The 72,089-nt window shown below is 44.4% G+C and overlaps 1 protein-coding gene across 1 annotated transcript; it reads right to left on the bottom strand.

The window, feature by feature from the left end:
- Positions 1-13,247: 13,247 nt before the first annotated feature.
- On the bottom strand, positions 13,248-60,833 carry LOC142312561 (uncharacterized). Its single transcript, XM_075351553.1, has 3 exons — positions 60,660-60,833; positions 59,591-60,554; positions 13,248-13,412 (listed from the first exon to the last, which is right to left on the bottom strand). The coding sequence occupies exons 1-3, from the start codon at positions 60,746-60,748 to the stop codon at positions 13,248-13,250; spliced, it is 1,218 nt and encodes a 405-aa protein (XP_075207668.1). The 5' UTR covers positions 60,749-60,833.
- Between the last annotated feature and the right edge of the window lie 11,256 nt (positions 60,834-72,089).

The following is a 72,089-nucleotide window of genomic DNA, read 5'->3' as shown; positions in this document are numbered from 1 at the left end:
CTGCTGCGGACACTTGTGCTGAGCTCTTATCTAGGGGCATATAAAACATTAGCAAAAGGGGCAAAAGTCCCAGAAACTCAAATGTCCATCCTCATAATTCATACTGAGTATTAATTACTGCGTTTAGTTACTGTAAAACCATTCCTGTTTATGCACATTATGACTGTACTATGTTCACAGTATGGCAGTATGTTTAACCTAAAGATAGGAGAATAAAAAGGTTTTGGTTCCATGTTAGCCAACTGAAAAATGATTGATTCCTTTCAGTGGGAGAAACAAAATAATATTCTTGTATTTATGATACTTTTCAATGACTCATCCAATACGTCATTCCCATGCACCGCTGCTCGCTCCGTGGCGACGTCCCACAAGGTCCAAACGTAGTAGATTCACAGAAATTCCGAAGCATCAGAAATAATTTGTATTGGAAAAAATGTAACTTTTATTCAATGCTTAAAACCACATGGCGACAATTCCAAAACTAAGGAGACAACGTTTCAGCCATCATTGACCTCTATCAAGCCAGAAATACATCAATAAAATAATATATACACAGCTATAAAGTGTAGATGTCACGATTGAGGTCTTTTATATATCAAAGGATATGGACTATCTGAAGAAACACAAATACAAGCACAGTATATCCACAGATACATTGTTATACCTTGCCTGATGAAGAGGTCTAAGTAGTCTCGAATAGTGATGAGACACTAAGATGTTTGGGTGTTCGATACTCAAAATGAGCAGGTCGGAGACTCGGATGAGCTCAACTCTAGTACCAAATATAATGGAAGTCAGTGGGAAACTTGAGCAGACTGTCACGGATGTATCACGGCTGGCTGACAATACTGTGGCAGTGAGTGTTGGAAAATGCCAGAGATTGACAGCAAATGTGTTATCTGACAGTTCTGTTTCTACAGCAGTGGACTGCAGGACCCTGCGAAACTGTGAGTTTTTACTCTCAGTTGCCAGCCTCTGACTCCTTTTATAAACCTCACCCTGGGGATATTTGGGTGCGATTTATAGTTTGTTCTTGACTGAGCTGTGGAGAAGTCATCTTCTGTTGCTCCAGACTCCAGTGGTTGCTGCAGCTCAGATAAGTGTTTGTCTTTGATATCTACCAGGACTCTGGTGATTGTTGTTGTGTTTCCCCTGTATTGTTCCCTTGTGTCTTCTTTTAGTTTTAGGACTGTTGACGAAGAGCTCATACCCTCCATCCTTACTTTGGACACAGATCAGGGTTTACCTAGGGCTGAGGTATTCCTGCTTAGCGACAGTTGCAGAACCTGTATATGGCTAGTGAGGGCAGTGAGGCTGAGGTGCAGGTTGTTGTCAGTGGTCACCACTTCCCCCCTTTCCCTAGTGATAGGGCATTCCTTTCCCCTTTCCTTTGTGTTGTCCTATACGGCTGGTATAGATTCTATCCCCGGCTGTGACACACTTTTCCAGAAAAATGCTTGAGTTTCCCATTGACTTCCATTATATTCATTACTCGAGCACCGAGCACTGGTGCATCTTAGTCCTTGCTCATCACTAGTCTCGAAGGCTTGCTTTGTAACATCACTTATTTTATTTTTGTTAGCCATTGAAAGGTATCATAACTACAAGATTCTTATTTTGTTTCTCCCACTGAAAGCAATTAATCATAAAGACAAGAGGAAACAATAAGAGCAGGGGTAGTTCACCAGGAGCTTCCACCTTCTCGATGCTCCTTGTCGGGTTTCTCAATACTCTACTGCTATCACTTTGTTCATGCCTGCCTTCAAGCTCTCCTACCCTGGCTTTGTTCATGCCTGCCTTCATTCTCTCCTACCCTGGATTTGTTCATGCCTGCCTTCAATCTCTCCTACCCTGGCTTTGTTCATGCCTGCCTTCAAGCTCTCCTACCCTGTCTTTGTTCATACCTGCCTTCAAGCTCTCCTACCCTGGTTTTGTTCATGCCTGCCTTCAATCTCTCATACCCTGCTTTGTTCATGCCTGCCTTCAATCTCTCCTACTCTGGCTTTATTCATGCCTGCCTTCAATCTCTCCTACTCTGGCTTTATTCATGTCTGCCTTCAATCTCTCCTACTCTGGCTTTATTCATGCCTGCCTTCAATCTCTCCTACACTGGCTTTGTTCATGCCTGCCTTCAAGCTCTCCTACCCTGTCTTTGTTCATGCCTGCCTTCAAGCTCTCCTACCCTGGCTTTGTTCATGCCTGCCTTCAATCTCTCTTACCCTGGCTTTGCTCATGCCTGCCTTCAACGTCTCCTACCCTGGCTTTGTTCATGCCTGCCTTCAAGCTCTCCTACCCTGTCTTTGCTCATGTCTGCCTTCAAGCTCTCCTACCCTGGCTTTGTTCATGCCTGCCTTCAAGCTCTCCTACCCTGGCTTTGTTCATGCCTGCCTTCAAGCTCTCCTACCCTGGCTTTGTTCATGCCTGCCTTCAAGCTCTCCTACCCTGGTTTTGTTCATGTCTGCCTTCAATCTCTCCTACCCTGGCTTTGTTCATGTCTGCCTTCAGTCTCTCCTACCCTGTCTTTGTTCATGCCTGCCTTCAAGCTCTCCTACCCTGGCTTTGTTGATGTTTGCCTTCAAGCTCTCCTACCCTGGCTTTGTTCATGCCTGCCTTCAAGCTCTCCTACCCTGGTTTTATTCATGCTTATCATCAAGCTCTCCTTCCCTGGCTCTCCATATATAAGGCTGGGCAGGGGTACATCCAGCACCAGAGACAGTGGTAGGTGGGGAGTTTAACAAGGGCACTAACACCTGTGAAGCCTTAAGGTGTGTGCTAAAGTGAACTTATGGAGGTTAGAATCCTCCCATGGAGCAGAAGGGTAATGTTCGCTAGATCTTGAGTTTCAATATTAGAGTCAGGAGAGCAGGAATCCCTCATGTCTTTGTATGCTGTGTCTGGGAAACATTATAGCAGTAAACCCACCAGCTCAGAGACAACTGAAAAGTAGAGATAGAGGATGCTGAGGGGAAAACTGGTGAAAATGCAGATTACGAGTCATATAATGGCTAATGTTATACATGGGACAGATTATTGTGAAGTCACTTAAAAGCACAAATACATGTGAAGACCCAGGAGCTCCAAAATTATAGAGGACCTGTCATACTCAGGAGGGAGCAGCTTAGAGGGTTCATATTTAGTTTTCTAGGGAAAGATTAAATTATAGTGTTGAGCAAATCTAATAAAATTCAATGTATGAGGATTTTTTCAAGTCAGGGTCAAATCAAATTCATCAAGAAAAGTTTAAAGGAAACTTGTCATGTTGCCAAACACTAAATCAGCAGATATGGGGTTAATCTAAAGCTGCATGGCCTCTGCACTGAAAGACCGGATACCGTCAGGAAATTAACTTTATTTTCTCTGGCAGCCTCCAGCCTTCAGTCATAGAGGTGTGGCCACTAAAAACTGAGTGGTACCTGCGCCTCGGCATTGACTGGCAGCCTACAGCTTTCAGTCAAAGTGGAGTGGCCAGTATATAGCAAGCTGTAGCCACACCCTGACACTGACTGGCAGCCTCCAACTTTCAGTCATAAAGGTGTGGCCAGTATATTGTGAGTTGTAGCCATGCCCTGGCACTGACTGGCAGCCTCTAGCTTTCAGTCATAGAGGAGAAGCATGTAAAAAAGTGAGCTGTAGTTGCACCCTAGCACTGACTGGCAGGCTCCAGCTTTCAGTCATAGAGAGGAAGCCAGTATATAGTGGGCTGTAGCCACGCCCTGGCACTGACTGGCAGGCTCCAGCTTTCAGTCATAGAGAGGAAGCCAGTATATAGTGGGCTGTAGCCACGCCCTGGCACTGACTGGCAGGCTCCAGCTTTCAGTCATAGAGAGGAGGCCAGTATATAGTGAGCTTTAGCCACAGCCCGGCACTGACTGGCAGGCTCAAGCTTTTAGCCATAGAGGTGCGAACAGTATATAGTGAGCTGTAGCCGCACCTCGGCACTGACTGGCAGCCTCCAGCTTTCAGTCATAGAGAGGAGGCCAGTATATAGTGAGCTTTAGCCACAGCCCGGCACTGACTGGCAGGCTCAAGCTTTTAGCCATAGAGGTGCGAACAGTATATAGTGAGCTGTAGCCGCACCTCGGCACTGACTGGCAGCCTCCAGCTTTCAGTCATAGGAAGACAGTATATAGTGGGCTGTAGCCATGCCCTGGCACTGACTGGCAGCCCCCAGCTTTCAGTCATAGAAGTGCAGCCAGTATATAGTGAGGTATGGCCACACCCTGGCACTGACTGACAGTTGTCCAGCGGGTCGTGAGTGCAGCGGTTGGGTAGATTTAGAATACTGTTGACCTGCAGATTAACCCAATATTTGCAAGTTAATATTAAGGACTGGAGATGTTTCCTATAAAAAAATAATAAACTGTTCTCCTCCCGTCTCATTGGTCACTCCTGTTCCTGTCCTCCGCCACCTCTGCTCTTGCACCATTCTGTCCTCTGATAGGCTTCTTTTCCTTCTTCTTTCCGCACCGAGACTTTTATGTTATGTAGGTAGTTACATAAAAAGATAGCTGGTAATCATAGAAAAGGACCGCCCACTGGACTCCTGAGCTCATAATGAGCAGGACTCAACGTATATATCATCCTGCTCCGCTCCTCCAGCTCTGCGGTTTGTTGCCGCCGCGTTCAATGCGACAGGTTTCCTTTAACTCTCGGAGCACTAACTGTAACTAAGTTACCACTTTTATTTCTCTATCAAGCAGAATGCGAATAATGTCCTCTGCAGCCGGATCCTGCAATGATACCTCTGGGCTTTGTGAACTCTGCTTATTTTCCTTGCTCTGATTGTTAATCCACGGTGTAATAAGCATTAATAACATCTGCAGAGCGGAGCGGAGCGCGCTGCAGATGAATATCATTGTGTGTTTTACTGGGACCTGATTGATTGAGAAGTAAGTGATTTTCCTGTTGACAGCTTAAATATGAAGCTTTATTAGTCCTACCTCCAATAAATGCTAATTTGCCGACCTGCACTATGTAATTCACTTTCTCTGCAGTCTGTAAACAATACAGGGTTATGGAAAAAGCCAGAACGGCTGCATTATATGTCGTGCGAACGAGAGATATCGACATAGTGACACCAAGTGGAAAGTCAGTGAAGTGTGAACAAGGCTAGAAAGGTGAGTTCAGCTCCAGTAACCACCATCGTGTCTATTATCTATCTATCCACCTATCTATCTATCTATCTATCCCTCTATCTATCTATTATCTATCTATTCATTTTATCTATCTATCTATCTATTTATCTGTCCTGTGAATAAAAAAAAAAATACTGGCACCTCTGAACAGGATAAAGCTAGTGTGAACAGGTGCACGTTGCTATACCTGCCTAATATATATAGAAAAGAAGACAGCAGATGAATATAAAAGAATACAGCAGGTGAGTACAAAATACAGCAGGTGAATATAAAAGGATACAGCAGGTGAATATAAAAGAATACAGCAGGTGAATAGAAAAGAATACAGCAGGTGAGTACAAAAGAATACAGCAGGTGAATAGAAAAGAATACAGCAGGTGAATAGAAAAGAATACAGCAGGTGAATAGAAAAGAATACAGCAGGTGAATATAAAAAAATACAGTAGGGAATACAAAAGAATAAAGCAGGTGAATATAAAAGAATGCAAGAGGTGAATACAAAAGAATACAGCAGGTGAATACAAAAGAATACAGTAGGTGAATACAAAAGAATACAGCAGGTGAATACAAAAGAATACAGCAGGTGGATACAAAAGGATACAGCAGGTGAATACAAAAGAATACAGTAGGTGAATACAATAGAATACAGCAGGTGAATATAAAAGAATACAGTAGGTGAATACAAAAGAATAAAGCAGGTGAATATAAAAGAATACAGCAGGTGAATATAAAAGAATACAGTAGCTGAACATTAAACCATCTTTTTATAAGTATATTTCATATAGCAGCAATGCCTCCAAATGTCCTTTATTCAGTGTATTTGCAGACAAGATAAAGCTAGTGTGAACAAGTGCAAGCTGCTATGACTGCATAATATACATAGAAAAGAATACAGCAGGTGAATACAAAAGAATACAGCAGTTGAATACAAAAGAATACAGCAGATGAATATAAAACAATACAGTAGGTGAATACAAAAGAATACAGCAGGTGAAGACAAAAGAATACAGCAGGTGAATACAAAAGAATACAGCAGGTGAAGACAAAAGAATACAGTAGGTGAATACAAAAGAATATAGCAGGTGAATACAATAGAATACATCAGGTGAATATAAAAGAATACAGTAGGTGAATACAAAAGAATACAGCAGGTGAATAAAAAAGAATACAGCAGGTGTATAAAAAAGAAAACAGCAGGTGAATATAAAATAATACAGCAGGTGAGTACAAAAGAATACAGAAGGTGAATACAAAAGAATAAAGCAGGTGAATACAAAAGAATACAGTAGGTGAATACAAAAAAATACAGCAGGTTAATATAAAAGAATACAGCAGGTGAATACAAAAGAATACAGCAGGCGAATACAGCAGGTGAACATTAAACCGTCTTTTAAAAGTATATTCCATATAACAGCAATGCCTCCAAATGTCCTGTATTCAGTGTATTTGCAGACAAGATAAAGCTAGTGTGAACAGGTGCAAGCTACTATGACTGCATAATATACATAGAAAAGAATACAGCAGGTGAATAAAAAAGAATACAGCAAGTGAATATAAATGAATACAGCAGGTGAATACAAAAGAATACAGTAGGTGAATACAAAAGAGTACAGTAGGTGAATACAAAATAATACAGCAGGTGAATACAAAAGAATACAGCAGGTGAATAAAAAAGAAAACAACAGGTGAATATAAAAGAATACAGAAGATGAATACAAAAGAATACAGAAGGTGAATACAAAAGAATATAGCAGGTGAATATAAAAGAATACAGGAGGTGAATACAAAAGAATACAGCAGGTGAATATAAAAGATTACAGCAGGTGAATAAAAAAGAAAACAACAGGTGAATATAAAAGAATACAGAAGATGAATACAAAAGAATACAGAAGGTGAATACAAAAGAATATAGCAGGTGACTATAAAAGAATACAGCAGGTGAATACAAAAGAATACAGCAGGTGAATACAAAAGAATACAGCAGGTGAATAAAAAAGAATACAGCAGGTGAATACAAAAGAATACAGCAGGTGAATACAAAAAAATACAGCAGGTGAATACAAAAGAATAAAGCATTTGAATATAAAAGAATAAAGGAGATGAATACAACAAATAGAGCAGATGAACATTAAACAGTCTTTTTACAAGTATATTCCATGTAGTAGCAATGCCTCCAAATGTTCTTTATTCAGTGCATTTGCAGACACATTAGCACGCACAGAGGCTAAACATTTTGCAGTTCTCAAATTCAGTTAGGCAAAAAAGCAACATTGATGTCATGATTTAAAGACTTTTAAGGCTGGATCAGGCAGCCATGTGTGCCTGAACATTAAGAAAACATTGTTCTAGCTCATTTGTCACTTTGCTCTAGAAATGTAATTAACTCTTCTGCTACTCCTGACTGCTTTTTCCAAGTTCAGTCCAGTTTATCTGGATGATACAACATCATTCAACTGTTCTAGGCACTGTTCACTCTTCAGGCTCTGCAATCAAGGTAACACATCTCTGCAAGCAAGTTACCATTTTTCCAATACATTTCTGCTATATATATGTGTGAGCCACATCTCTTCCAACAAGTATTCCAACTCTTCACTTATATCCTGCAGTTAACTATGTACCTGCTTCAAATTCCAGTTTGCATTTATCTCTGCCTGCTATTAACCGTAACCCTGCTGCACATTCTGTATTAACTATATATGTACGGTTTCTATGTGTATCTGCACACCTGGCTGTGCTTTATGTTTTACATTATGCTCCATTTGTCTGTCTACCATCCTGCATACTCTGTTAACCTGATCCTTGATGGACCTTTTGCTGTCTGTCAAGATCTGGTACATGCTGCGCACTCTGACTAGTCACTTGAAAGAACCACCTTGTTAGCCCATGTGAGCATCTTACCCCCGTTCACATTGCTTTATTTACACAGCTCTTATCAAATATTGTTCTCAACAACAGAACAATCTCATTTTATGCTACACATACATACAAATGTTTTACAAATGTGCCTCTATCCTCCCCCTTCACTCGACCTACCCTGTGATGAATGGAATTAGATGCCTGTCTTTAAAAAAAACAACAAAACAACAAAGAACAACAATATGATTTTTGCGATACTCTGTTGGGAGATGTTTATGTTACATGTGTCTATATGTTGCCACCCAGTGGCTAAGATGTGAATTGCAGCCTATCAAAAATTGAATACCTTGTATCATTTGCAGAAATGTAATGGTGGACACATTCGTAGCTGCAGAAATCATTTATAAACATTTATTTTGAGGATTCAAGTAAAAAATTTGTGAAGGGGGTAACACTTTTTTACTCTGCCCACCAATGGTTTCAGTTGGCCGTGTACATTAGGGCACGAAAAGTTATATTTCATAGGATGATGTTGCAGTTTAAGGTAGAAACCTTCTTAAATTCAGATGCAAGTTTAGTCTGTTTATCTCCTCTCTATCGGCGCAGGAAACATTGTAAATTATGTTGGTCCAGGTCCAAAGGACTCTGGAGCCAGGAGTGTGCAATGATGGCAGCGCTGCAATTACATCTGCGAGCTCCGGATCCAGAACACAAAGTTTAGTAAAGTAGAAGATTTCTCTGCTGATGGTTTAATTATGTGGAAGAAATTCTGCTGGAAGCCAAAAAGCTGAGGTTTAAAATAAGACCCTCACCCACCGAGACCCGCGAGGAATCCCAGAGCCAATAACAAACTGTCCATGGAAAAGGGGCTCGGAATGCTTTCATTGTGGCTGTAAGAACAGAGGAGGAATTTGGTCCAGTGTTTTTTGATTGATTGTTCAGATAATAAGGGGGGCTTCATTACAGATAACAGGCTCCACGTCGCGGGTGACGGAGACGTCAATCATTTGTGCGTTACCTCACAGTCAGCATCGATAGTGACAACCTCAACTCTGCTACATTTCCATTGTTCTAACCACTCTGTCCCAGAGTAGAGGTTTTCTGTCTATCTATCTATCTATCTATCTATCTATCTATCCCTCTATCTATCTATCCCTCTATCTATCTATCTATCTATCTATCTATCTATCCCTCTATCTATCCCTCTATCTATCTATCCCTCTATCTATCTATCTATCTATCTATCCCTCTATCTATCTATCCCTCTATCTATCTATCTATCTATCCCTCTATCTATCTATCTATCTATCTATCCCTCTATCTATCTATCCCTCTATCTATCTATCCCTCTATCTATCTATCTATCTATCTATCTATCTATCCCTCTATCTATCTATCTATCTATCTATCTATCTATCCCTCTATCTATCTATCTATCTATCTATCTATCTATCCCTCTATCTATCTATCTATCCCTCTATCTATCTATCTATCTATCTATCTATCTATCTATCCCTCTATCTATCTATCTATCTATCTATCTATCTATCTATCTATCTATCTATCTATCCCTCTATCTATCTATCTATCTATCCCTCTATCCCTCTATCTATCTATCTATCCCTCTATCTATCTATCTATCTATCTATCCCTCTATCTATCTATCTATCTATCTATCCCTCTATCTATCCCTCTATCTATCTATCTATCCCTCTATCTATCTATCTATCTATCTATCTATCTATCCCTCTATCCCTCTATCTATCTATCTATCCCTCTATCTATCTATCTATCTATCTATCTATCTATCTATCTATCTATCTATCTATCTATCCCTCTATCTATCTATCTATCTATCCCTCTATCTATCCCTCTATCTATCTATCTATCCCTCTATCTATCTATCTATCCCTCTATCTATCTGTCGATACATCTACCTATCTATCCCATTTTTCCTGAGCTGAACTAAAAAAAAGCCTTTTTCTCCCAAATATTATTCACAAATTTACCAAAATCTGTGTCAGTCATCACTTATCATTTGGTGAGAAAATCCATCCACCTCACAGGTGTGACATATCAAGATGCTGAGGATTATTGCACAGGTGCGCCTTAGGCTTGCCACAATGAAAGACCACTCTAAAATGTACAGTTTTACAATTTTTGCTGGTCCAGGAGGGGGAAGGTTAGAAAACCAGTCAGTATGTGGTGTGACCACTATTTGCTATCTGCCCTGTATAATGAAAAACGGGATTCATCCATGAAGAGAAACCTCTCCAACGTGCCAGATACCATCGAATTCCAGCATTTGACCTCTGAAGTTGGTTTTGACAACAATCTGCAGTCAGGTGGAGACCCCGATGAGGATGACGAGCTGCAGAGGAGCTTCCCTGAGACGATTTCTGACACTTTGTACAGAAATTCTTTGGTTTTGCACTGATTGTTGCAGCCACTGTTCGGGGGGCCGGTCTCAGACGATCTTGGAGGTGAAGATGCTGGATGTGGAGGTCCGGGGCTGGTGTAGTTACACGTGGTCTGTGGTTGTATCTACAGCCAAATTCTTTGAAATGCCTTTTGAGATGGCTTATGGTAGAGAGATGAACATTCAAATCATGGGCAAGAGCTCTGGAGACATCTGGTGGACATATGGTGGCCAGCCTAAGGCACACCTGTGCAATAATCATTCTGTGTAATCACCATCTTGATCTGCCGCACCTGTGAGGTGGGTGGATTATCTCCGCAGAGGAGAAGTGATCACTAACACAGATTTACACTAATTTATGAACAATATATGAAAGAAAAAAGCCCTATGTGTCCAAAGAAAAAGTCTTAGATCTTAGATTTAAGCTCAATAAAAATGGGAGCAAAAGCAGAAGTGTTTCCTGTTTATCTATTTGTCATGGTAGGTATGCGGAAGTACCATGTGTAGAGTGAAAGGGAAGGGAAACACTGTCTCTAGGGAAGGAGGAAATGGTGACCACGGGAAAAAACCTTCCACTGGCCTCTGACCACCATAGGTAGGTTCCACACCTGTGCACCGAGCAAGATACCTGACACTGACTGACCCTAGAACTAGGCCCTAAGTAAGGAAAGGATGGGATGAGCACTTAGTCAACTCCTCTAAGCTCTAGAGAAGGCACAGGGAACACATGAACAACTTATCTCCAGGATAACTCAGGGAGAGGAACAGCAACAACCAACAATGTTTCTTCAGATGGATTCAAGCCGACTGCTTGCATCTAAGTCCTGTATAGGCTTCTATCTCTATAACCAGCAAAGACCAAGGGGGAATGAGGGTATTTAATGAGACCAAGGTAAGTGCTGATAATTAACAGATGAAAAGGTGAGGAAATCTGCAGGGTCCTAAAGGGAAAGGGATTAATCACAAGCGAGAAGAAGAGGATGTCATGGAGTAGCTTGTGTAGCTAATCGCTTTGACCTTCTACAGCCGAACACCACAGGACTGTCTGTCAAGCATGACACACTCATGACATTATCAATTTATCTACCTATCTATCTATCTATCCCTCTATCTATCTATCTATCTATCTATCCCTCTATCTATCTATCTATCTATCTATCTATCTATCTATCCCTCTATCTATCTATCTATATATCTATCTATCTATCTATTTATCTATCTGTCCATCCATCCACTTCTGTTACCTGCTTTGAGAGACCCTATGGGTCTTTGATGCCTGGAAAGGGAATGGAAATGATACAGTGGGGAAATAGACTGTTATGCCAGGTACAGGGAAGTACCAAGCTTGTGGCAAAAGGTAAGGGAAGGGGATCCCTGTGTTTAGGGAAGGGGGAGATATGACCCCTGACCAAACCTAGTGCTGGTGTCCATCACAATCCTAGATAGGTTCCGCACCTATGTGCCAAGCCAGATACTTGACCCTAGGTATGCCTACTGCTGGGCCCTAAATAGGGAATGGGTGGGATGAGCTCTTCATCAACCCCACTAAACACTAAAGGAGGACACACAGGGGGGAAAGAATGAACTACCTATGCACAGATGACTCAGGTAGAAGTTCAGCAAAGTATTCAGCAACGATACCACAGAGGAGTACAAGCCACCTGCTTGCAACTAGAGCTGGGAATGAACTGAATAATATCACCAGCACCAGTCTAGGCAGTATTTTAGCACCATGAGAATACTGATGATCAGCAGCTGGGTGGAAGGCGAGCTTCTGCTGGGTCCAAAAGGGAAAGATGTATCCAGCACGAAAACTACCTGTACCAATGAATACTCACAGCAGGAACAATGGAAAGTCAGGGAGCATTCTGCACAGCCAAACGCTGTGACCTTCTATTGCCAGAAACCACATGACTGTCCTGTGACAGTCCACCTGTGACACAGACTCTTCTGTTCCATGTTTCATATTGCAGGTCCGATCTGTTCTTTTATTTGGGCCTCCTTTGCATTGTGTAGACTACTTTTACCGGGATGTGCTATCACTTTATGATTAGTGCAGGTCTGACACTTGGATTCAACCTACCCACCATTCCCCCATGGGCTGGTACTCCTTATACATTGGATGAATGGGGTGACACTATAGTACCTGACATGACCTGCAGCCGCCTCCTTCTGTGAATCCTTGGGGTCCTCACCAGCTGCCCTCCCACCAATCCTTAATACGCCATCTCTTCCAATGGTAGGAAAACTTCTTAAAAGAAAGAAGAGGCAATAAGATACATCAAAGGCTTTAGATAACAGGGGCTCATTGGAGAAACCTTGTATTCTACAGAGTTGGGGGAAAAAAGCAAATTATTAAATTCCTTTTATGATTGTATTCAGACTTATGAGTGGACTTCAACCTGAAAATCTAAAGAAATATCCACACAGAATGGAAATATCACGCTGCCAATCAAAGCCTAAGTAAGACAAACCGGAGAAGACGCTCAACTATCGGGATATTGAAGAATCCATTGAAAGATATTGCTTCTTCCGCACAACCCCCCGTTATTGAAGCTTCATCGGTTGGGACTAATATGCTTTTTGACAGCAATCAATACAAATTAAGTCAAATCTCCCAGTGTTTTTGCTTTGCTTACTTTCCCCATCGATTTCATATGCGCAAGAGAGAAAATATACATCATCATAAAATGAGGTTAAATAAGACTGATCTCCCCGATCGTCCTCGGATGAGCAACGAAGAAGCCATCACGTCTTGGGAGAGTTGGTCATTTTCTAGAAATATTTGAAGGTTTCAAGGTTTACATTCATCGTTGTCATAATGGACTGGATTTGGTCTACACATATTGATGGTTTCCACCACTCTTCACAATGGTTTCCTCAGTTGAGTGCCAAGAACTTCTTTGGTGGTGGTCAAAGTCAAAGCAAGTTTCTTTGAATTTCGGATCCATGTTCGCTCCCAATAGACGAATGGTGGGAAAATGATAAACTGTTACAAGTATCTACAGGTATAAGACCATTGTAGCATATATAGTATAGGTGTCACACAAAGCTCAAAACTAGCCGAGTGTCATATCGGCATCAGAAGCTACAGAGTCTGACACTCCACCCTATGTTTTCATTCCAAATAGCGTGTGCAATGCAAGTCAATGGGGAATATTCGCAATGTAACGAGTAACCGGAATTCTGCACTATTCGCTACTTGCACGAACAGTACGGCATTCGGGTTACTCATTGTGATGGTGGAATATGGGGGGTTGCGTATAATTTTATGTAGGTTCGTATTTTAGGTGTGCTGCTCTCTCTATTCTGTATTCCTTGTGTGTACATTGTTCTGTTTGCAGGTTTAATCACCCCCTGCCAGGCTTTTGTCACTAAGTCTGGGGGAGGGGGGCCTGGGATCCACCTAAACTCTCTGTTTTACCTGGAGATTAGTTCCTGGCTGAGAACTACAAGAGAAGCAGGAAGATTCATTCTCTGGGGTTAGAAGCTGCAGCTATACGCAGCACCCCGGAGAGCTGTTGAGAAACCCTGATTTCCCTGGAAAAGGACTGCGGGAGGATTGTGACTACATAGGTAAGGATGGTTGACCTCGGGGAGATCAACATCTAACACCGCGAAGACACCATCACGTGTTTCTCAACGCAGTGGCACTAGAACAAGGCCCCCTGGGAAAATATGCAAAACAAGAATGCCGCGGAGACACCATCACGCGTTTCTCAACACTGGCAGGAAACTAGCCAGGTCTTTCACCGGGAAGGGACAACCACGGGAAGGGCAGTCTCCAGTCAAGGAAACCGCCTATACCAAAACATGGTGTCCATCCACAGACAGCTGTTTCGGGGTATTTGCCCCTCATCAGTTTGGAGTAGGAAACTGACTAGTGGGAGCAATGCTTAGTAGAAGGAGGATTGTGACTGATTTATATCCTCTGTGGGAGAAGCTGCGGCTTCCCAGAGAGACCTGAACATTTATCCCTTACTGGACTGTATCTGTGTTCCTGGACCATTTTACCCTCTGTGTGGTGGATTATTTTATGGACCATCTTATTCTGCTTGGAATAAATTTTCTTTGGATTGCTCACTGATCTCTCGCTCTGTTGATTGTGTGATATTGGAGAAAGACCCTCTATGACACTCATTACTTTGCAAGTTTTTCCCCATTGACTTGAGTTGCTCAAGCTATTCGGAATCAGAGTCTCAATCCTTACTTCAGATTACATAGGAAAAACCTGCTGACAGATCATAACCAGCGGCGGAAACAATTGTAGGGAAAGAAGGTTGTGAGGTCTTAAGTATTGCATGGTGGATAGACTCTTGGATGTGATGAAGGATTGGTAATGGGTCCCCCCCTATGGCTGGGGAGCCTGTGGCTTACACTTATTACCTCTTCATGAAATTCAGGACAATGTTCATCAATTGTCAAAAACGAAAAGTTGTAGATGCTCCTCTGCTCTAACATGAGGCTTCTTCATAGACAGATAACATGTTAGCACATCGAGATCACAATGTAACAATGTGGTAATGTATCCCTCTTGTGATAATAGTGATTTAGTAGCATATATATTAAACAAGCTTCCCGATAAAACATGGGAAATCCAATGAAGGTTACATTGTAACAATTGACATAATGTGTCACAGTAATAATAAGGAAAGTTGCAATACTGCAAGGATTATTGACCTAAGTAACATTAAGGAGCGAAAGCATTTCTTTAAAATCCAGGAATATTTGTTGCAACGAAAAAATGTACAATTGACCCCACCCCCAATTTTGATGCCCAGCAATGACAAAGCCAATAGCTGGGGGCTGGTATAGATGTGAGAAGCCTGGAACTTTAAAGGGCTCATTCTAATTGCCTTGGTGTGGTTGCAGTCGTTGTAATAAGGGGTTAAAGACAGCTCACAGCTGCCACTAAACCCTAGATTACTAATGGGAGGAATTTTTCAGATTCCCTCAATTACTAATCTGTAAGTAAAACGAAATAAACACAAACACTGAAAAACGCCTTTATTTGAAATAAAATATAAAAACACTCTCTTTCACACTCATTAACCTCAAACACCCAGTTCTGATGTATTCCACACAAGGTCCCACGACGATCCTGGCTCTGCTACATACATAATGAATTTACTGTGAACGAGAACAGAACATGACAGCACGGTATGAGCTTCAGGCGGAACTGACTGAGCTGCAGTGATGAGCGATGACTTCACTCAGTTTATCTGTGGTCATGGCTGGAGGTTCTCACGGTACCCCCACCTGTGACTGCAGGTAAACTGACCTAGATGGGTCCTTCCTCCATGCACTGACATGTTCCTAGGCCCTTGCTGGTCCTGAACGCACCCTGACTAGTGAAGGCCTGCAAAAGACCCTAGTCTTTCCACTACAATAAGACTGGAAGCCCATTGTCTTACCACTGCAATATGATGAGAGGTTGAGAAAGTTGGATTTGTTTAGCTTAGAAAAAAGACGTCTCAGAGGAGATCTCATTTATATGTATAAATACATGTGTGGTCAATATAAAGGACTGGCACATGACTTATTCCTTCCAAAAACAATACTAAGGACCAGGGGGCACTCACTGCGAATGGAAGAAAAGCGATTCCGACAGCTAAATAGGAAGGGTTCTTTACAGTTAGAGCGGTCAGACTGTGGAATGCCGACCACAAGAGGTAGTAATGGCAGATACTAGAACAGCTTTTACAGTATATCAGGGCGGATGATTTCCTCAGTACACAACATTATCGGTTATAAATGATTTAATGACAAAATATATAATTGGTAAAGGAAAGATGGACCTAGGTCTTTATTCAATCTATGTAACTATGTAACTATATAACACAACATGAGGACGGTAAGGCAAACAGGTGGGGAAAGATACAACAAATAACACTCCAGCAGGAACTTCTCAGCTGCTACAGTAGTGACACCTCAGCTTCTCCAGAGACTGGCTCCTTCAAAATGAACATCATAGATATAGGTTATAGCCAACATAGGAACTTTTCAGAATATTTTAAAAAGTGTCTGTAGGAATTTCTGGCCTTTCAGCCAAACGATTACTTATAAAGTCCAGTGTGTATGTTAAGAAACAAAGTGGGACGCAACATTATCCCATATGTCTTGGATGAAAAAAGGTTTCGTCTTTGTGCAGACACTCGATCACCAATCTCATCGCCCGATCACTTTATGGACATCGCTGTGTGCACAGGGGCTTTACACCTCTGCGGCAGCTGCTTGGCATTGAGCGTGAGTGTCTCATAAACTGGACCTCGGCTATGGTCTTGACATTTAAAGGTTATTTATACTGTGCATTTCCAAGTTGGAATGGAATATTGGTACATACTCTATGGACAGAACGCATAAACCTATCAGGTTTTATAAGTTCCCTTCCCATTAATGATTGCATTATTATCAATCAAGGGGCAGAGATCAGACCCAAGAGTCCAAGAAAGGGCATTTAGGGGGAACAAAACCCTATATTTTATATATCCCCCTTTCTTTAGACCATTCTATATGTAGTTCACAAAAATGTATCAAATCTTAAAATGTGCTAAAAACTTTGCTACATCGTGACATTGGACTGATGTTGTAAAATATGATAAATCTTCGTGTTTCTCACCCTCCCCGCAGCGCAGAACACGTTCTTCTGGTGTCTGTGCTTTATGTATCTGTGCGAGGTTCACAAAGGCCGAATGTAAAGGAAATACAGCAGGGTCGCTCGCTAGGAAGCTAAATCAATACCGCCACGCTGGATTTACAGGTTCCGTCCCACTTGTGAAAAAACCCACATATTGTTCCCATACAGGTTGTTGTATTTCAAAGTAGAGGAAGCAGCTGGGATAAAATACGGCGGTAAAGACAGATAATGATCATAAACTGTACAGTAACCGTGTATCAGGGCGTGCGATGAATTTTCAGGGGTGTAGATGGCGCTTTAGAAACGTCTGTCATAAATTGTACTTGTCATCAACCAAACACACGAGTAAGAGGAAGTAATGGCACAGAAAAGAACAGACGCTATCCCAGAGAAGGACCAACGGGGAAACGTTACTGATTATTGTTACAATGTAACAATAGGTCGCTTTGCAGTAATAGAGGACCTGACGATATTGGCACAGTTTGGTAATTAGTAGGGTATGGTCATCGGGGCATTGGAAATATCAGGAAATATGAATGACCCGTCACAGTCCTGACTGATGCTCCTCAGCAGCTTCCTCCAGATCCGGAGCATGTGACTCTCTGACCTTCTCGAGTATGTGCAGCGCAGAGAGGTGTGCTGTGCCCACTTTGGTGTTGAACTTTGGGGCCTTTAGAAGGAGATGCACAGTACAGTAATAAAAGGGGCACAGCACATATCGCCGTGCTGCTCATTCCCAGGACAATGGGTAAGATGTCAAAGAGGCAGATAGTATCATAGATGTGTCTGTAACGGAGGTGTCATGACTATTGCTTAGCTCTGACAGGGTTTAGTCAGGTTGGAGGGTGTCTGTAACAGAGATGTCATGACTATTGCTTAGCTCTGATGGGGCTTAGTCAGGTGGGAGGGGTCTGTTCGGTCCTGCCTCGATCCGGGACTCTCACCGCTTTATTATAGTGTGGACTCCTCCGGAACAGCGCCAGTAATAGTTCCTGCTCTGCAGCATGTGCACTGGTTCCTGTGATTTAGCTTTGATCTGTCCCGCTACCTATCTTACCTCTCCCTGACCTCCGTTCTCCCCTTACCGTCTTTCCGTCCTGTCTACCTGACCCTGGTCCCATCTTGTGTCTCTGCACCCACCACCACCTTTGTACTTACGTGCTCTCCCGGCCTCTGACCTCGGTAATGCCCTCTGACTATGACTCTGCTCCTCATCGGCTCCTTACGTGACTTCTTGGCTTCTGACCCCTTTGCTTCCATTTGACTTTGGCTTGCTCACTTCCCTGTATTGACGTGACATCCCAGTTTGACTTTGCCTTGTTTGACTACTCTTACTCTTGTGCTAGCGACCTCTGGTGGTCTTTTGTATTACTGCACTCTCGAGTTCAATCTCTATTGAGTACCTGCGCCACCTTGTGGAAGATTGACAGGAGCTTTGGAGAAAGTCCAAAACAATATTCACTTTAAATTAGTAAAAATTAGTGAATCTGCAAAAATTCACCCGGGAATTTCAATTTGCATACAATTTTTTTTTTTTTTTGTGTGATTCATCATTTTTCTATAGTAAAGCAAGATATTGATTTGTGGAAAGTATAAACGAACTTTAAAAAAAATAATCACCATGATTCCTCCTGCGTGCGGCTTCTACTCCTGGAAATAAAATGCAGACATTCATTCCGGAGGATATTTTTGCTTTTTCCAGTTCATTTTTCCTTTAGTGTTGTATTTTTTTTTTTTTCCACTTGAGGATTTTTTCATTTAGCAAAACCTTTCCTTGTGAAAACCGAATCTGCAGGTGAAAGCGACAGCCGGATTGAGCGAATCTACGGTACCTGGCCTTGGGGTCTATCATGTTATTAGGTTGCTAATGATCTGTCGGACGCAGCGAGAATTTCTCCAGGTTGAAAACTGCAATTAACAAAATAAAAGAAAAACAAAATTAAAGAATATTTATTTTTCTTTATTTATATAAACCATCAGTACAACAAAATGTAAGAATATACAACAAAAAGATCAGATTCTGATGTTTCATAAAAGTAATACTGCTATCAAAGTGAGCAGTATTATAGAAGTTATATTCTTGTACATAGGGGCAGTATTATAGAAGTTATATTCTTGTACATAGGAGCAGTATTATAGTAGTTATATTCTTGTACATGGAGCAGTATTATAGTAGTTATATTCTTGTACATAGGGGACAGTATTATAGTAGTTATATTCTTGTACATAGGAGCAGTATTATAGAAGTTATATTCTTACACATAGCAGCAGTATTATAGTAGTTATATTCTTGTACATAGGAGCAGTATTATAGTAGTTATATTCTTGTACATGGAGCAGTATTATAGTAGTTATATTCTTGTACATAGGGGACAGTATTATAGTAGTTATATTCTTGTACATAGGAGCAGTATTATAGTAGTTATATTCTTGTACATAGAGGCAGTATTATAGTAGTTATATTCCTGTACATAGGAGCAGTATTATAGTAGTTATATTCTTGTACATAAGGGGCAGTATTACAGTAGTTATATTCTTGTACATAGGGGACAGTATTATAGTAGTTATATTCTTGTACATAAGAGGCAGTATTATAGTAGTTATATTCTTGTACATAGGGGCAGTATTATAGTAGTTATATTCTTGTACATAGGGGCAGTATTACAGTAGTTATATTCTTGTACATAAGGGGCAGTATTACAGTAGTTATATTCTTGTACATAGGGGACAGTATTATAGTAGTTATATTCTTGTACATAGGGGCAGTATTACAGTAGTTATATTCTTGTACATAAGGGGCAGTATTATAGTAGTTATATTCTTGTACATAGGGGCAGTATTATAGTAGTTATATTCTTGTACATAAGGGGCAGTATTATAGTAGTTATATTCTTGTACATAGGGGCAGTATTATAGTAGTTATATTCTTGTACATAGGGGCAGTATTATAGTAGTTATATTCTTGTACATAGGGGCAGTATTATAGTAGTTATATTCTTGTACATAGGGGCAGTATTATAGTAGTTATATTCTTGTACATAGGGGCAGTATTATAGTAGTTATTTTCTTGTACATAGGGGCAATATTATAGTAGTTATATTCTTGTATATAGGGGGCAGTATTATAGTAGTTATATTCTTGTACATAGGGGACAGTATTATAGTAGTTATATTCTTGTACATAAGGTGCAGTATTATAGTAGTTATATTCTTGTACATAGGGGCAGTATTATAGTAGTTATATTCTTGTACATAGGGGCAGTATTATAGTAGTTATATTCTTGTACATAGGGGGCAGTATTATAGTAGATATATTCTTGTACATAGGGGCAGTATTATAGTAGTTATATTCTTGTACATAGGGGCAGTATTACAGTAGTTATATTCTTGTACATAGGGGCAGTATTATAGTAGTTATATTCTTGTACATGGAGCAGTATTATAGTAGTTATATTCTTGTACATAGGGGGCAGTATTATAGTAGTTATATTCTTGTACATAAGGGGCAGTATTATAGTAGTTATATTCTTGTACATAGGGGCAGTATTATAGAAGTTATATTCTTACACATAGCAGCAGTATTATAGTAGTTATATTCTTGTACATGGGAGCAGTATTATAGTAGTTATATTCTTGTACATGGAGCAGTATTATAGTAGTTATATTCTTGTACATAGGGGACAGTATTATAGTAGTTATATTCTTGTACATAGGAGCAGTATTATAGTAGTTATATTCTTGTACATAGAGGCAGTATTATAGTAGTTATATTCCTGTACATAGGAGCATTATTATAGTAGTTATATTCTTGTACATAAGGGGCAGTATTACAGTAGTTATATTCTTGTACATAGGGGACAGTATTATAGTAGTTATATTCTTCTACATAAGGGGCAGTATTATAGTAGTTATATTCTTGTACATAGGGGCAGTATTACAGTAGTTATATTCTTGTACATAAGGGGCAGTATTACAGTAGTTATATTCTTGTACATAGGGGACAGTATTATAGTAGTTATATTCTTGTACATAGGGGCAGTATTACAGTAGTTATATTCTTGTACATAAGGGGCAGTATTATAGTAGTTATATTCTTGTACATAGGGGCAGTATTATAGTAGTTATATTCTTGTACATAAGGGGCAGTATTATAGTAGTTATATTCTTGTACATAGGGGCAGTATTATAGTAGTTATATTCTTGTACATAGGGGCAGTATTATAGTAGTTATATTCTTGTACATAGGGGCAGTATTATAGTAGTTATATTCTTGTACATAGGGGCAGTATTATAGTAGTTATATTCTTGTACATAGGGGCAGTATTATAGTAGTTATTTTCTTGTACATAGGGGCAATATTATAGTAGTTATATTCTTGTATATAGGGGGCAGTATTATAGTAGTTATATTCTTGTACATAGGGGACAGTATTATAGTAGTTATATTCTTGTACATAAGGTGCAGTATTATAGTAGTTATATTCTTGTACATAGGGGCAGTATTATAGTAGTTATATTCTTGTACATAGGGGCAGTATTATAGTAGTTATATTCTTGTACATAGGGGGCAGTATTATAGTAGATATATTCTTGTACATAGGGGCAGTATTATAGTAGTTATATTCTTGTACATAGGGGCAGTATTACAGTAGTTATATTCTTGTACATAGGGGCAGTATTATAGTAGTTATATTCTTGTACATGGAGCAGTATTATAGTAGTTATATTCTTGTACATAGGGGACAGTATTATAGTAGTTATATTCTTGTACATAAGGGGCAGTATTATAGTAGTTATATTCTTGTATATAGGGGGCAGTATTATAGTAGTTATATTCTTGTACATAGGAGCAATATTATAGTAGTTATATTCTTGTACATAGGGGCAGTATTATAGTAGTTATATTCTTGTACATAGGGGGCAGTATTATAGTAGTTATATTCTTGTACATAGGGGCAGTATTATAGTAGTTATATTCTTCTACATAAGGGGCAGTATTATAGTAGTTATATTCTTGTACATAGGGGCAGTATTATAGAAGTTATATTCTTGTACATAGGAGCAGTATTATAGTAGTTATATTCTTGTACATAGGGGACAGTATTATAGTAGTTATATTCTTGTACATAAGGGGCAGTATTATAGTAGTTATATTCTTGTACATAGGGGCAGTATTATAGAAGTTATATTCTTGTACATAGGGGCAGTATTATAGTAGTTATATTCTTGTATATAGGGGGCAGTATTATAGTAGTTATATTCTTGTACATAGGAGCAATATTATAGTAGTTATATTCTTGTACATAGGAGCAGTATTATAGTAGTTATATTCTTGCACATAGGAGCAGTATTATAGTAGTAATATTATAGTACACAGGGGGCGGTATTATAGTAGTTACAGTATATTCTTGTGTGTTAATATCATTATGTGACACTTTGTGTTTTCTCTGGATTCCTGAATAAACTCCATTTACAGTCAGTAAGATATCGCTCATAATCGGATTCTCCTAATGTGTATTTTTATTTCTAATCTTAAACAAGAAGCGAATTCTGAAATAATTATATCTGTATTTAGCAGGATCTATAACTTTTTCGCGTTACGCTGTATACGGTGTTATTGATGTTTATATACTGTGTTTCTTGTGACTGATGGAGCTTTTTAAATTTCCTTCTACTAAACTGTGATAGAAAAATCAGTGACTTGTGTAACCGGAACACGTAGCAAATAACAACCCATCACTGCAGAGGGGAGTAAAAATGAGCTACAATCTTCTACTCGACAATCCATATAGTCTCCATTTCACATTGTGTTTTATAAGAGGCCTGGAAGAATGATGGATGCTCCAAAAGAAATGAGCACAAATATAGATACAGCAATGGAGGAAATATATTTCCAGATTCAACTGCCTCAAATATCCCACATATTTTGTTGGAATTGGGGTTTTATATTTGTGTTTGGAAATTGGTTTTGTTCAGTTACTTTAAGTAAAATTCTGCAGTTTTCGGACACAACTTTAGAATTGGTCATAGACGGAAAAGGAGAATATTGAGACTGTATAATGAGCAATTTACAGCAAATGCAGGTGGTAGCGGGTTTATTCATTTTTTGTTGCCCGGAATAATATTTGTCCTGTTTGTGTCCAAACATATGATTGTGTGAGCTAAAAGTTTCAATTATTTTAATATTTTAATTTGTGAATTTTTTAACAAAAAAATTCTCCTTGCATGTCTATCTCATTAGTTTCATCAAGGGATGGAGTGAAATAGGAAAAAACTTTGGAAGTGTTTCCAACTTTTTACCCCTTGCAGGGAAAAGTAAGACGCAATAATCAGGTAGTAAGAAAAAAAGAAAAAAAACAATAATAAAAATAAGTAAATAAATAAATAAACAAAAACTGGAGTAAATGTCATGATCATTTTATTTTTGGGGTTTTTTTTTTGTCATTTTACACTTTACTATATTAACTCCATAGGGAAACAGGGATTTTTCTTTTTTTTTTGCCTTCAAAGAGAGTTACCGTATTTTCCAGTGTATAAGGCAACCCCCAAATTTAGAGGTAACAAAATGGTAAAAAAAAAAGGGTCCGTTTTATACTCAGGTGTTGTCTTACCGTGGGAGGGGGCAGCGGTGGTAGAGCGGGGTCACAGGAGTGGCGGTAGTGATGGGGTCTGTGCCTGGCAGCGGAAGCTATCCTGGCTGTGTGGAGCAGGCTGGTGTCCTAGATGCTCTGTCGGTGGTCTGGGCTTCAAAGAAATGGCGCCCAGAGCGGCGCGTGAGCCAATGGAGCTCTCAGCTGAGAGCTTCATCTGGACACGTGCTAATACCGGATGCCATGATTTGAAGCCAGAGCATCTGGGACATCCGCTGCACAGCCATTGCAGCTTCTGCTGCCAGCACAGCCAGCTGCGTGCACGGGGAGGCAGCCAGCCAGCCACTCGCATGGAGATACAGCCAGCCAGCCGCCCACATGGAGAGTCAGCCAACCAGTCACCCGCACGGACAGACAGCCAGCCGCACAGAGAGCCGCCCGTACAGAGAGGCAGCCGCCAGCCCACATGCACAGGCAGCCACCAGCCCACATGCACAGGCAGCCACCAGCCCGCATGCACAGACAGCCACCAGCCAATAATGTAGCACCCCTGAAGCCATCAGGGTGCTACAAGGTTCTGCATCCCCACAAGGATGCAGGGCCTACCCCTTTAGGGACCTGGAGATCCAGTGCCTGTGACACCAAAATCCCAGGTAATCCCAGTTTTCCCCAACAATCCCCCATACAATGGTACAGGGCTAGGGTCGGACCAATGGATGGCCGCCTAGAGGTGAAGCCAGTCCAGTCCACTAGTTGACCAGGTGGGAGGGACGGACTGAGGACAGAGTAGTCAGAAGACAGAAAGACAGGAGTCTGAGAGGAGACTGGGAAGTAGCCGATATTGCTGTGACTGAGTGAGAGGAGACGGTCTGACGCGGATTAACAGTGACCTGGTACCCAGGAGAGTGGTTGCCGGTGGAGTACTCCCGGAACTACGCACCGATGAAGTACAGGACCCTAGGACAGGAAAGAGCTTCAAGCCAACCTGTTAACACCTGCACATCAAGGGGACCATCAAGGACCTTGCTGACCCTAAAAATCTGAAGACTCGGTAGCAAAGGGAGAACCGAAGACAGGACCAGAGTCTCCAACCCCACAGGGTTCATGCTATCGGCAGGCGGACAGAAGTGGACAAACCACCGGACGGGGACCCCCAGTTGCTCTACGCCACGGGGACCGATTTACCAGAGACATGTGCAGGGGAAGAAGATACCAGAGAACCAAACTAGCACTGGGACGAAGGGGACCTGGAGGTGAAACCAGCCGGCCTTGGGCAACCGGTTATCACAAACCAACAGTGAGTAAAACCAGTTGTACTGAACTTTGGTGTGGACCTTCTTCTAACACCTGTCACATCACCCATCCACTGGGTGATGTGACATCCCATCCTACCATCCAGGCTGCAAATAACATCAGCCACAGTAGTGATATTCTGCAGCAGCGGCTCCATACCTATAGCCGCAACACCGCAAGTGGCGCCACATATGAACATTAGCCTAATCCCTTGTAAACACTTCCCCATTACAAAATGGGCCCAGGGCACGGAATCGGGCAACGTCCACCACCATGACATTCCCAAGACATTCACTGCCCAGAACTGAGTATCCCATATCCCTGGGTGCGACACTTATAATCTAAAAAATACGGAATAGGTACCTAATTATACACCCTATAAGACGATACCCGGCTTATAAGACGACCCCCGACTTTTGAGAAGATTTTCAGGGGTTAATAAGTCATCTTATTCGCCGGAAAATACAGTACTCTTTTTTTAATTTTCTATCATCCTATCCATTTGTCTAATAAGCTGTAATTTTGAATAAAAGCAATAATATTACCATATAATGTTCTGAGAAATGGAAAATGAATTGTTTTGACAAGAAGGGACAGAATACCCTTTGTGCAAAAATTTCAAAGAAATATCATTAAAAGGGTTGTCTGGGACTTTAATTTTTTTTACTTATCCTTAGACAAGTTCGTCAGTGTCCGATCAGTCGGGGTGGAACACCCAGTTCCTCCACCAATCAGATGTTCCGGTTGTCAGAACTGCTCAGTACTGGAGCTGCACAACACAACTCTGTCAACTGTAGAGTGGTCACGGATCAGTACTGGATATCCGCCCCCTATTCAAATCAATAGGAGGCAGATGTACAGCACCCAGCAGTGGCCCCTATTCTGTAGACGGAGCTGAACAGTGCAGCTCCAGAACTGAGCAGTTCCAGCAGCAGGAACAGCAGCAGAGGTGACTGACCAGACACTGATGACCTATCCTTAAGTCATCAAATGGGGCATAATGATCAACGTCGCCAAAATCGGGACTGCAACCAGTCCCATGCTGAAGAGGGGCTGCCCGCTAACCTCAGAGTCTGCTTCAGTTGGATGTGTGTCTGAGGACACACATTCAGCTGAAGTGTATTGCAGTGCAGAGACCAGTTTTGTCTCAGCATCACAATACACGCTGCCAGCCAATCAGAGCCGGCAGCTGACGTCAACATTCCTATGCAACATTGGCATTGCATGGCATTGATGCATCACCATAGCAGTTTGTGCGGGGTTTTAATGCGTTAAAAAATAAGGGGGACTCATATATACCAGGAAGGAACCCTCTATGGGTGGCATATATACTAGGAAGGAACCCCGGATGGGGGGCATATATACCAGGGTGGGGGACATATATACAAGGAAGGAACCTAGGATGGGGGACCTGTACCAGAATGAGGGACACATATACCAGGATTGGCCCAGCATAGAGGAAATATATACTAGGATGGGGAACACATATACACAGATGGGGGACATATACACCAGGATGGAGAACACATGTACTAGAATGGGGGACATATATATCAAGGTGGGGGAAATAGATAAGGAAGGAATCTAGGATGGGGACATATACCAGCATGGGGGACACATATACTAAGATGAGCCCAGGATGGAGGACATATATACCAAGTTGGGCCCAGGATGGGGGACATATATACCAACATAGAGAATGCGTATAACAGGATGGGGGACATATATACTAATATGGAGAACACATATACCTTGATAGGGACATATTTAACAGAATGGAGGACACATATACCAGGATGGGGGGCATATATACTAGGATGGGGGACATATATATCTGGATGGGGCTTAAGATTTGAGACATATATACTAAGATTGGGACATAGATACCTGGATGAGGCCCAGGATGGAGGAAATATATACCAAGGTGGGCCCAGGATGGGGGACATATATACCAAGGTAGAGAATGCATATAATAGGAAAGGGGACATAAATACTAATATGAAGAATACATTTACCTGGATAAGGACATATATATCAGAATGGGGACACATATACCAGGATGGGTGCATATATACCAGGATGGGGGACATGTATATCCGGATGGGGTCCAGGATTTGAGACATATATTCGAGGATGGGGGACATATATACCTGGATGAGGCCCAGGATAGAGGACATGTATCTGAAAGGGACCAGGATGGGGAATATTAGTACACAATGGGGGGAGGGCAACACATATGCCTTTACAGGATTTAGAACACTACAAGGGTACAAACATCTGATCAAGATACTTGCGAGGGGGCCCAGGTCCAAATCATGTATTGATACCCATCAGACTTTAGTTCCTCCTCTGGTCATCAATGTAAACCCCTTTAAGAGAAACCCGATTGCTACTCCTAGAAAGAGCGTCACAGCAATGGTGCCACCTATCAAGAGAAAGAACCCCACCAACATCTATTTCCCTTTCTTCCAAATATTTTACCATCACTTTCAAACACAAGGAATTGACTAGTGAGTAAGTAATAATAACTCTGTGTCTGTTTTCACGTTTCGTGGAGCTGACGACAGTAGACTTGTTTGTTGGCAAAGAGTTAAGTCAGTGGAAGACTAGATGTAAATGAAACAGTTCACTTATTGGTGGATTATATTTTCTTGTGTTTTATTTCAGGTACAGTATGTAGGGTATTCCTTCCTTTAAGGTTTTATAGTTCTACTATACCTCTTTGTGGTCACCAGGAGAAACATTAGGAAGATTTCCTGGAAAAATGGTTGAGTTCCCTATTGGCTTCTATTATACTTGGGTACTTGAATCGCGCTCATTCGAGCATCCAACTGTTGGTTATAGATACCAAGCATCTGAGCATGGTTTTTAATCACTAGTCTTCATGTACATCACCCCATATGGTCATGTTTCCATAAGTAACCATGGAGTTTAATGCCCATTAGGACAGCATGGTGGTATTACATCCGTTAAGCCTTAATTGCCATCGGCAGCATTGGCAAAGAGTGAAGGGTGTAGGTTGAAGGTGAAGCCAGAGATGGGGCAATGGAAGACCTATGGGAAATGATGGCGACATGGTCAAGTGAGAGGCAAGGGAGCATTTTTATTTTTTTTTTTTTATCCACTTCCTGGCCCATGTGAGTTTTGCTAAAATCTATTACCGTATTTTTCGCTTTATAAGATGCACTTTTGTTCCCTCAAATTTTGGGGGAAATTAGGGGGTGCTTCTTATAATCCGAATATACGGATTATGTATAAGGATTGTATACTACAGGGCCCAGGGGAGGTGGGGGCAGCTCTGGAGCGGTGCTGGAGGCTGGCGGAGGCTGGTGAAGGCCCGCTCATATAATATGCACTGCCGCTGTCCATCACCGTGCTGCTGAAACCGCACCGCAGTGATGGCACATGCCCCCCCTCATGTTAGATATTGCCTCTATTACAGCGCCTGAGAAGATAAGTAAAGAGTTTTTTATTTTACTATGGGCAGCAGCATGGGGGCCATATCAAACACAGGGGGAGGTGTGCCAACCATAGGGGGCCATATCAAACACAGGGGGACATATGCCATCCATAGGGGGCCAAATCAAACACAGGGGGAGGTGTGCCATCCATAGGGGGCCATGGGCAGCACAGGGGGACGTTTGCCATCCATAGGGAGCCATGGGTAGCACAGGGGGATGTGTGCCATCCATAGGGGGCCATAGGCAGCACAGGGGGAGATGTGCCATCTATAGGAGACCTGTGCCAGCTGTAGGAGATTTGTGCCATCTATAGGAGACCTGTGCCAGCTGTAGAGGATGTGTTCCAGCAATAGGGGAAGTGTGCCATCAATAGGAGACATGTGCCAGCAATAGGGGACGTGTGCCATCAATTCGGGACATGTGGCATCACCGGGGGACGTGTGCCAGCACAAGGGGGCTATATTCAATATAAGGGGTCCATATCAAGATTAAGTGGGCTAATTTTAGGATGGGGGGGCTATGAGGGACATATACTCTATATGATTTGTTAGACGGACACTAGCATTATAAGACGGACCCCATTTAACATTAAAAAAAATTCTCTTTTCCTTCACCAAATTTGGGGGTGCGTCTTATAATCAGGTGCGTCTTATAAACCAAAAAATACGTTAATTTTGGAAAATTTGCTAATTTGTTTTGCTTGGAATCGATGTGCTCATTCGCAGTGGCAGGAAAGTGGCAACGTTGACCACCATTGTACTTTTTTAAGCTGTGTCTCTGTTGTGCTTAGGTTTGCTGGTTGACTACATTGGGAGGAAACATTGGTAGGATCACAACTAATTTTTATTATCTGTTCAGATAATGTTAAAAAAAAATGTCTGAAGGTTAAATCTTTTTAATTAGTCAAGTGAATTGATAAAAAAAACAGTTAAATACTTCATTAGCGACTTGAATGACGCATTTGTTTTAATTTCCTAATTAACCCAAGATACAATTATCTGCCTGGAATTTTAATAATTTAATTTTTACATTTATTTTCTTTGGGTTTTTTCTTTATTTTACTCTAGAAATCTCAGTTGAGAAGTTGTCCGAATATTCTTTGGAAAAAAAGTAAATGAAATAGAAAAAAAAACAAAAAACCTTGGGAGTTAATTACATTTCCTCCTATAATCTCTTTGATTCTGATTCTGTTTATAAATATTAATTTACTTTAAATTTGGAATCTCATTACGGAGTGAGCTACCTCAGATCATTAAGTGATAGCGAGCAGTCAACAGGAGTATTGAGAAATGTTAATTAACATAATATGCGGGTCACTTAGCTTGATTCCATCAGCTATGTAATCAGATGGAAAGCGCCGTGGCTTCTGTCAGACCGAAAGGGTTTCTATATTTGTAGTCAATTTCTAACTTGTGATTAAAGTGCTTAATGGGATAAAAAGTTCAAACTTTATCTACTGCAATCGGAAAATAAAGTCCCTCCAAGTCACAGGCCAATAGGGTCCAAAGGGAAATTCGTCTGGTTTGCCAAAATCTAACTAAACCACTTTCGAAAAGAGTCAAAAAATATATATTCAAAACTTGGGCAAATAGACATCCATTGGCATCCATCCATTCCTAGGATCACAATGTTATCAACGAAGTTCAGGCAGATTTCTGGATTTCTTATAACGCCAGAAGATAAATGTCATGCTAGGTACGGGGAAGTACCAAACAAACGGTGAAAGGGAAGGGAAACCCTGTGTCTAGGGAAAGGGATGATGGTCACCCCTGATCAAACTTACTGCTGGTCCCTGTGGTCCATCACCACCCTAGATAGGTTCCCCACCTATGCGCCAAGCCGGATAACTGACCCTAGGTATCCCTAGTGCTGGGTCCTAAATAGGAAATGGGTGAAATGAGCTCTTCATCAACTCCACTAAACACTATAGAAGGCACAAGGAGGACATACAGGGGGAAAAGCATGAACTACTTATCTACAGACGACACTTGTAGAAGTTCAGTAAAGTTTTCTGCAACAATATCACAGAGGAGTACAAGCCACCTGCTTGCAACCAAGGCTTGAAAGAACTGAAATATATCACCAGCACCAGTCCAAAGGAAGTAAGGGGTATTTAAGCACCAAGAGAATACTGATAATCAGCAGCTGGGTGGAAGGCAAACTCCTGCTGGGTCCAAAAGTGAGAGAGATGAATCCCACAGGAAAGCTACCTATACCAATGAATACTGAAAGCAGGAACAATGGAAAGTCAAGGACCATTCTGCACAGCCAGCGCTATGACCTTCTATGGCCAGAAACCACATGACTGTCTGTCACCTGTGACACACCTGTGACAATGAAGGAGGAGACAAGAGAGATGAGCGAATTGATTCGATGCCATCCAGATTAATGTGGATTTTTTAAGAATTTGCTCAAAATGATTTGCAATTTGCTCTATTTTACATATTGTTGAAGATTACATCAGCCAGAGAAGTCTCATAAGACCTCAGCATCTTAAGCCCACTTTACACGTTGCAATTAGTTGTACAATCGCATTTGCGATGTGACACGCCCAGGTTGCATACGGGATCTTATGAGATTGCACGTAGGTCGTTCATTTGCTGTCACACGAGCGTTAGTAGTCTATGTTAAATTGATCAATTTTATGTGCGCTCCTTTAGATCATGTGTTCTGTGACGTATGCATTGGGCACCTTTTTTTTTTTTTTATTTATTGACTTGACAAGCGTGTGTAATGGGAAGGGATGCGTTTTTACTATGTCATCTGCCATTCAGCTCTGCTACATGGCCGCTAACAGCAGACACAGACAGCCATGTAGCAGAGCTGAATGGCAGATGACAGCAGACACAGACAGCCATGTAGCAGAGCTGAATGGCAGATGACAGCAGACACAGACAGCCATGTAGCAGAGCTGAATGGCAGATGACAGCAGACACAGACAGCCATGTAGCAGAGCTGAATGGCCGATGACAGCAGACACAGACAGCCATGTAGCAGAGCTGAATGGCAGATGACCGCAGACACAGACAGAGCCGCACTGTCAGAATGAACTCGGGTGAACTTCACCCGACTTCATGGTCATGCTGCGGCTCTGTCTGTGTCGCGCCCTGATTAGCGGTCACCTGTGAAGGACTCACCGGTGACCGCTAAACGCCTGAGTAACTGAATTGAGCAGCCCTCTCTCATATACTCACTGATCCCCAATCCCCGGCACTGCACGGCATTCACACTGCTCCGGCGGCTTTTACTGTTTTGAAAAAGCCGGCCGCCCATTAAACAATCTCGTATTCCCTGCTTTCCCCGCCCACAGGCGCCTATGATTGGTTACAGTGAGACACGCCCCCACGCTGAGTGACAGGTGTCACACTGCACCCAATCACAGCAGCTGGTGGGCGGGTCTATACTGTGCAGTGAAATAAATAATTAAATAATTTAAAAAAACGGCGTGCGGTTCCCCCCAATTTTAATACCAGCCAGATAAAGCCATACGGCTGAAGGCTGGTATTCTCAGGATGGGGAGCTCCACGTTATGGGGAGCCCCCCAGCCTAACAATATCAGCCAACAGCCGCCCAGAATTGCCGCATACATTATATGCGACAGTTCTGGGACTGTACCCGGCTCTTCTCGATTTGCCCTGGTGCGTTGGCAAATCGGGGTAATAAGGAGTTATTGGCAGCCCATAGCTGCCACTAAATCCTAGATTAATCATGTCAGGCGTCTCCCCGATATACCTTCCACGATTAATCTGTAAGTTACAGTAAATAAACACATACACCTGAAAAAATCCTTTATTAGAAATAAAAAACACACACATATACCCTGGTTCACCACTTTAATCAGCCCAAAAAAGCCCTCCATGTCCGGCGTAATCCAGGATGCTCCAGCGTCGCATCCAGCTCTGCTGCATGGAGGTGACCGGAGCTGCAGAAGACACCGCCGCTCCTGTCAGCTCCACGCAGCTAATGAGGTGAGTAGCGCTATCAGCTGAGCTGTCACTGAGGTTACCCGCGGCCACCGCTGGATCCAGTGACAGCGGGTAACCTCAGTGACAGCTCAGCTGATCGCGCGGCTATCTTCATTTGCTGCGTGGAGGTGACAGGAGCGGCTGTGTCTGCTGCAGCTCCGGTCACCTCCATGCAGCAGAGCTGGAAGCGACGCTGGACCATCCTGGAGTACGCCGGGCATGGAGGGCTTTTTTGGGCTGATTAAAGTGGTTAACCATGGTATATGTTTGTGTTTTTTATTTCTAATAAAGGATTTTTTCAGGTGTATGTGTGTTTATTTACTGTAATTTACAGATTAATCATGGAAGGTATCTCGGGGAGACGCCTGACATGATTAATCTAGGACTTATTGGCAGCTATGGGCTGCCAATAACTCCTTATTACCCTGATTTGCCAACGCATCACGTAACGTGGAGCTCCCCATCCTGAGAATACCAGCCTTCAGCCGTATGGCTTTATCTGGCTGGTTTTAAAATTGGGGGGGACCGCACGCCGTTTTTTTTAACTATTTAATTATTTATTTCACTACACAGTATAGACACGCCCACCGGCTGCTGTGATTGGGTGCAGTGTGACACCTGTCACTCAGCGTGGGGGCGTGTCTCACTGTAACCAATCATAGGCGCCGGTGGGCGGGGAAAGCAGGGAATACGAGATTGTTTAATGGGCGGCCGGCTTTTTCAAAACAGTAAAAGCCTCCGGAGCAGTGTGAACGCCGTGCAGCGCCGGTGATCGGGGATCGGTGAGTATATGAGAGAGGGGGATAGACTGACATGGACAGAGAGTGAGGGACAGAGATAGTGACCGACTGACAGAGATTAGTGAATGACAGACATTGTGAGGCGCTTCAGAACGCAGCTTTTCAGCTGCGCTCTGAAGCGGACCTTTTTTAAGCTGCGGTGCAGAGCGCACACCTGCGCACATAGCATCAGACATCACAATCGTATGAGGGATGTCACAGGTTACAATTGACTAGGTTCGTGCAACAAAACGCTCAATTCTAGACAAAGATACGATGTGTTTGCGATCAACGGTTTTGCGTTCAATCCTCATCGCACGTAGATGTCACACGCAGATACCTCACAAATGATGCCGGATGTGCGTCACTTACAACTTGACCCCAACGACGGATTGTGAGATATATTGAAGCGTGTGTAGCGGGCTTTAGGCATAATGCTTTGCAGCTAACACATCACATGGTATACCACAGCCAATCACAAGGGACCATCATAGCCTGTATAAAAGCAGAGGAAGGGAAGGCAGTAGCCGTTTTGCACAGTTAGTATGTGACAGGATAGCAGTGAAGAAGATTGGTGTGTGAATACCATAACTTGGTTTTTACCACTTGCCATCCTATAGCCATATCATTATGTTTAGTATTGGCTTCATATCAAATGGATTTGTTTTCTCTAGTGGACAAAAAAAGATGGAAGATGGAACTTAGCTGGAATAAGTGGATTGAGAGCCATTTTAACATTTTGTATATTTTTAAACAATAAAAAAAGTTAAATACCTTTTACATTGTATCCCTGTTTATCTCTAGATGTATCAATAATAAGAACAATAGGGTCAAGACATAGGGGTATTACTATTACCATTTTATCACTGACAAATCCAAACCCTTCCGCACCAATCAATTTGTTTATTCTGAAAGTTCCAGAGCACGAAGTGTTAACCATCTATATAATAGAAGTCTTTTCTCCAAAATTCTGGGACCAGAGTCTCCCTGAAGCTGGAGTCCATGTATGTCCCTCATGAATGCAACATTCAAGGAAAACCTCCAAATCTTCATAGGGAATTGATCCACTTCACTTTAACTACCCCGATAAGGGCTCAGGTCCTTCCCTTCTTGTCACAATGAACTTTAGAAGTCACAGTGAAGACTGAGGGCCATGGATATCCAAGGCAAAAACCTCTTCAGAACTTTTTGGGCTCAAAGAATAGTGAAGGCAACCTTCCAGATGGACTGTGGCACTATGAGAGATGAGTGAACCCATGGATGTTCGGGTTTGCCAGGTTCACCCAGACTTTAAAAAAGGTTTGGTGCGAGAACTGGACCTGACCAGAACTTGACCCAGGATGCCGACCCTCATAAAAGTCAATGGAGACCCAAACGTCTGGACAGTTATACATACCGTGCTTCCTGGAAGATAACCCTATAGTCAGACTTTTCTCTGGCCCTCTCATTAAACAACATGAATATTCACTGCTTCCCCTGCCCACCCTCTGAGCCAGCATCTTGGATTGGTCGCTGTTAGACTGTTATACATGCCCCTCGCCTTCTATGCCGGCACATGTGATTGGTTGCACTCAATTTGCTGTATTTTAGTGTAAAAAGAAATAAATTATTGACAAAAATGACGTGGGATCCCCCCGATTTTACAAACCAACCAAGATAAAGCAGCAGCTGGGTATTAATATCAGGCTGGCAAGGGACCAATATCCATCGGTCTTCTAAGCCTGATAACAACAGCCCCCAGCTGTCAGCTTTACCTTGGCTGGTGATCAGAAATAAGGGGGACCCCACTTCTTAAATAAATAATTAATTGAAAAAAAAATGATGTGCAGTTACTCCTCTATTTTTGATAACCATCCAAGCTACAGCAGACAGCTGGGGGTTGCAGCCTGTAGTTGTCTGTTTTACCCGCGCATCTTTTAAAAAATAGGGCGGCAGCCCTTGTCATTTGTGATGCGCCAGACAGTCAGAGCCATGCCAATACTTGACACTGTGATGGGTCCGAAAGTGCCCACACTGGTAAAGCTTGCTGATTGGCCTTTCAACAAGCTTTATTAGGATGACAAACTTGAACAGGATCTGAACGTACAGATAAAAGTCCATGTTTGCGTCTGATACACGGACATCCGATGTTCGGTATGAACCCTGACCTTTGCAGTTCGGATTCGCTTATCCCTATTCACTATGACAGCATTACCCTGACATCTGCCCTGGTCCTTATCTTCTGGGACTATACCTGTTATAGGTTTTGGCAGGAATTGCTGACATTACTAGACCGGCCAGCACAAGTAACTGTGCCCTCATACATTAAAAATATTACCGACCCCCAGAGATGAGAGAATCATTTAAATTTAAATTTCACAGCTTTGCCAAATTTTTACCAAAATATTTGTTTTCTGGGGAATTGATTCTCAAAAATCTACAAGTTGCTCTTTGAAGTTGTTGATAAGCCATTGAGGACGAAACCAGCCCCTTTCAAGCAATAATGTCCTTGGTAGTGTCAAATATAATGTTCGCTAATGGATCTGGCATCAACTGTAAGAGCCAATCACATTCCAGTTTTCCCTTTTTATTCCTCCACCATTCCGCCATTCCGCCAGAGCATAGACATACCATAGTTTCTTAAAAAAACACTCCAGACAAATTTGATACAATATGTAATCCAAAACCCCCCTCAAAGGTGCTTATAAATACAGTGTTCATCTCAAAAAGACCCCCATGGACAGATAAATAGTATCCACCTGCCCCTAAGAGTCAAAACACCATGAAATAAAATATATATTTTTTTATTTGTATGAATATTAAAAATAGACTAACACAATTAAAAACAGTAGAGGAGAAAAAATATTCCATTATAGAAAGGGAAATTCAAGAGGCAGTATACGCAAATATAAATACCAGCGGGACTACAATAAATAGGTAAAAAAAGATAAAAAAAATAAAGTAATTTCAAATATCAATAAATGTATAGCCTAATAAGCTTTAATTTAATACAAAATGTTCCTCATAAATATTCCTTATACACAGCCATCAAAAAAATATAAAGTGCATAGTGCTCTAAAGTGTGAGTGCTGCAATTGATATAGTATAAAGAATGGATTTAGATGTGCATTACCTATGTGCAGAGTCCGTGGAATTCGCCTGCCTGCTGCCCGACGCGCGTTTCGTACTGTGTTGGACTTTCTCAAGGGAAGTATAGAAATTTGATACAATGTATCATTCGTAGTGCAGATGTCAATGGAGTGGTGCACGAGCACTAATGATAGAATCTCTGTGTCATATCCACCCCGGGGCCGTGCACAAGTCCTGACACCATGTGTCACTTTTGCCTGGAGCGTCCCTTTAAGCTTCTTATGGAGCAAATATAATTTTTTATCTCGGGCTCTTTAATTTCACCTGAGTTCTTGTTCACATTAAATAAAGATTTCTTAGCCTTCCCTGATGAAATAGTGTTGAGGTTTCCAGCATTTCTTACAATGTAATTTTTTTTCCCCCCGGTTCTCGCTGAAAACCAGGTTGTATTTACACAATTAATTTCCTCTCCACTCCTTCTCCTGCTCAATCTATTTAACTCTACTGCAACAACACATTAATAATGGGAAAACTGGATGAAGAGTTCCAGGCAGGGAAACATATTAGGAAAAAAAAACCAAAAAACAGTTACATTCATCAAAACATTGGCACCCTGATCCAGTAACGAGAGCGCGGCTCCGACTTGCATCTCAATGAGGTCAGAGTTCCCTCCAAACCCAAACTTCAAGACACATTTATATCCAGAGTGGAGAATAATTATTTTTGTGCTGACTCCATTATACCCAGGGGAAAATATGTCTCCAAAGTGTAAAGAATCAGATTTGTCATTGTTAAGTATTGTGAAAACAAAAAATTTGGTTTTAAATGACGAAACCCAGGGATATGGCTGTGGTAGGGGGCGACCAGGATACGGGCCGAGATGATGGGACCATATGTTGCCGTTTACCTTGACAGGTTAGTCAAACTGATTTCCTTGCACACTTTGGTCAGAATGCAGCGTCCTTCGGGGCCCTAATGTTCTTCCATGTTTTACATTCTTATAAAATCCACCAGTGATAATAATAATCCCCCATTGTACAGCATTCTTCATATTACACTTCAGAATAAAAACACTACTGTACATGGTGGTATCCAGCCTTCAAAGTTATATAGAACCGTATGCCTGTCTATAAAGGCCGCTTTACATGCTACGACATCGCTAAAGCGATCTCGTTGGGGTCACGGAATTTGAGACGCACATCCGGCCGAGTTAGTGATGTCGTTGTGTGTGACACCTATGACCGATTTTGAATCGTTGCAAAAAACATTCAAAATCGCTAATCGGTGACATGCCCCCCCTAATCTCGATTATCGTTGCTGCTGCGTGTCCCATGCAGTTCGTCGTTCCTGTGACAGCACACATCGCTATGTGTGACACTGCAGGACCGAGGAACCTCACCTTACCTGCGGCCGCCGGTAATGAGGAAGGAAGGAGGTGGGTGGGATGTTACGTCCAACTCATCTCCGCCCCTCCGCTTCTATTGGGCGGCCGCCTAGTGACGTTGCTATGACGCCGAACGAACCGCCCCCTTTGAAAGGAGGCGGTTCGCCGGTCACAGCGATGTCGCTAAGCGGGTAAGTACGTGTGACGGGTCCGCGCGATTTTGTGCGCCATGGGCAGCGATTTGCACGTGATGCACAAACGATGGGGGAGAGTGCGCACACTAGCGATATCGGTCACGATATCACAGCGTGTAAAGCGGCTTTAAGTCTCTGTGCACACCATTGATGCCAACTACAGGAGTTAGAGGATCTTTTTTAGCTTTGTCTTTACATACATCAAAACAAGAATGCCGCGGAGACACCATCACATGTTTCTCAATGCTGGCAAGAAACTAGCCAGGTCTTTCAGCGGGAAGGAGCAACCACGGGAAGGGCAGTCTCTAGTCAAGGAAACCATGTATACCAAAACATGGTATCCATCCACAGAAAGCTGTTTCGGGGTATTTGCCCCTCATCACTGTGAAGTAGGAAACTGGCTAGTGGGAGCAATGCCTAGTAGAAGACTACATAGGTAAGGATGGTTTCCCAGGGGGCCTTGTTCTAGTGTCACTGCGTTGAGAAACACATGATGGTGTCTCCGTGGTGTTGGATGTTGAACTCCTCAATCATCTGTACCTATGTAGTCTTCTACTAGGCAATGCTCCCACTACCCAGTTTCCTACTTCACACTGATGAGGGGCAAATACCCCGAAACAGCTGTCTGTGGATGGATACCATGTTTTGGCATAGGTGGTCTCCTTGACTGGAGACTGCCCTTCCCATGGTTGTTCCTTCCCGGTGAAAGACCTGGATAGTTTCTTGCCAGCGTTGAGAAACATGTGATGGTGTCTCTGCGGCAGTCTTGTTTTGCATATTTTCCAAGGGAGCCTTGTTCTAGTGTCACTGCGTTGAGAAAAACGTGATGGTGTCTCCGCAGTGTTGGATGTTGATCTCCAAGAGGTCAACCATCTGTACCTATGTAGTTTACATATATCAAGACCTGCTGCTTTTTCCTCCAAAGTGACAGTTCCAAAGAATGTAAATTAGTACTCATAGTGCTGAAAACCCTCCACCATACCTTGCTGAAATAATGCCCCTATACAGTGCTGAAATAGTTCAATTTTTTTTTCTTTTTTTTTGTAATGACCATCGATTTGATCTCAAGCCATGGTGACTTGATGGATAAACGCTCTGTAGGAAAAAGGATCTTCTGAAGCCTAGACAGGTCTACCAGGGTCTTTTTACATCTAGTTTGGCTCACCAGGGTCTTTTCTGCCTAGATAGGTCCTCCACGGTCTTCTCCGCCTAGATAGGTCCAGAAGAGTCTTCTCCGTCATCATCTTGATTGTATCAAGCCATTGAGTTGCTGGTATTTCTCTTCACCTTGTTCCTTCTATACTTCCGATCATGATGTTCTTGTCAAGGGATTCCTCTCATTGTATGATATGCCCACAACAGGCAAGTCATAGTTTGGTGATCTTTGCTTCCAGTGACATGTCTGGCTTAATTTGTTCCGGAATTGATTTGTTTGCTCTTCTTGCCATCCATGGTATTGATAATATCCATCTCCAGCACTGTGTTTCAAAGGTGTTGATTCTTCTACTGTCTTGTTTCTTAATTGTCCATATTTCGTTTCCATATGTGATTACAGAAAAGACCAGACTATGTATGAGCCGAGACCAGACTATGTACGGGCCATGTCTTTTTCACAAGTGAAATGCTCTTTCATTTGATGTCAACAATGGAGTATTAAAAATAATAGCATCATACAGTGCTGATATAATACTACTATATAGTGCTGAATTACAACCATGTTATAGTGCTGAAGAAAACCACCAAACAGTAATTAGATATTACCACCAGATACCATATTACCACTTCAAGTAAAATTTCTTCAAATTCAAAGGTTCCTCTGAATTTGAGCACTTTGCAATCCAATTCATAGTGATAGCAATAAAATTGCTTTCATCATTTCACCCACTGACGAGAACTCTGAGAGTGGGCTAAAGATGTCAGGGATGGCCATGCAAACCTCCCAATAATGCCTCGCAGATACCACATCACATAGTGCACCACAGCCAATCAGAAGAGACTATTACAAGCAGTATGGTAGGTGGGTGACCACTAAGTCATGCTATTTTACACTCGAACGGTATACTGATAGAGGTCAGAATTCACAGCTCATTCCACATTCATTGGGTCAGAAAATGTCTAATTTGATTGTGAAGTACTACTGAAGTGCTGAAGCTCAATGAAAATGGAAGTAGTTATCTCAATCTGTAATAATATAAAAATTCTAATTATATATAGGGAAGTGCTGTACCTTTTAAGTCACTCAGTCTGATATATACATAAATGCTCTCACTGTACACTTACTTAGTCTGAAATATAAACAGGTGCTGTAGGTGTATACTCATTCCATCTGATATATAGGTAGGTGCTGTAGCTGTATAGTTATTCAGTCTAATATCTAGAGAAATGCTGTAGCTGTATGCTCACTCAATCTGATATATAGGGAGGTGCTGTAGCTTTATAGTCAATCAGTCTGATATATATGGCGATACTCTAGTTTTATAGTTACTCAGTCTGATATATAGGGAGGTGCTTTAGCTTTATAGTCACTCAGTCTGATATATACGGAGGTGATGTAGCTCTATAGACACTCAGTCTGATAGGTAGGGAGGTGCTGTAGCTGTATACTCACTGAGTCTGATATATACAGAGGTGCTGTAGCTCTATAGACACTCAGTCTGATAGGTAGGGAGGTGCTGTAGCTGTATACTCACTGAGTCTGATATATACAGAGGTGCTGTAGCTCTATAGACACTCAGTCTGATAGGTAGGGAGGTGCTGTAGCTGTATACTCACTGAGTCTGATATATACAGAGGTGCTGTAGCTCTATAGACACTCAGTCTGATAGGTAGGGAGGTGCTGTAGCTGTATACTCACTGAGTCTGATATATACAGAGGTGCTGTAGCTCTATAGACACTCAGTCTGATAGGTAGGGAGGTGCTGTAGCTGTATACTCACTGAGACTGATATATACAGAGGTGCTGTAGCTCTATAGACACTCAGTCTGATAGGTAGGGAGGTGCTGTAGCTGTATACTCACTGAGTCTGATATATAGGGAGGTGCTGTAGCTGTGTAGTCACTCAGTCTGATATATAGAGAGGTGCTGGTCCTGCATGGTCAGTGTGACTGTGAATTGACATAACTGTAGTTTATTGCAGTAATAGTACATTTATAACAGCATTTTTTGTTATTTTTCAGACACTGCAAACAAGGACTGCTGTTTACTACACCCAGGTACTAATGTTGGTACTTTAGAAAAATCCTGAAACCAAGGCTTGTGTGTCAGAGAAAGTGTGCTTCCATTATTTATTTTTTTAAGCAAAAAGAAAAATATCCATAATGCAGCAGTCTACCTCACAAAGTGTGTGGATTGTAAAAGAGAAAACCCAAATACTACCTGTTCTTTAACACCAATTACCATTTGCTTTCTCACTTGGGCATTAATAAGGCTGTTTTTGCATTAAAGAACTCGAAGGATTATTAAAGGGAACCTGTCACCTGAATTTTTGCTATAAAACTAAAAGAATGCCCTTCTGCAGCTCCTGGGCTGCATTCTAGAAAGGTTCATCTTGCTACTGGCCGCTCTTTCAGACCTAAGTAAACACTTCATAAAATATTACCTTTTGCTATGCAAATGAGCTTTGCTGTCCCCGGGCTGTATTGCATCCGTTATTCCCCCTCCTGCCGCTGTTCGCCGTCCCCCAGTGTTGATTGACATAGATGAGGCCGCCGCCCTCATCTTCCGCAGTGCTCCTGAAGTCTCGCACATGCCCAGTGGCACTCTTGCGGGACTGAGCACTGTTGAAATCGCGAATGCCGGTGATCTTATTGCTCAGGCGCGAGATTACGGACGGGTACTTGGATGACACTGGTGATTACAATGACATCACCAGTGTCATCCAAGTACCTATGCCATCCTCTGCAGGATTAATGGCTGATGTACAGGTTTCCCTCACTTTAATTAAAACCAATTATCCACTTGTTTGTCATGACTGATATATACTACGCAGATACATTCATGAGGAAAAACTGAGTACACCCTCTTTGAAATATATGGTTTTACATATCGGGAAATAACTTTAAATTAGGCAAATACTCAAGCTCAGATGAATAATAGCACATGATCCCTTACACCGTGTCATTATTTAAAAAAAGTAGGTCAATATTCAGAAGTGATGTGTGAAAAATCAAGTACACCAATAATGGTTCTATAGGAATTAGGAGGATAAGTAGCAGCCCAGTGCCTAATTACCGTATACACTCGAGTATAAGCCGAGTTTTTCAGCCCATTTTTTTATGCTAAAAACGACCCCTTCAGCTTATACTCGAATGAGAATCCCATATAAAAATTATTCTCACCTGTCCTCCTTTCTCGCAGTGTCCATACGATCATCGAGGGCTGTTTCTTGCAGTCTGTGTGATGCCCTGGACCCCAGGGGTCACAGGTCACAACATCACCACATACCCCCCACACTAGAAAGGTACCATCAGTCAACCACAAAGACCTGATTGCCTCCCTCAGTGTTTGACAGGCACACCAGGTGGGTGGAGTCAGGCAGAAAGACACGCCCCCCGAGGAGTCTGCTGGCCTGAGGCAGGAAAACAGTAAGCAGAACAGTTCAGAGAAGTTCAGTGCAGAGTTGAGTGCAGAACAGTGAAGTGGAGAGTTGGTCCAAAACAGTCAGGCAGGCAGACGGTAGTGGCCGCCTGCAGGAGACTGGGAACACGACCAGCAGAACCGTAAGGGACCGGGACAGGGTAGTGACCCGCCGGAACCAAACCGGGGAGCTAACAGGATACCGGAGCACCAGGCAGGGTACTCGGACCCCGAACTAGGCTATATGCCACCACCATAGTCGAATAAACTGATTGCGGTCTGGACCTCAGGGGTTCATTCACACAATAAGTCCCGTTTGACGGCAACAGCCCAACCCGTCCGGATAGTAGCCACCGTCAAAGGCCAGAGATCCTAAAGCCAGCGCCTGCGGGCAAAGGAGCTCCTCCGACATCTACACGACGGGGAGCGGACTACCAGTGATCAGGCACAGTGGTCAAACTACAACATAGGTGCAGGAGAAAGGTGGACATTGCCAACCTGACTAGGAAGCTGCAGCCGGCTGTGGGCCTCGTTCATACCTTCATTTGGTTTACCAGTGACTCTGTGTGGTTTAATCGTGAGTACACCAGTGCCATCAGGCACCGCACCGCGCTGCACCGCAACCCTGCGCCCTGTACCCTGGCCCTCACACCACCGGGCCCTGGGACCAACACCCCCTACCCACGGAGGGGTCAACACCTAGCTGCGCCACTACACTGCTCCCTGGAGTCCCCGTACCTTCACCGCAGCGGTGGTGTCCACCATCACCACAACTCGTGGGTGGCGTCACGAACAATCACCCCAAAACCAAATACCCGCATTCCCCGTGTGTAACGCCAACCCCCTTGCAGAGCGACGTGACCCCCGGGTCCGTGAGAGGCTCGAGCCACCACCCATAGAATGCGAGCACGGATCCGAGCGGCTCGGCGGCCGCAGCCGAGGCCACGGGCGGTACATCTGCAGGCACACAGACTCCTCGGTGATCTCATCCGGTGCACGGAGCCGCCGCTGCCATCATGGCTTTACTGCAGTTGAATGCTTTGCGCCGTAAAGCATTCAACTGCAGTAAAGCGCTGACAGCAGCGGCAGCTTTGTACATCGGACATGATCACCGAGAGGTCTGAGTGCCTACAGAGTGCAAGAAACAGCCCTTGATGATCGTGTCCAGTGCATGGAGCTGCTACCGTCATGGTTTTACTGCAGTTTAATGCTTTACTGTGCCGCAAAGCATTCAACTGTAGTAAAGCCATGAAGACAGCTTGCAGCGGCAGCCTCATGCACCGGATGAGATAATCGAGGAGTCTATGCGCCTGCAGACTGCAAGAAACACCCCTTGATGATCGTGTCCGGTGCATGGAGCCACTGCCATCATGGTTTTACTACAGTTGAATGCTTTACGGTACCGCAAAGCATTCAACTACAGTAAAGCCCTGAAGGCAGCCTGCAGCAGCAGCCCCATGCACTGGACTGTGTGGCAAGACATATTGGTTGTGAAGAGGTTAAGGACCTTTGGTGACTTCACAGTCATATGACCATGATGTTGTAACGGGGTGCCAGGGGTGCCTCGGGGGTTGTAGTCGTGGCCCCTTTTCTGGACAGGCTAACCCCCGGGCCCGCCGTCACTATTGGGACAGGGGATTGTTCTGTGGGGCAGAGTGTGGTGGAGGAGAGCACGCTATCAGACGCAGGAAGACTTTGCAGGCGGAGATCAGTTGAACCAAACGACATGTTTATTGCACAGTGTTTCACAACAGGCTCAATGCACGGATCTTGTAGCGCGCAGTCACAATTCCTGCCGGGGAAAGCTTTTTTTGTCGTCTCCTCTCAGAGGGGGGATGTGCCCGGCTACTCCACTTCACCTAGGCTCCCACTCTGGCTACCACAGACTTGACCCACACAACTCTGTTTCACCATCGAGGACACTTTCTCTCTTCTTTCCTTCGTTATCTTTCAACATAGCTCCCACACTCTGCCCCTGTGGCTCCTTCTCCCCCGTCTCGGAATCAACTGCCTCAAACTCAAACTTTCTTCCCTACAACACACTCTCACCCTCCCCTAAGCTGCCAGCTCCACCTTTCTCCGGCACTGTTTCTATGGGGACAGCCGTCCCACCCGGCCTCTAGGGGAAACCCATCTATACAGTAAAAATACAATTGATCATAAACAGTAATATTAACAGCTTTATCTACCCCAGCATGGGGTATCTTCAGGGGGGAAAACTGCACCTCCTTGTAAGGGGTCCGTCCACCCCTTACATTCCTCCCCTCTTTTTGCCTTAGCCTCCCGGCAAGGCTCGCACCTGTAAAACACAATCTTAGCAGCAAGGCAAACTTTGAATAAAACTTTAAAACCTTCATGAGAAAGAAACAACCACTGAACGCACAAGTTCTGCGCCCGGAGTCCCTCCAAGGGAGCTCCCGGTCTTAGTAGGCAATTTGCCCGGAGGCCTTCAACAGGCTATCCCGGTCTTTGCTGGTCTTCTGCCCGGAGGCTGTCACAGCACTCCCGGTCTTTGCAGGCAGGGAGCACAGATAATAAAAGTCTCCGTCAACATCACGGAGGGAGTCCTTGCACAGTCCGGCATCAGGCTCCTTCCGGGCTCGGTAACTTAAACATGGTTACAAACTATAAATCTTCACCGGTTCTTTCAACAATGCCGGTACTTAACACGATCATGTCCATCACCTCCGGTCGCTACAATTCACACGGGGTGGTAAGCGCGCTGCCCTTCAGCCCGCTGGGCCCTCTAGTAGTCGGAGAGGGATTGGCCTGGCAAGCGGCGCAGTCTCCGGAACGGTTCGTAGTTGACTGGTGGTTCTGACGCCTCTGTCTCCGGTTTTGCCTCCTCAACCCCGACGGGGGTGACGGGGTCGCTGAACGGGACGGCTGGGGACTACCAACGACGACCACCGGGTGCGTAATCATACTCTGGTGGATTGCTAACACCGCCGGTGTCCCCTTTTCTGTGTCAGCTGTCAGTCCTGTGATGACTTCTGGCGACACCGCCAGCGTGTTTCTCGGCCGGCAAGTCTCAGCCAGCACCGGTCTCTGTTGGGTACGTCTCCGGTATTGACACTCTTCCCACTCAATCTCTTGTTGCCACTGTGCGGCCTCTTGCGCAGTGGGCATCCGGGTCACTCCTACGGCAAATAGGCCCCGGCATCCCACTTCTCTCCGGAATTTCACTTTTTCTCCCGGGTACAGGGTATGCAAACGTTGGGGCAAGCCTTCAGTGTCCAGGTTAACCCGGTTGTAGAAAAAATGGTCCCCGGTCTCTTCGTCCTCTATGAACCCATAGCCCTCTGCCTGATTGAATTTGACCCCGGTGCCAACGGTGCACTGCCGATCAAACTCGTCGCTAAGGGGACCGGCCATCATCTCACGGGCCACGGTCTCGGCCAGTAATCTTTCTTGCACTGGATCGGTTTCAGGCGGTGGGGACTGTCGCCGGGTCAGGGGCGTCGGCTTTACCGGCTCCCAGAAGAATCCCCACTCATCTTCCTCTAACTCCGGGGTATGTTGCCCTCCCGGGGCCGGAACTTCTGTGGGGGCTGGAGGACCCACCTTGTCTGGTGTAACCACCTCCGGACTCTGGAGAGGTGCTCCCAGGGCTTCGCTTCCCGGCTGTAGCTGCGTCTTGTAGGTGGCCCGGACTTCAGTAGAGGTTTCACCGGTCGCGGCATCCCAGGAAGTGACCCACGTTACTTTTGCGGGCTGCTCCGGACCTCCTGGCACAGCCGGTAGTTTAATGGTAAGCACTTCCTCGGTCGCGGTCTGCTTCGGGCGTCCTCTCCCCAGGCTGGTTGCTACCAGCGCGCCCGCTGCAGCTCGCTGTTTTGTCTGGGTCTCCATCTCGCTCGGAGTCAGTCTCTGAGTTGACGTTTCTTGCAGCCCTTCCTGTAATGGCGCCGGGGACAGTGGAGATGCTGGAGAAGGTGGAGGCGGGCCTTCTTTTCCCGCTCTTGTATACACTCCACCCCCAGTCTCGCACATCAAATCGACCCAGCATAGGCGACTCCTCTTTTTTCCTGTAATGCCGCCCTCTTCACATGTCTTCAACAGCATCTTGGGGCCAGTACCTCCCCTCTTTGGGCGGCGTACTCTGTACTTCTTTTTCTTCGCCAGCCAGCTCAAGGTTCTTCGCTTGGCGCCAATTCTTCGCGCGCTCACTGTATTTGTGAAGACGGCGGTCATCTGAGCGCCATCTTGTGCCTGGTCCAACGCCTTAGGCACCACTTGGTCTTCACATTCAGGGATCGGGACCCCCCACAGATAGTCCGCATCCTGCCGACTACGCCACATGTAATGGGGTGCCAGGGGTGCCTCAGGGGTTGTAGTCGTGGCCCCTTTTCTGGACAGGCTAACCCCCGGACCCGCCGTCATTATTGGGACAGGGGATTGTTCTGTGGGGAAGAGTGTGGTGGAGGAGAGCACGCTATCAGACGCAGGAAGACTTTGCAGGTGGAGATCAGTTGAACCAAATGACATGTTTATTGCACAGAGTTTCACAACAGGCTCAATGCACGGATCTTGTAGCGCGCAGTCACAATTCCTGCCGGGGAAAGCTTTTCTTGTCGTCTCCTCTCAGAGGGGGGATGTGCCCGGCTACTCTACTTCACCTAGGCTCCCACTCCGGCTACCACAGACTTCACCCACACAACTCTGTTTCACCATCGAGGACACTTTCTCTCTTCTTTCCTTCGTTATCTTTCAACATAGCTCCCACACTCTGCCCCTGTGGCTCCTTCTCCCCCGTCCCGGAATCAACTGCCTCAAACTCAAACTTTCTTCCCTACAACACACTCTTACCCTCCCCTAAGCTGCCAGCTCCACCTTTCTCCGGCACTGTTTCTATGGGGACAGCCGTCCCACCCGGCCTCTAGGGGAAACCCATCTATACAGTAAAAATACAATTGATCATAAACAGTAATATTAACAGCTTTATCTACCCCAGCATGGGGTATCTTCAGGGGGGAAAACTGCACCTCCTTGTAAGGGGTCCGTCCACCCTTTACAATGTCAGCAAAGCTCTCTTAATTGCAGAAGCCTAAAAAAACTGAACAGGATCCAGGTTGATAAATATGCAGCACTGGTATTAAGGAGAATGGAGAGAGAACTGAGCAATTTCACACTGTCCCCATTCTCCTAGAAGCCCCAGTGTTTGTATTCCAAGGTTAAGATTGTTTAAGGACCTTTGGTGACATCACGATCATGTGACTAAGTTGTCATCATTGGTCTCTTAATTGCAGGAGTCTAAAGCTCAAGAGGAGACAGGCTGGTATGTATGTGTAGTGTGTGTGGATAGATAGATAGATAGATAATAGATAGATAGATAGATAGATAGATAGATAGATAGATAGATAGATAGATAATAGATAGAGGGATAGATAGATAGAGGGATAGATAGATAGATAGATAGATACAGGGATAGATAGAGGGATAGATAGATAATAGATAGAGGGATAGATAGATAGAGGGATAGATAGATAGATAATAGATAGAGGGATAGATAGATAGAGGGATAGATAGATAGATAGATAGATAGATAGATAGAGGGATAGATAGAGGGATAGATAGATAGAGGGATAGAGGGATGGATAGAGGGATAGATAGAGGGATAGATAGATAGAGGGATAGATAGAGGGATGGATAGATAATAGATAGATAGATAATAGATAGATAATAGATAGATAGATAGACAGATATATAGATAGATAGATAATATACATAGATAGATAGAGGGATAGATAGATAGAGGGATAGATAGAGAGATAGATAGAGGGATAGATAGATAGATAGAGGGATAGATAGATAGAGGGATAGATAGATAGATAGATAGATAGATAGATAGATAGATAGATAGATAGATAGATAGAGGGATAGATAGATAGAGGGATAGATAGATAGAGGGATAGATAGAGAGATAGATAGATAGATAGATAGATAGATAGATAGATAGATAGATAGATAGATAGATAGATAGATAGAGGGATAGATAGATAGATAGATAGAGGGATAGATAGATAGAGGGATAGATAGATAGATAGATAGAGGGATAGATAGATAGATAGATAGAGGGATAGATAGATAGATAATATAGATAGATAGATGGATATATAGATAGATAGAGGGATATGTCACGGGCGGAGGGGACGCGCTCGCTACACTCGGGTCCGCGGCTGCTGCTGCTGCTCGGTGGCTCGAGCGGTGGGCCGGACCCGGGGACTCGAACAGCGCTCCTCGCCCACCAGTGAAAAGGGGGCGGTTTGTTTTGGGAGATAGTTTGTGACGCCACCCACGGGTCGTGGTGATAATGGGCACCACCGCTGCTGGTGACGAGGATCCCGGGAGCGATGGCAGGGAGCAGCTAGGATGTTGTCCCCTCCGTGGGTAGGGGTTGGTGATCCCGGGGCCCGGTGGTGGAACGGGGAGGCTGGATGGCTGGGGTGCAGGGTTGCAGGGGCAGCGCAGCACGGTGACGGATGGCACTGTGGTACTCCCTCAGACACAGATGCACAGAGTCTCTGGTAAACCAAACGGCTGGATGGACGGGTCCCGCAGACGGCTGCAGTGTTTGTGCTCTCCCTGGACAGGTTGATGGTGGCTGTCTTTCCCTGCACCTGTGTAGTATGTGTTGACTTCGATGGTTTCCCAATGGTAGTCCGCTCCCCGGCGTATAGGTACCGAAGGAGCCAGTTGTGCCCGCAGGCGCTAGCCCTTGGATCTCTAGCTTATGGCGGTGGCTGTGTATCCTCACGGTGTGGACTGTTGCCTTCTGTCGGGTCTTGGTTGTTAGAAAACCCCTGGGGTTCCGGTCACACTCGAATTTGACCGTTGTCGGCTAGTCGGGGTCCGATGGCCCTGCCTTTGTTGTGCTTAGCTTCACTCCGCTCCCCGGTTCGGTATCGGCGGGCCACCGGCCGACCCCGGTCCTACGGTTCCACAAAGATCCACTAACTCCTGCAGACGGCCACCACCATCTGCCAACCTTGCTGTTTGTGTCTGGGCCCCTACCTAGACACCAACAGTTTCTGACCTCTCACTTTCACTGTCTACTCAATTGTGTCTCTTTTCCCGCCTCCAGACCTGTAAACTCCTCGGTGGGTGGGGCCAACCGCCTGGCTCCGCCCCACCTGGTGTGGACATCAGACCCTGGAGGGAGGCAACAAGGGTTTTTGTTTGACTGGTGTGAACTATCCAGGGGAGGGGGTGTGTATGGTGTTATGTCTGTGACTACCTGGCTAGTCCAGGGCGTCACAGATAGATAGAGGGATAGATAGATAGATAGATAGATAGATAGATAGATAGATAGAGGGATAGAGGGATAGATAGATAGATAATGGATGGATAGAGGGCTAGATAGATAGATAGATAGATAGATAGATCGATAGATAGATAGATAGAGGGATAGATAGATAGAGGGCTAGATAGATAGATAGATAGATAGATCGACAGATAGATAGATAGAGGGATAGATAGATAGATAGAGGGATAGATAGATAGATAGATAGATAGATAGATAGATAGATCGATAGATAGAGGGATAGATAGATAGATAGATAGATAGATAGATAGATAGATAGAGGGCTAGATAGATAGATAGATAGATAGATAGATAGAGGGCTAGATAGATAGATAGATAGATAGATAGATAGATAGATAGATAGATAGATAGATAGATATATCGATAGATAGATAGATAGAGGGATAGATAGATAGATAGATAGATAGAGGGCTAGATAGAGGGATAGATAGAGGGATAGATAGATAGAGGGCTAGATAGATAGATAGATAGATAGATAGATCGATAGATAGATAGATAGAGAGATAGATAGATAGATAGATAGAGGGATAGATAGAGGGATAGATAGAGGGATAGATAGATAGAGGGCTAGATAGATAGATAGATAGATAGATCGATAGATAGATAGATAGAGGGATAGATAGATAGATAGATAGATAGATAGAGGGATAGATAGATAGAGGGCTAGATAGATAGATAGATAGATCGATAGATAGATCGATAGAGGGATAGATAGATAGATAGATAGATAGAGGGATAGATAGATAGAGGGATAGATAGAGGGATAGATACATGGATAGACATGTTGATATTCCAGAATGTATCATAGTATCATAGTTTTTAAGGTTGAAGGGAGACTCTAAGGGCGGCTTTGCACACTACGACATCGCAGGTGCGATGTCGGTGGGGTCAAATCGAAAGTGACGCACATCCGGCATCACTTGCGATGTCGTAGTGTGTAAATCCTAGATGATACGATGAACGAGCGCAAAAGTGTCGTTATCGTATCATCGTTGCAGCCTCCGACATTTCCATAATGCCGGTGCAGCGACAGGTGCGATGTTGTTCCTCGCTCCTGCGGCACCACACATCGCTGTGTATGAAGCCGCAGGAGCGAGGAACATCTCCTTACCTGCCTCCGGCCACAATGCGGAAGGAAGGGGGTGGGTGGGATGTTTACATCCTGCTCATCTCCGCCCCTCCGCTGCTATTGGCCGCCTGCCGTGTGACATCGCTATGACGCCACACGACCCGCCCCCTTAGGAAGGAGGCGGGTCGCCGGCCAGAGCGACAGTCGCAGGGCAGGTGAGTGCATGTGAAGCTGGCGTAGCGATAATTTTCGCTACGCCAGCAATCACACGATATCGTACCTGCGACGGGGGCGGGGACTATCGCGTGCGACATCGCAGCATCGGCTTGCGATGTCGCAACGTGCAAAGCCCGCCTAAGTCCATCTAGTTCAACCCATAGCCTAACATGTTGATCCAGAAGAAGGCAAAAAAAACCCCAATGTGGCAAACAAGTTCCAATGGGGAAAAAATTTCCTTCCTTCGTCCACATCCGGCAATCAGACTAGTTCCCTGGATCAATACCCTGTCATAAAATCTAATATACATAACTGGTAATATTAAATTTTTCAAGAAAGGCGTCCAGGCTCTGCTTAAATGTTAGTAGTGAATCACTCATTACAACATCATGCGGCAGAGAGTTCCATAGTCTCACTGCTCGTACAGTAAAGAATCCTCGTCTGTGATTATGATTAAACCTTCTTTCCTCAAGACGTAGCGGATGCCCCCGTGTTCCAGTCGCAGGCCTAGGTGTAAAAAGATCTTTGGAAAGGTCTCTGTACTGTCCCCTCATATGTTTATACATTGTGATTAGATGCCCCCTAAGCCTTCGTTTTTCCTGTCTTGGTATTGCAGCCCACCCATTCCTCTAATAATCTTGGTGGTCTTCTCTGCACCCTCTCCAGTTCAGCTATGTCCTTCTTATTAGTGATGAGCGAGTACTAAAAAGCTCGGGTGCTCGAAGCTCGGGCCGAGCCTCCCAAGATACTCGTGTACTCGGCCCGAGCACCGAGCCCAATGTTATCCTATGGGAGACCCGAGTATTTTTGTGAAATGACCCCCCGGCAGCATGGAGAAACCCTAAAAATGTCACAAAAGTCTCAGAAGAGTGCTCAAATGACATGGCATCAGCATGGGGAAGATCCCTTGAAGCATTTATCACTCAAAAGTCACAGATGTGAACAATTTTGTCCGAGTTTTACGCCATTTTTACGGACTCACCAGAAAACCTTCCAAAATGACACCAAAATGAATTTTCATGGCGGAAATGTTAAGGGCACATACCCAATAGTGAGATAGAGCTGGTGTATGTTACTTTTTGAGATTAATACATGAAAGATTTTACGTAAAACATTGTGTGGCACTCCGATGTCCAAAACGCACGTTTTGTGCTTTTTACTAGCGATGTCGGTCATTTTTTTTTTTTCATTCTATCTCCCGTCGGTCGGTCTCACTCTGTCTGTCTCTCTCTGTCTTGTCTGTCCCCCTCTCACAGTCTGTCGGTCAGTTCCCCCCCCTCTCTCTTACTTACCGTTCCCCGATCACTGCCGCGGCGCTGCACGGCTGTTCAAACTCCGGTGGCTTTTCCTCTTTTGAAAAAGCCGGCCGCTCATTAATCAATCTCCTATTCCCTGCTGTCCTGCTTTTCGGCGCCTATGATTGGTTGCAGTGAGACACGCTCCCACACTGAGTGACAGCTGTCTCACTGCAACCAATCACAGCAGCCGGTGTGTGTATACTGTGCAGTGAAATAAATAATTAAATAATTAAAAAAAACGGCGTGCGGTCCCCCCCAATTTTAATACCAGCCAGATAAAGCCATACGGCTGAAGGCTGGTATTCTCAGGATGGGGAGCTCCACGTTATGGGGAGCCCCCCACCCTAACAATATCAGTCAGCAGCCGCCCAGAATTGCCGCATACATTAGATGCGACAGTTCTGGGGCTGTACCCGGCTCTTCCCGATTTACCCTGGTGCGTTGGCAAATCGGGGTAATAAGGAGTTAATGGCAGCCCATAGCTGCCACTAAATCCTAGATTAATCATGTCAGGCGTCTCCCCGAGATTCCTTCCATGATTAATCTGTAAATTACAGTTAAAAAACACACACACCCGAAAAATCCTTTATTAGAAATAAAAAACACTAACAAAGTCCCTCATTACCAATTTATTAACCCCGACAAACCCTCCATGTCCGGCGTACTCCACAGTCCTCCAGCGTCGCGTCCAGCTCTGCTGCATGGAAGTGACAGGAGCTGCAGAAGACACCGCCGCTCCGGTCACCTCCACGCAGCTAATGAGATGAGTATAGCGATCAGCTGAGCTGTCACTGAGGTTACCCGCCGTCACTGGATCCAGTGACAGCGGGTAACCTCAGTGACAGCTCAGCTGATCGCACGGCTGTCTTCATTAGCTGCGTGGAGGTGACCGGAGCGGCGGTGTCTTCTGCAGCTCCTGTCACTTCCATGCAGCAGAGCTGGACGCGACGCCGGAGTCCGTGGAGTACGCCGGACATGGAGGGTTTGTCGGGGTTAATAAATTGGTAATGAGGGACTTTGTTAGTGTTTTTTATTTCTAATAAAGGATTTTTCGGATGTGTGTGTTTTTTAACTGTAATTTACAGATTAATCATGGAAGGAATCTCGGGGAGACGCCTGACATGATTAATCTAGGATTTAGTGGCAGCTATGGGCTGCCATTAACTCCTTATTACCCCGATTTGCCAACGCACCAGGGTAAATCGGGAAGAGCCGGGTACAGTCCCAGAACTGTCGCATATAATGTATGCGGCAATTCTGGGCAGCTGTTGGCTGATATTGTTAGGGTGGGGGGCTCCCCATAACGTGGAGCTCCCCATCCTGAGAATACCAGCCTTCAGCCGTATGGCTTTATCTGGCTGGTTTTAAAAATGGGGGGAACCGCACGCCGTTTTTTTTAATTATTTAATAAATAATTAAAATTAATAATTAAAATTAATAAATAATTAAAAAAAACGGCGTGCGGTTCCCCCCATTTTTAAAACCAGCCAGATAAAGCCATACGGCTGAAGGCTGGTATTCTCAGGATGGGGAGCTCCACGTTATGGGGAGCCCCCCACCCTAACAATATCAGCCAACAGCCGCCCAGAATTGCCGCATACATTATATGCGACAGTTCTGGGACTGTACCCGGCTCTTCCCGATTTGCCCTGGTGCGTTGGCAAATCGGGGTAATAAGGAGTTATTGGCAGCCCATAGCTGCCAATAAGTCCTAGATTAATCATGTCAGGCGTCTATGAGACACCCTCCATGATTAATCTGTAAGTTACAGTAAATAAACACACACACACCAGAAAAAATCCTTTATTAGAAATAAAAACACACACATATACCCTGGTTCACCACTTTAATCAGCCCGAAAAAGCCCTCCATGTCCGGCGTAATCCAGGATGATCCAGCGTCGCATCCAGCGCTGCTGCATGGAGGTGACCGGAGCTGCAGCAGACACCGCCGCTCCGGTCACCTCCACACAGCAAATGAACACAGCCGCGCGATCAGCTGCTGTCACTGAGGTTACCCGCGGCCACCGGTGGATGCAGCGGTGACAGCGGGTAACCTCACTGACAGCTCAGCTGATCGCGCGGCTGTGTTCATTTGCTGTGTGGAGGTGACCGGAGCGGCGGTGTCTGCTGCAGCTCCGGTCACCTCCATGCAGCAGCGCTGATGCGACGCTGGATCATCCTGGATTACGCCGGACAAGGAGGGCTTTTTCGGGCTGATTAAAGTGGTGAACCAGGGTATATGTGTGTGTTTTTTATTTCTAATAAAGGATTTTTCGGGTGTGTGTGTTTATTTACTGTAACTTACAGATTAATCATGGAGGGTGTCTCATAGACGCATGACATGATTAATCTAGGATTTAGTGGCAGCTATGGGCTTCCAATAACTCCTTATTACCCCGATTTGCCAAAGCACCAGGGCAAATCGGGAAGAGCCGGGTACAGCCCCAGAACTGTCGCATATAATGTATGCGGCAATTCTGGCCAGCTGCTGACTGATATTGTTAGGGTGGGGGGCTCCCCATAACGTGGGGCTCCCCATCCTGAGAATACCAGCCTTCAGCTGTATGGCTTTATCTGGCTGGTATTAAAATTGGGGGGAACCGCACGCCGGTTTTTTAATTATTTATTTATTTATTTTACTGCACAGTATAGACACGCCCACCGGCTGCTGTGATTGGGTGCAGTGTGACACCTGTCACTCAGCGTGGGGGCGTGTCTCACTGCAACCAATCATAGGCGCCTGTGGGCGTGGAAAGCAGGGAATATGAGATGGCTGTGTACAGAGCACAGCGCGCCGGCCGGTATAAAGGCTCGGTCACGCTGTGCAGGCCGGCCAATCACTGCAATTCCACAACTAACAGGGCTGTGGCATTGCAGTGGTCTGCCAGCCAATCCCTGCATGAGGGCTGGCTCTCAAAAGAGCGCCAACATGCAGGGATGAAGACCACGAGTAAAGCACGAGTATTGCAAAATTACTCGGTACCCGCCGAGCAGCCCGAGTACAGCGATACTCGTGCGAGTACCGAGTAGTTACAAGCATGCTCGCTCATCACTACTTCTTATATATCGGTGACCAGAATTGTACACAGTATATAAGTGCGGTCGCACTAGTGACTTGTACAGAGGTAGAACTATATTTTTTTCATGAACACTTATACCTCTTTTAACCCCTTCACGACCATGGACGGATATATCCGTCATGGAGCGTGTCCCGTTAAGCCCCGCCCCCTGCCGCGGGCAGGCGGCGGTCAACACACATATCAGCTGTTTTCAACAGCTGACATGTGTGCCTGCTAGCCGTGGATGCAATCGCTTCCACCCGCGGCCATTAACCCCTTAAATCTCGCTGCCAAAGTCTGGCAGCAAGATCTATATGCGTGCGGCCATGTTTTTTACTTACCGCCGCCCCCACCAGAAGTCATGTGCATGATCACGTGACTATCGGTGGTTGCCATCGTAGCACAGGGTCATGTGATGACACCTGCAGCTATGAAGTTTCACTTTCGTTTTTCCTCGGCCGTGAGCAGAGAGAAACATAAAGTGACTGAATCTGCTGTTTACAGCTGTATAGCTGTGATCAGCAGATAGATAAGAGTGATCGGATTGCTGATCACTATAGCCCCCTAGGGGGACTAGTAAAATAAAAAAAAAAAGTAAAAAAAAAGTTTTAAAAAATAAAAAAAAAACTAAAAGTTCAAATCACCCCGCTTTCCCCCATTTAAAATTAAAGGGTTAAAAAATAAATAAATATACACATATTTGGTATTGCCGCGTTCAGAAATGCCCAATCTATCAAAATATAAAATCAATTAATCTGATTGGTAACCGGCGTAGTGGCAAAAAAATTTCAAACGCCAAAATTACGTTTTTTGGTCGCCGCAAGTTTTACGCAAAATGCAATAACAGGCGATCAAAACGTAGCATCTGCGCAAAACTGGTACCATTAGAAACGACAGCTCGAGACACAAAAACTAAGCCATCACTGAGCCATAGATCCCCAAAAAAAAGAACGCTACGTGTTTTGGAAAATGGCGCAAAACGTGCGCCACTTTTATTGGACAAACTTGTGATTTTTTTTAACCCCTTAGATACAAGTAAACCTATAAATGTTTGGTGTCAACAAACTCGCACCGACCTCAGGCATCATACCCACACATCAGTTTTACCATATAGTGAACACCGTGAATAAAACATCCCAAAAACTATTGTGCCATCACACTTTTTTTGCAATTTTTTTGCATTTGGAATTTTTTTGCTGTTTCCCAGTACACCATATGGTAAAACTTATGGTTTCATTTAAAAGTACAACTTGTCCTGCAAAAAACGAGCCCTCATATGGCAAGATTGACGGAAAAATAAAAAAGTTCCGGCTCTCGGAAGAAGGGGAGCAAAAAACAAAAACGCAAAAACGGAAAGTGCCCCGGGGCTGAAGGGGTTAATACATCCCATTATTTTATTAGCCCTGGCAGCAGCTGCCTGACACTGGCCACTAAAGTGAAGTTTACCATCCACCCATACACCCAAGTCTTTTTCTGTGTCTGTTTTAGGCCTCTGCCACACTCACGTGTAAAAAACGTACGTTTGGTGTAGTCCGTTTTTTGTGTCCGTGTTCCGTATTTGCAGTCCGTTTTTCCCCTCCGTGTGGTGTCCGTATGCATATCGTGTGTCATACGTGTGTACGTGTGTGCGTTTTCCTGTGCGTGAAATACGTCAGTGTGTGTTCCGTGTGCAGTGCGTTTTTTGTGCGTGTTTCACATGTTTCACACATTGAGATAATGGTGATTACTTGGAATTAAATGACACATAGGTGTATGTGATTAGGACATAAATATAAGTTAACTATAAGCTCTTTCCTGCTTGTATTATGTCTTGGAGCACCTATGTGTTGAGACAAAATTGTGGCAATGCCATTATCCACGGAGGCCTTAGTGTTTTTATGTTGGATTATATCTCGTCGTTTTGGCGTTAGACGGCACATGTTGCATTATGATAATGTAAGAAGAACCAGATTGTGGGTGCATCCACTAATGATGATGCGGCCTATGCATGGTCATTTCCATACTTTATTTTTTGAGTTACGGAATTTCCCAGATAAGTTTTTTTCATACTGCCGGTTGTCAGTTGAGAGTTTTGATTACTTACTAAATATTTTACGACCTCATTTGCAACATCAGGACACTTGGATGCGGCTTTCCATTTCCCCAGAGGAGAGATTTATGGTGACTCTGAGGTAATATATTTGTTTTTTTTGTCATTTGTGTAAATGTGTTATTTTTCACAGTGAAATGTGTAATTGATCCTTATTGATGTAATCTCATTTTTGATTCAATGTTTGTGTTTTCTTATGATTGTTTTAATTTAAAAAAAAATAGTGTTAATTGTAAATCATTCTTTGTCTTGTTTTCATAGATTCTTGGCGACTGGTCAATCTTTTAGTGCTTTACATTTTGATTTTTTGTTGGGGAGATCAACCATTGCCGTTATAGTACGTCACACATGCGACATGATATGGCAACATTTAAAAGAACAAATGATGCCTCAGCCAAACAGAGAAGATAGGTTGAAAATCTCTAAGGGCTTCAAGGACTCTGTTGACTTTCCTAACTGCATAGGAGCTTTGGATGGCAAGCATTTCAGAGTTAAAAAGCCACCAAACTCTGGGTCACGTTATTTCAATTTTCATAAGTTTTTTTCCGTTGTTATTTTGGCATTGGTTGACACAGAATACCGATTTATTTATGCAGACATTGGGGCCTATGGTAGTGCCTCAGATGCCCGTATTTTCCGTTCATCCAGATTAGCCCAACGACTGCAAGAAAATGCATTATTGATCCCCCCTCCAGTTGCCCTACCTGGTACATCTGGACCGTTGGCACCATATGTGATGGTAGCAGATGCAGGATTTGCATTATCCAAACATGTTATGCGACCATATCCAAGGAGATCCATTGATGACAGGAAACAGTACTTTAATAATCGGCTAACTAAAGCAAGACGTTATGTGGAGTGTGCATTTGGTATTTTAGCTAACAAATGGCGCATTTATCAGACAACGATTCAGTTGCAGCCAACCTTTGTCACATCTGTACTCAAGGCTACCATAGTGCTTCACAATTACTGTCGGATACATGAAGGAGGAACTTATGTGGATGATGAATTTCAGATAAACCATGTTGTTAATCCCACAGGTGAACCTATGTCTCATAATTCCGTGACATCTGGTTTACAAATTAGAAATTTATTTACTGATTACTTTAATTGTTTTGATGATAATAATAATAGTGATGATTGTTAAGATTGTGATGGTTTTTTGTTGATAAAAATATAAAATTATTTTATTATAGGTACTTGGTTAATTTTTCTCAACATCTCTGAGCTTAAATCAAACAAGTATTAAAGGGGAAATGCGTTATTCAGAAACTGACATTTCTGTTAGCAACATGGTTTCCTGAATGTTGTATGTATGTGTATGTACATTTCTGTGTTACTATCATGTTTTAGTAAACTTATTTCTAACTTACAACATTAATAATGTTAATCGTCTATTGAAAAAATCCTATATTATTATTAAATATCCAAAAAAAACATGCTTTTTTTCTTCAAAAACATAATCTTTTATTACGAATAAGCATATTAATCCATAAATTAAGGATGTTATTTTTTCACATCCACATTAAAAATGTACATATTGTTCATTTTGTGTTAAATTTTTCAAAACGAAAATTTTAATGCTAATCTTCATAACATACAAAATATACTTTACATACAAGAGTCATTGTAAAGAAAATGTGTGCATTGCTTACAATGTTCAAAAATGTCGGCCAATTAAGTTGCTATCATGTTGGACATTGACATAGACCAAAAAATTCTAAGCTGTGTTTTCAGAATATTAGAACTAATCTAACCATCAAATTGGTTGGGTAAAACTGTGTTAATACATTTTCAAACATAAAGGCCATAAAACATATATGTGATCCGTCACTAAGTATAATCACACATTTTTTTAAAATCTTTTCAACTCTGAGTTTGCACATTTTTGGAAATCCCTCTTTTTTAACATTTTGACACATTCATCAGATTTGTTGTTTGATTGTTAAGATTAGCAAAAATGTGCATCACAAGTCAACAAGATCTTCTAGTGAAGTTACCTGAGTGTTGCTGAGTATGTTGTTTTGTGTGGCCTCAGAAATGGTATTTTCAGGAATGGAAACAGTTGTTTGCTGAACAACATTCCTATTACTAGCTACAGTAGTGTGTGGAACAGTCTGTTGCATGCTGGTTTGTCCCAACACATTGCCTGTGGTTGAGTAGACCTGTGGATCTACATGGGTAACTGGGTATTGTGTGTGTGTATGTTGTTGACCTTGAGGATAGTTGACTGAGGTTTGTAAGTGTGGTGTAGGTAACATAGTTGAGATTGGATAATGAGGCATCATGAATGATTGTGGGTATGTTGAACCTGGAAACAAATTAGGTAAACCACCAATATTTGTGGGTTGAGTAAAGTAACTAGTAGTTTGAGTTGGTTGTAAATTCATATAGTTCAAGGGTTGCTGAGAGGTAGCACTTTGTACTGTGCTTAAGGCACCAGTATTGGTTGCAACATACCCTTGTCTAATTGGTGTTGGGAATAACGTACTTGAAGCCATTGAAGGTTGTCCAGATTGTTGTAATAGTGGATTATTGACTATTACAGTTGCCATTGTTGTTTGTGTTGAAATTGTGTTTTGATTGTCTGTTGTGTTTGGGACTGTATGTTGTTGCATAATGGTACGCCAATTTTCTATGGCCTCATACACTCTCACTGGTTCCTGTTCTGCCTGACTAGCTGACAGTAGGGTCAGCATAGCAGCTCTTACACGTTCCTGTCTATCTGAAGGAATTTTGGTTAAGCTAGTTGATAAAGAGCGACAAAAACGCTCGGCATCTGTTTCTGGAATTAAAGTGTTCATTATGTGAATAATGCGTGTGTCAATTATTTCCGGTAAGGATCTCATTTCCTCAGGTCTGCGGATTCTTCTTGCACGTAGAGGTTGTGGTGCAAAACGTGGAAGTACATTTGTTTGTGTTGATTGTGTAGCTGGTGTGGTTGTTTGTTGCGTTGATGAGCCTTGGGTGTTGGTTAGTGCACTCTCTGTCCCACCCTCATGTGATTCAGTTGCTGCATCTTGTTGAGTCTCAGGAATTTCAATGTCTTCTCTGGCAGGTTCTTGTTCTGATGCTGAGGTGGCTGTAGCAGAGGGACCTGCTGTTGGTTCATCATCAGATTCGTCAAGATTATCCTCCGTTCTATAAGAAATGTAAAAACATATTACAATCTTAACATTTATGTTTGTCCAATTTTCTTCAGGGGTTTTTTTTTTTTTATTTTTTTCAAAAAAAAAAAAAACTTACTGTGTAACTTCTAAGATGGGTGCTAGGAAGCTTATTTGTTCATAGTAGACATATCTGCGTTTGCGGCCTTGGCTGGATGAGGATGGCATAGGGTTGTACTCCCTTCGGTACTGATCACGGGCTGAACGCCAACGCCTTTTTACCAAGTCAACTGGGGAAAATTAACAAATATGTCACTTGCAACATTCTCCATAAATCTGCACACATTAATTTAAATAATGTTTGCGAAATTTAATATACAATTTAACACAATTATGTTGGTCAAATACTTAGGATGAAATATAATTTATTTAGATATTCTTCATTCAAAAACATGTTTAGACATTCACACAAAACCAAATAATATTTCTGAATAATTATATTTTAAGTCATTGTCATCTATATTTAAATTATAATTCTGTGTTTTTGCAATGACATTTGGCTAAAAATTACTCGAAATATTATTTGATACATGTAGGTAATGATATTGACATGTCATTTTAATCAATTATTTTTAAAAAAAAAAAAAAAAAAAAATTTCAAGTGTGCTACTAAATTTTTACTAATCCAACAGGGAATTTTAAAACACATGACAGTTTAATCAGTTAATTAAGTAAATTCATGAGGAATTCCAAGTCAGATTACAAATTTTAGTATACTTCGATTTTTTACACTGATGAAAGTTTGGTGATACTATGAAAAAAGTGTACAGGAACTCAATATATTGAGTAGTACATGCACCAAATCTTCTCATAGGATTTTACACTAAAAGACAACATAACTATGCCAAAACAATCACAGTTTGAAAGTATGAATAAATCCAAATATAGATATTAAATTAAAAAATATAAAAAAATACAAAAACTTACCATATTTAGCACGCTTTGCAGGAGAACATCTAGACCATGCATTATTGGGGTACACTTCCTCAGCTACTTGATTCCAATGGCGATCAACTGTCAGTCGGTCATGGTAACCATCTACACGTGTATCCCATAAAGGTGGGTGAGTCTCGACAGCTGTTATAAGTTTCTCCGTGTCCACCCGTGGTGCCATTATTATATTTCGAAGACGAAAGTTTGCTCAAAATAGATCTTGCAATACACAGAACTCCAACTTCTTGCTTGCTCACTCCTTCTGCAAATGCACAGTTAGTTTTGTGCAAGAAAATATGTTAGCTACGCCACCTGAAAGTATTTCAGAGTGTAACAAACTTTCTAATTAAAACACGGACACGGACCACACGGATAGCATACGGAGGCCATCCGTATCACGTACGTGTAAACACGGACCCATAGGATTTAATGGATCCGTGAGGACGTGATGCCGGTGGAAAACGGACATGTCAGCGCTTTTTCGACACGCACAAACGTACGCACGGAACGGACACACGCTCCGTGCGCAAACACTGACGTGAGGCTTTTTAGATTACAAATAGTATGTCAACATCAGCACGTGTCTCCGGTACGTGCAAAAAATGCCAAAAACGTACCGGAGGCACGGATGTGTGGCACAGGCCTTACCCAGTGTTCTACAATTAAGCACATAATTATAAATGTTATTTCCTCTACCCAAGTGCATGACCTTACATTTATCTACATTAAACTTCAATTCTCAGCCCAATCCTCCAATTTACATAAATCTCCCTGTAATATAAAATTATCCTCCCCTGTATTGATGATTACACTGCAGAGTGTGATATATGTGATACATATGAAAATATTTGAATTTTGTAGATTTTTTTCTGTTCAAGAATAAATGTGGATAGTTGCTCATGGAAAAAATAAGCATCCCCTAAAGATAAGCTCTAGAGCATCTTTCGGAGCAAAATATAATATAAGACCCTGCCTTATTTTTGGGGAAACACGGTATGCAGTATTACACACAGGATTTCACTAGAGAATACATTTAGTGTCACCAATTCACCTCCCTCCATAATTCCGAAATACTGTAAAGTTTTATGTTTTAAAAGTATTGTAAAACGGTTATTGTGTAATGTTGTAAACGGGATAATAACGGAAATCTAGCGCACATGATGTCATCATGAATATTAATGATTTTATTGTTAATATGATGTAATATTTGACACATTCAAATTCTAAATAAACACAGAGTAACTTGTGATGTGTTCTTCATCTGAGGCTGAATTTACCGGATCTAACACTTTCCAAGCACAAATAACTTTTGTAATGTTCTCACAGGCAAAATCCTAGAACTCAATAAGGGTGTACTTAGTTTTTCTCATGCCTGGTCCGGGATATGATCTCCGGACTTTCCATATAGACGCAGCATTAGAGCTGGTGCACTATGTGGAGTACCCGCAGGTGGTCCTTCGCTCTGGGCTCCTCCGCTCCGGGCTCCTCCGGGGTTCTCCGCTCCGGGGTTCTCCGCTCCGGGGTCCTCCGCTCCAGGCTCCTCCGCCGCCTCCATTTCTCCTCCGCTCCGGGCTCCGGGCTCCTCCGCCGCCTCCATTTCTAACCACATCCAGCCCTGAGACAGCAGCAGCGAGAATGGATCATTGTACACAGTTCCCAGCTCTCACTGTGATTTATCGCTCGGCCGTTTGGATTCCTCCCGGTGCCAAATCATTTTTTATAGAAGTGATCTTCTCTCTGGCAGGTGGATCGATAGTTTATTTTAAAAACTAAAACATCGGCTCGGGGTGAATACTTTGTAAACAGCAGCGGTGACAAAGCGGGAAACAAAATCCCCGGCTGACAGTGGTGGATGTGATGAGGATGGGATGCCGGTGAAGGTCGCGCTGATGCTGATGTATGGCGGCTTTATCCGCACATTAGTAACACGCTGGCACTGATACTGAACTAAATGGGGACTGGATTAAGATATATTTACATTTTTTTCTTATAGGAAAAGCTTTGCGGAGAAACCACAAGAAAAAAAACATTAGAGTGACGAGATAATAAATGTCACTGTGGAGTGTGACGAGACAGCGGTCACTGACAAGTGCTCTGCATAGGCATTCATATTCATTCTGTGGAAGGCTTCCCCTGTTATTGTGACGCCCTGGCAAAACCAGGTAGTCATAAATAGGGCCCCACATAACACCATTCCCTCACTAGGAAACACTCAGCCAACCAGTAAACCCTAGTCACCCCCCTTAGGGACTGATAGACACACCAGGGGGCGGAACCAGGCGGTTGGAAGACGCCCACCAAGGAGTCTAGACAGCCCAGGGGCGGGAGAACAGATAGTTTGAGCTGTAGTTCAGTTTGGAGTTCAGTTTGGAAAGGAGTGTGGGCTGGAGCTAGGGGTAGCTCCAGCAGTGAAGTCCAAGTTGAATGGTGCCAGGGTAGGAGCCCTGGTGCCACTGGCCTGGTGGTCTCCGTCAGCAGGAGACGGGAAGACAGTTCGGCGAACCGAGGTGGACCGGGACAGGGTTGTAGCCCGCTGGTACCTACACCGGGGACCCGACCGGAAACCGTGCACAAAGGGGGGTTCTCGGACCCTGAAGCCAGGACCAGAACCTACTGGAACTGGTTAATTAACCGATTGAGGCCAGGACTAGAGATCCTGTCCCACCCAAAGTCCCTCATAGAAGACAACAGCCCACCAATTAGGGATACGAGGTCACCGCCAAGGCCCAGAGATCCCACGGGCTAGCGTCTGCGGGCACGGCTCCTTAGGCCACTTCCAGCCGGGAGTGGACTCCCGAGTTTCACACTGAGAAGATCCATTTGACACAAAAAGGTGCAGGAAGAGATAGAGACCACCAGCCGGGTGGGGGATCCCGAACGCAACCGGCCGCGGCACTGGCCACCACCATCTTGGTTTACCAGAGACTTGCGTGTTTCCTTCAGAGTGAATACAGCAACACCCCCTGCGGTCGCCAGCCCCTGCACCATCACACCGGGTTCCGGGGCCACCAGCCCTGCCCACGGAGGGGTTAACAACTTGCTGCACAACATCTCCCCCGGGTGCCCGCAACAGCAGCGGTGGTGTCACACTTCACCACACACCGTGGATGGCGTCACGAACTTGTTACGGCCTAGTTCATACCCCTACGTTCCCCCTATTTATTCAGCATGTCCGCAAGACCCCCGGATCTGGAGACCCTCGAGCCACCACCCCTGAAGGCCCGGATCCGAGCAGCGGTGGCTGCTGGCACGGGGGCGGAACACCCCAAAACTTGGCATCACGAACAGGATACTTACCCATCCACTTACCTTGTGGAAGTGCACCTTGTATTGGACAGTCAGCGGTGATCCGTTGCAAAATTTTCCAAAGTCGCCATTTTGGTCGCCATTTTGGCGTGAAAAACAACAGCTCAGCGTCTTCTTCCCCGTGAAAAGGGTGCAAAAGCCGAAGCCCCGCCTCCTGGGAACGCGTCCGGAAAGCGAGGCCGGAAGTCGCATAAAACAAAACTTACCGGCCTAAAAGAAGAGTGCCAGCAAAGAACCAAGGGGGGGCGGGTGAAGACTCTGCAGCATGTGACCGAGCAGATAAAGAGTGGGGACTCCAGGACCCTGCCATCTTTCCCGTTCCTGGAAATCAGCCGAGCAGTATGGCCGCACCATCTGGCAAGCCCGCGGTGGAGAAGCCCGCGCTCGGAACAACGGCCTGGGTGGAAGCCAGAGCAGATGTGCTGCCGCGTCCAGGCCCAGGCGACCTGTCTGCTAAGTTGGTGGGCAGCTGAGATGGCATAGATAGCCGCGGCTGTGAGGATTCGTGAAGTGGAGACAGCGTCGGAGGAGCGGGTAAGTGACCCACGCCCTTACGTCCCTCAGGGACCGGCTGTTCAGGCTGAAGGGCCCGGTCTGCTCCTGGCCGCCGTATACTGCCTCCCTCACCGCCCACACCCGTAACTGCCTCCCCACTAGGTCTGCTGCTACCAACACCGGCAGCAGTGCCCGTGCTGTCAGCCTGCGAGGACAGGCCCGAAGAAGCCTCTAGCAGCCAGCCCGCTACCGCCCCGACGCCGGCTCCACACACGACCAGCGTTCAGAAGGTGCCCCGTCCTGCCCTGGACCCTCCGCCGATCCCGGAGGAGGCTACGCCCCAGATGACAACGGCCCCGGCCATCCGCCCGGTCAAAGCGGAGGTAGTGCCTGTCCGCAAGCCAATCCAATGGGCAAAGCTGGCCGCTCCCAGGTTTCAAGCCTCGGCTGAGGCGCCGCGGGGTTGCAGCTGCCAAGCAGCCGAGCAGGCCACGACACAGCGGGGTCCCCGGTTGCCAAAGGCGCCGGTCGTAGCCGACATGGAGGGACTCCGGCTGGGCCCGACCCCCGCGCAGAGCAAACCGGAGCAGGCCGCAGACGCTCCATATTGGGAGCGGTAGCAGCGCCAGCTGAGCTGGGAAATTGCAGCTCTCGAGAAAAGAAAAGTGGAAGTCCTATCCCGAACCATCCAGGAGAAGGATATCTCAGGAATGCCACCTTCCGGGTGAGGGGCCTGACACACGAAGGCCAGGTCCGGCACTTTGACCCCCGAAGAGGATGGGGTTTCATCTTTGAGCCGAGCATGGAGGCCGAGATCTTCATGTCCCGGAGGGACGTGTACCCGCATCTACCCATTGGCCATCCCGACCGGGACCTGGAGCCCGGGGAGTTGGTGACCTACACCCGGCACTGCGGCGAGAGAGGGTGGTTTGCCCTGGATGTCCGGAGAAGGGTAGCCAGAAGTGCCCAGCCATACAGCCACCCCTCTCCGCCGCACTCCAACCCCAACTACGAAGATGAAGAGCTGTATTAGGCAGCGGAACCCGGCTGCCAACAGTTAAAGTCCCCGTTGGGACCGTCCATGTCCCGTTTTTCAGTTTGATAAGTTCAAAATAAAGGACAACGGCTTAGAACTTGCGAGACAGTCTATAAACTTTTATAAACTTTTGGCCCTTGTAAATAGCCGCAGACCGACCTTCTCACTAAGCCGCAGTCTCTGGAGAGGCTGATTGGAGGATGGGCCTGCGGTGGAGTCGGCCGAGGCCCGGTCACCAGCAAAACCGGTGACCAACCTCTGGGTCAAGGGTCCCCTGGACGTGGGGCCCTTGAAAGGACTGCTGGGTAAGTAACTTTTTACCCGGCCCATTTGGGCAACACCCGGACCTACCCTGGACTTGGGAAAAGGGGTGCGCACCATTGCTTAGCGGTGGCACCAGGGGGCAGGTTGTTTTGGGCGGGTGAAGTGAGGAGGCCCGGTCCGTCCCGTCACAGTTGTATGTGTAACGTTAAAGTAATGTGCCTCCCGTAAGGGTAGAAAAACAAAATATTTGTGAACTGTATATATGTTATTATACTGGTAAATGTTTTAAAATCTTTTTATCTTTTTCCAGTTAACAAAAAAAAAATAAACCGGTGGTGGTCGGACAGCCCGCGGACGGTCTGTGTTGAACCAAGGGGGAGTGTGATAGTGATGCCCTGGCAAAACCAGGTAGTCACAAATAGGGCCCCGCATAACACCTTCCCTCACTAGGAAACACACAACCGACCAGTAAACCCTAGTCACCCCCCTGAGGGACTGATAGACACAGCAGGGGGCAGAACCAGGCGGTTGGAAGACACCCACCGAGGAGTCTAGACAGCCCGGGGGAGGGAGAACAGACAGTTTGAGCTGTAGTTCAGTTTGGAGTTCAAGTGTGAAGAGGAGTGTGGGCTGGAGCTAGGTGTAGCTCCAGTAGTGAAGTCCAAGTTGAACGGTGCCAGGGTAGGAGGCTAGGAGGCAGATGGTGGTCTCCGTCAGCAGGAGACGGGAAGACAGTTCAGCAGAACCGAGGTGGACTGGGACAGGGTTGTAGCCCGCCGGTACCTACACCGGGGACCCGACCAGAAACCGTGCACAAAGGGGGGTACTCGGACCCTGAAGCCAGGACCAGAACCTACTTGAACTGGTTAATTAACCAATTGAGGCCAGAACTAGAGGTCCTGTCCCACCTAAAGTCCCTCATAGAAGACAACAGCCCACCGATTAGGGATAAGAGGTCACCGCCAAGGCCCTGAGATCCCACGGGCCAACGTCTATGGGCACAGCTCCTTAAGCCACATCCATTTGACACAAAAAGGTGCAGGAAGAGATAGAGACCACCAGCCGGGTGGAGAACCCCATCGCAACCGGCCGCGGCAGCGGCCACCACCATCTTGGTTTACCAGAGACTTGCGTGTTTCCTTCAGAGTGAGTACACCAACACCCCCTGCGGTCGCCAGCCCCTACACCATCACATCGGGTCCCGGGGCAACCAGCCCTGCCCACGGAGGGGTTAACAACTTAGTGCACGATATCTTCTCCGGGTGCCCGCAACAGCAGCGGTGGTGTCCCACTTCACCACACACCGTGGGTATCGTCACAAACTCGTTACGGCCTAGCCCGTACCCCTACGTCCCCCCCATTTCTTCGGCGTGTCCACAAGACCCCCAGGTCCGGAGACCCTCGAGCCACCACCCCTGAAGGTCCAGATCCGAGCAGCAGTGGCTGCTGGCACGGGGGCGGCACATTATCACAAAGTCTAAATAAGGGAAAATACTCTTAAGGAAAACACCAGAAAATAAGCTATTGTTAAAATCAGGATTCTGTTTCATATATTTTTTTTCTTAATTTGGCAAAGTTTTTATATTTTCCATATTAGGATCTTTATTAATAAAATAATATTAGTATTCCACCATTCACAATAAGTGATGTCACAGCTCACCTCTTCCTCCTACTGTACAATGGCTGTTGATAACACCTCTATAAATAGAAGATAACACAGGATCCACCATTGTTCGCTGCAGGTGGCGCCATGTTCATTGCTCTTTGCAGACAGTCAGGGTTCTTATTGGTCACTTATACTGTTAAGGACAAGATTATGAACTATTAAGAGTATATATAAGGGGTGCTTCACACACAGCGAGATCGCTACTGAGATCGCTGCTGAGTCACGTTTTTTGTGACCTCATTAGCGACCTCGCTGTGTGTGACACTGAGCAGCGATCTGGCCCCTGCTGTGAGATCGCTGCTCGTTACACACAGCCCTGGTTTGTTTTTTTATTGTTGCTCTCCCGCTGATAAGCGCACATCGCTGTGTGTGACAGCGAGAGAGCAACAATCCTGAATGTGCAGGGAGCCAGAGCCGGCGTCTGACAGCCTGCGGTAAGCTGTAACCAAGGTAAACATCGGGTAACCAAGGTGGTTACCCGATATTTACCTTCGTTACCAGCCTCCGCAGCTCTCACGCTGCCAGTGCCGGCACCTGCTCCCTGCACACGCTAAGCTAAGCGGTGTGCGCTGGTAACTAATGTAAACATCGGGTAACCATACCCGATGTTTGCCTTAGTTACCAGTGTCCGCAGCTTCCAGGCGCCGGCTCCTTGCAAGCGCAGCGTCGCTTGCACGTCGCTGCTGGCTGGGGGCTGGTCACTGGTGGCTGGTGAGATCTGCCTGTTTGACAGCTCACCAGCGACCATGTAGCGACACAGCAGCGATCCTGACCAGGTCAGATCGCTGGTGGGATCGCTGCTGAGTCGCTAAAGTGTGACGGTACCCTAAGGGCGGCTTTGCACGTTGCGACATCGCACGTGCGATGTCGATGGGGTCAAATCGAAAGTGACGCACATCCGGCGTCGCAGTCGATATCGCAACGTGTGAAACCTTTTTGATACGATGAACGAGCGCAAAAGCGTCGTTATCGTATCATCGCTGCAGCCTCCTACATTTCCATAATGCCGGTGCAGCGACAGGTGCGATGTTGTTCCTCGCTCCTGCGGCAGCACACATCGCTGTGTGTGAAGCCGCAGGAGCGAGGATCATCACCTACCTGCCTCCCGGCTGCAATGAGAAGGACGGAGGTGGGCGGGATGTTTACATCTTGCTCATCTCCTCCCCTCCGCTTCAATTGGCCGCCTGCCGTGTGACATCGCTGTGACGCCGCACGACCCGCCCCCTTAGGAAGGAGGCGGGTCGCAGGCCAGAGGGACGTCGCACGGCAGGTATGTGCGTGTGAAGCTGCCGTAGCGATAATAATCGCTACGGCAGCTTTCACTAGATATCGCACATGCGACGGGGGCGGAACTATCGCTGAAGCATCGGTAACACATTGTTACTGATGTCGTAGCGTGCAAAGCCCGCCTAAGAGTTATATGAAGATATCCAAAAACCAGGATTTAAGATGCTGTTTGAGACTGTGTACCACACCTAGTTCTGCATTTTGACATAAGACTCAGACAGTCTAGGCTTTCATGTGATAAGTGAATCATGCTGACATTGCTTAATATAAATGAGGAAGCAAGCACATTACAGTATATTGTATATCACAGAATAAGCTGTTCTACTTTATCCAATAGGAGACGTGTTACGTATTATTGGCTCCTAGCCAATAACTCCTCTTAAATGTTTGTCCAACTTCCGTATTAAATCAGTCTTACTTTCTATTCATATCCGAGTACGTCTCTGGTGTGTATGAAAGAGAGTGGTATGCATGCTACCACAATTGACTCATAATTTGGAATGCAGACATGTTTTAAGGGGGATGCACAATTAGATTGCATCACAGTAAATTTATGGACCGCCTCATCAATACAATGTGTTCGTATAAATTGCCACATTTTTGCAACAAAGTTTTGGAAAATCAGTGCAATCACATAATGTAAAAAAAAATCACTTCTGATATGTTGTCGTAACCCCTTCACTTCCAGAGTGCACAGCTTCCAGGCAACAGACAATCAATGAGCAGCCACCTGCGCAAATAATGTAGATGCCCTACGGTAATGGCTCTACATAGATGGGCCATCACTTTCTGAAAAGAGAATGCCCCTTTAAGATAGACCAGTCAGTTCCCTCATCATGCCTAAATGTGCATATTTCCTAGGCCTGATCATTAAGGGGTTCCAAAATGGGAGAAAAAAATAAAGCAAAACCTATAAAAGACAGAAAATCAAATTTGTCTCAAATTCTTCCAAAATTTGCATTCACCGGAAAATAATTTTTTTTTGCTACTTTATTTCAATCAATACGATGCGAGAAGTGCGGAGCAGCGCCTCTGCTGTGCACAGGTCGTGTGTGGCATTGCAGCTTATCCTGATGGACTTGATCAATGCTGGACAGTAATCCCGGACACAGCTCATGGACAGGGGCGCTGCTGTTTTTGGAAGTGATCTGCCATGTTTGCCTCAGTTGTTCTTTTTTACATTCTTATGCTCCGTCTTCTGCTTATATTTGTATCTTTTCTTTGATCCTCCTGAAGCTGATTATTTATTTCTTCCTCGGTCTAGAAAGGTTGATTTAATTTTCGATCAAAGCGCCATTCCAGTCGTCTTCGGGGGTCTGGATGCTGAGCAATGACTCCGCGGCCGCTTGTTTCTCCGGATTTGTGCTGGACCCGAACGACTTTTATTACAACACTTGATGAGAATCTTTGAGCTAAAGGAGCCTTGTAAGTCCGGACGGCGAGAACGAGGCATCTGGGCTTCATTTTCTTGCAGCTTTCTTCCTTCACAACAAAAAGGAAGAGATTTTATAGGGAAACCTCGGAGACGCCGGGGTCGTTATCTGTTTATCGCCCACAGCGGACAGCACTGAACACAACCCGCGTCTCCCGGTGTGAATAAAGCGGATCACACTTTTTTTTGTACATACTCATGTAATGCTCACAATCCTGATGGGCCGCTCCGCCACGTCCGCTAGGTGAGATGAGAATGTTTTATAGGGATTTCGCTGCCATAAATCAAATACTTATAACCATAATCCGCCGTCCATGGAGAGCCGGCCTCTGAACAATCCCGAGCTGCTGCTTATGAAGACACCTTCTGGGTCACCTCATGGAGATGTAGCAGAGCTGAGCCTGATTTACTGCCCTATAGAAAATCAGTAATAGATTCAGAATTGTATTAATCTTTCTTCCAAAAACAGCGCCACACCTGTCTACAGGTTGTGTGTGGCATTGCAGCTCAGCTCCATTAATTGACAATGGGATACGATAAGGATTAGTGATGAGCGAGCATGCTTGTCACTACTCGGTACTCGCACGAGTATCACTGTACTCGGGCTGCTCGGCGGGGACCGAGTAATCTCGCGATACTCGTGCTGTACTCGTGGTCTTCATTTCTGCATGTTGGCGCTCTTTTGAGAGCCAGCCCTCATGCAGGGATTGGCTGGCAGACCACTGCAATGCCACAGCCCTGTTAGTTGTGGAATTGCAGTGATTGGCCGGCCTGCACAGCGTCACCGAGCCTTTATATAGGCCGGCGCGCTGTGCTCTGCTCACAGCTATTCTGACAGTGAGTGTAGGGAGAGTGTCGCTGATTCAGGGAAAGCTTTGCGGCCCTTTATAGCTTTTTCAGTTGCAGGGCTGCAAACAGTGTGACCAGAAGTCCTTCTCAGGACTATTCTAGTTGTATACAGGCAGGCAGGGTATAGCCAGGTCGGCGTACAGTAGCAGAGTCCTTCTCAGGACTATTGTTGCTATATACAGGCAGGGTATAGCCAGGTCTGAATACAGGCTAGTGACCAAAAGAGTCCTTGTCAGGACTA

The sequence above is a fragment of the Anomaloglossus baeobatrachus genome, chromosome 5, assembly GCF_048569485.1.
Source record: "Anomaloglossus baeobatrachus isolate aAnoBae1 chromosome 5, aAnoBae1.hap1, whole genome shotgun sequence".
NCBI classification, from domain to species: domain Eukaryota; kingdom Metazoa; phylum Chordata; class Amphibia; order Anura; family Aromobatidae; genus Anomaloglossus; species Anomaloglossus baeobatrachus.
The sequence above is the reverse complement of the archived record's forward strand: the minus strand, read 5'-3'. Positions and strand labels throughout refer to the sequence as shown.

Excerpts from the sequence above, each read along its gene's own strand:
- LOC142312561 (XM_075351553.1), bottom strand. The coding sequence starts at position 60,748 with ATGCCATCCTCATCCAGCCAAGGCCGCAAACGCAGATATGTCTACTAT. Across the intron at positions 60,555-60,659 it reads CCCATCTTAGAAGTTACACA|AACGGAGGATAATCTTGACG; the intron begins GTAAGTTTTTTT and ends CATTTCTTATAG. Across the intron at positions 13,413-59,590 it reads CACAATACCCAGTTACCCAT|ATACTTGTAACAGTTTATCA; the intron begins GTAGATCCACAG and ends TTATACCTGTAG.